The following is a 67,778-nucleotide window of genomic DNA, read 5'->3' on the forward strand; positions in this document are numbered from 1 at the left end:
AAAATCACTTCACAAGAGGTACTGTAGATTAAACTTTATTTTTCAGAAATGTTAATGGCTCTAGTATACTTGTTCAAATTTATGTAGATGATATTATTTTTGGCTCTACAGATAAGAAACTTTGCAAAAAATTTGCCAAATTGATGCAAAGTAAGTATGAAATGAGTATGATGGGAGAACTAACTTACTTTCTTGGTTTACAAGTTAAGCAAGTTAGTGATGGGATATTCATTAGTCAAACTAAATATATTTTTGATCTTTTAAAGAAGTTTGATCTAATGGATTGCACATCTGCAAAAACTCCCATGGCCACTACAACTAAGCTTGAATTAAACACTACTGAAAAGTCTGTGGATATTTCAATTTATAGAGACATGGTTGGCTCACTTCTGTACTTAACAGCTAGTAGGCCAGATATAATGTTTGCTACATGTTTATGTGCTAGATTTCAGGCTGATCCTAGAGAATCTCACTTGATAGCTATTAAGAGAATTTTCAGATATCTCAAGGGAACACCAAACCTTGGTATTTGGTATCCTAGAGATTCTGGTTTTGATCTAACTGGTTATTCAGATGCAGATTATGCAGGTTATAGAATTGATAGAAAGAGTACAACAGGAACCTGTCAATTTCTAGGAAACAAGCTTGTGTCCTGGTTTAGTAAAAAGCAAAATTGAGTTTCTACTTCTACAGCTGAAGCTGAATATATTGCTGCTGGCAGTTGCTGTGCACAGATTTTATGGATGAAAAATCAATTGCTAGACTATGGTTTGCAAGTTGAGAGAATTCCTATTTTCTGTGATAACACAAGTGCAATTGCCATCACTGAAAATCCAGTGCAACATTCAAGAACAAAGCACATAGATATCAAGTACCATTTCATAAGGGAACATGTAATGAATGGTACTGTGGAACTACATTTTGTTCCAAGTGAGAAGCAATTTGCAGATATCTTTACCAAGCCACTGGATGAATCCACCTTTTCAAGGTTGGTAAGTGAGTTAGGTATGCTTAATTACTCTTAAATCTATCTGAGTTATTTTGCAAGTTGAAATTCATCCAGAAAGTTAATTGATTTTTCAATTCTGGGAAATTTTTGGCTAAGTCAAAATTTACATCTCGACGGATGACCCTTATCCATCGAGTTTGGTCATCCGTCGACATACTATTTGCTAATAAAAATCAGTTACTTTTCTGGAATATCTTATGTCTCGACGGATAACAGTTTATTCTCATCCGTCGAATTGTCTTAATCTGAGCCGTTAATTCCCTGTGCATAATCCATCGAGTATACTTACAGTTTGTAAGCATTACACGACGAATAATGGGTGGAATTTTTACAGTTTATTTTTAAACGGCTATTTTAGGCAATTTCTATTGGTTAATTTACTTTACTTTATTATTTTTATCACTTATTTTTGAGATAGTATAAAAGCTTATTTCATTGCAATTATTTTCTTTTATCATTCTTAAATTCAACTGCTCTAATTTCATTCTCTCTCAAGTAATTATTCTCCTTCTCTTCAAGCTTTCATTCTCTAACAATGGCACCTGTAGTAAAGATTATGTCTCAAACTGGGTTCATTTATGAGAAGAACAATTCCATTGCATTGGTCAATAAGGGTATTCAGCAATCAGAGGACTTCCACAAGATGATGGACTTTGTGAAGAATTGCAAGCTCAATTACGCCATGCTGGAATCACCCACAATCTTCTGTGAAGTTGTTGAAGAGATGTGGACCACTGCTATCTACAACTCTACTGACAAGACCATCACTCTAACCATCAAAGGTAATGAATTATGTATCAATAGTGATGTGATAAAAACATGTTTCAAAATTCCTGATAATAATGTGACTTCACCACAGAATGACACTGATATTATCAATATGCTTAATTCCATGCATTATGCACTTCCTACTTCTAAACTGAGTGATATTAGGAGAATGGGTCTTAGGAAGGAGTGGAGTTTCATGTGTGATGTAGTTACCAAGGTTTTCTCTGGAAAAATTAGTAATTTTGATTCAGTGAATATTTCAATGCTTAACATGCTATACATGCTAGTTACAGATAAATTTTACAATTTCAGTGACCTTGTCCTATTTGAGTTAGGTTTTAAATTGGGTGAGTTAGCTAAAAGAGGTAAAAATGTGTATTATGCTAGATTTTTTATGTTATTGGCTAACCACCTATGTGAAGAGATTGTGCTTGAGAACCCTAACAACAAACTGGATTGTTGGGCTCAAGAGAGAAGACTCATTGTAGATTTGAGCAGGGCTAATCATCACAAGGATGTGCCAATGTTCTACTTTCCTGTAATGCAGGCACCTCAGGTAAGTGAGGTAATTTCATCCATCCCTAAAACTATTCCAACCTCCACTATTTCTTTGAATTCAGGAGTAGCTATGGCAACTGTGTCAATGACCAAATAGTTGCCTACCAAAGCCTCCAAACCTACTACTATTTCCAAAACCAAATCAAAGAAAACCCCCTCTGGTATCTCTCAAAAGATATCAGTTGAAAAATCCACCAAAGCCAAAGAGGGGAGTGTGAAGGAGGGTAAGTTAGGTGAGGGAAGGGGTGAACATCAAAGAAACCCCAAGAATAATGTTGGAGAGTTGAGTGAATCCCAGCCTAGCCACACTGTAGTTTCCCAACAAACTGCAGTGCTTAAAAAGGACAAAAGCTCACTTCTAGCTGCATCCTCCCAAAAGGATGTGGTTATTGAACAAAGCTCTCAGCCAAGAGCACAGGCCAAAAGGGTTAGGGACACAAGCTCACCCCAAACTTATACTAGAAAGAAGAAATCTAAAACCTCTGGGGATGCACAGGGCACACACACAGTACAAACTGGTGCTAAAGACACAGTCCCTGTACTTTCTCAAATTCAGTTTGATGTGGCTCCAATAAATGTGGAGTCACAGCCAAAATCTCTAGTTATAAAAGCACCTCATACACCATACTCACCAACAAACTCTCTGGATGTGGATATGATACACACATCAATTCCTGATTCCCCTTCTTTAACTCTGTTGGGGAAGCCAAAATCTAGTACAAGTGAGCATCATCTTTTAGATGATTTGTTGGCTCACTTGCCAATTCTTTCAGAAACTATTGTGACATCTGTGCCTCAAATATCTTCAATCAGCACAGAGTCAACAATAGTTTCTCTTCCCAACTCATTCATTTCTACTCTCTCGACGGATATTGCTCATCCGTCGAGTAGTGATTGTATCCCGACGGATAAGCCTAACAGCAGTTATCCGTCGGATAGCATTACCACTCACTCGATGGATATCACTCATCCGTCGAGTATCTCTGCACAACTTCAAACTTCAATTATTTCAAGTGCAGAAGATTTAGTGGTTGTACAGTCACTCTTAGGACTGAGAGAGGAGAGTGTCTTGAGTGAGAGGCTGGGTTGCTCCCAGGCAAAAGGAGAGGAAATGAGTGAAAATCAGCAATCTATTTATTCAGGATTGGCAAAAGGGAGTGAGAGGAGTCCCACCTTAGTAGATGAAGGTGAGGGTGTGAGGGTGAGGAGCCAGGGTGAGTCCCTGATGCAAGTACAGAGGGTATAAGGGTGGATCCAGCCATTGCTCATGAGTTAATGATTGTGGATGATGCTGAAAAGGAAAGATAATTTTAGCAACATTACAAAGCTGTAATTGATAACATTTCCTTGGATGCTGACACTTTTACTCATCTTGTGTCAGCCTATCAATTGTTGGCTGCTCAGGGCAATGAGGAGGCAGAAAAGACTTTGAATCTGGTGCATACTTCAGAATCTCTACAAAGGGATAAAGCTGCTGTCAATTTATTGCCTCCTACAGCTGGTGAGCCATCTGGGGAATTTGGAGTAAATTATAATGATGATAACTCTATTTCATTTGATGGAAGCATGAACTTAGGGGGAGATGAAGGCCCAAGTTCTATTCCAAATTTACCTGAATGTGCCTTGACAAAGAAGTCCACACCAGGACAATTTAATGTATCCTTGGTCAAACAAATCATGTCTATCTAAAAGGCCATTCAGAGGAGCTCAAATGCTGGTACCAAGGCCATTCTTCAAGCTCACCTAGATTCTCTAAATCTAATGAAGCTACAACAATTAAGACAGAATCTGAGTGTAGATGAACTCAAAAAGGATATAGCTGACTTAAAGACCTACAATACTGAAAAGCTGGATTCAGTCATGCCATATGGTACCATGCAAGATCTATTACTGAGACTGAGAAGAGAATCAGATGCTGAAAAGAAGCTGGCCAAGTTGGAAGACAGAGTTCAAGTTATTAAAAATTCTGTGGCCACCATTCTTCAAAATCAATAGTCTCAGACCAATCTTCTCATGCAACTGGCTAAAGCACAAGGCCTTATTCCTCAACTTGATGATAACAAAAAGGGGGAGAAAGGACCAAGTGAGGGGGAGAAGCTTTAGATACAAATCACTAAGGTAATTGTGCCATCAATTACTGTCTCAAAGCCACCAGTTGTAGATGGTATAGATCTGATTCAGGCAGCAGCAGCAAATTCGAAAGTTGCTGAGAAAGAAAAGTTAAGTTTGATCAACTGGGAAAAAATTGATGAGGAGATACAGAAGAAGTTCCAACTTGTCAAGGAGCCAGTTAAGTCAGCCATTCATCACTCTCAAGTCAAGCAAATCAGTGTGAATGAGATGAGCATGAACTATCTGGAAAGAGGACAATCTTCCTGCATCAAGTCTCCAAAGATTGAAATGATTCTTAAACCAAGGGCAAACTATTCAAAATCATCCCTAAAGAACCCCTTGGATACTGTGTATGAGACACTCAAGCCTGATGAGAAGAAGCTTCTGTCAAGATCAATTGTTTTCTACAAAGATCCAACTGATTCAACTTCAAAAAGGAGAATTGCTAATATATTCAGAAATGGAAAGGAAATTTGTGTGGTAGCTGGATATCCTCAATTTGCTCAAGCAAAGAGAGAAGAAAAAGCCAGATTGAAGCAGGAAAAGAAGCAAGCTATTCTAGATGCAAAGAAGGCTAAACAAAAGAAAGAGCAGATTGCTATCTTGGCCAAGTTACAGGCTGTGAGCTCATCCCAACAAATTCCCTCTCAATCATCTGAAGCTACTGAATCAAGGAAACATGTTGAAGAATAGAAGAAATCTCCAAGAAAGAAAGAACTGGCTAAAAGAACAAAAAGGAAACTGGATATTGTTGACAAGGAAATGGAAGATCAATTTCCTAAGAAACTCACACCAGCTACAACTCAAGCATCAAATCCCTCTGTGGTATTTGAAGATATAAGGGTGTTGGATCCCTACAGGAATATTCATGGTGAGCCTATTGAGCCCAAGGATGAGCCAATAGAATGTGATAATATACCAATTCCTGACTTCAGTCTACCAATCCTTAGCAAGCCAAAATCAAGGGCAGTCAAGAAAGTGAAATTGTCACCCCTCAAATCCAAATCTGTAGTCAAAGCTCAGCCCAAAGTCAATAAGGGAGACTACTTGTACTTGTATGACATCAAAGAATTTTCTGATCTAAACCTCTATCTGAATGAACTAGATGAAGTGAGGGGAATTGATGCATACAGAAACCTACCTGAAAGGTTAGTGTTCAAGTACAAAGGAGGAAATGAGATTCAGTTGCCACTTCACAGGATTCTTCAAGAGAGCCAAGCTGTACTGATTAAAGTTTATTCATCCTTCAAGAAGAACTTTGTGTTCAATGTCACTGCAAGAAGACTAGTATTGAAGAAGATTGAAGAACTAAGGAGTGTTAGACCTAAAGATGCACTCCCAAAGACTCTAATCATCCCATACATAAGGAGAAGAGTGCATCTAAGGCCCTACTGGCTGATGAAGTTCATAGATGACAAAGGTGTGAGAAGATTCTTCAGATTAGAAGATAAACTGAGCATCTTTAGCAATGAGACTCTCTTGGAAATGCAAGAAAAGCTAAATCTCTCAGAATTTGATGAACTGGAATTCCACGGGCAGCTCCAAAATCAGATTGATGAAAACAACAGAAAGCTTAGAAGAAGATCCAGACCTTCAAGAAACTAGAAAAATCTGCTTAGGCTAGAGGAGCATTTTGAAATAACAGTGAGCTAAACTTTGTACATTTTGATTAATTGAAGCACTTTCAGTATTATCTACTTTTCTTTAAAGCTGTATGATTAGGATGTTTTGTTATCATCAAGTATCTCTTAATTTATGGCTACAATTCCAGTAGACATAAATTGGGGGAGATTGTTGTGCATATGTTGTGTACTTGATGATTTCACAGTCAAAACACCTAAGTAGATTTTACTTAGTGAAATAATATAGCACTCGACGGATAAGACTTTTAGTCCCGACGGATAAATCTTTATAGTCCCGACGGATAAATCTTTATAGTCCATCGAGTGAGTAGCTTATGTAATAATGAGTCTATAGCACATTTCTGCATACACCTTTGTATAGAATCTGTAGTAGCATATAAGTCATGTGGACTTTAACTAGATATGCAGAATAGGTTGATTAATTGTACATAATGATGTCTTGTAATTCTGCATAAGTGAAATGAAGTCAAGTGCCTGATTGCTACCCAACGGATAAACTACGAAGCCATCGATGGATGATCAAATGGCTATCAACGGATGTTTTATATAGCAGTCGACAGATGATCAATGAAGCCATCAACGGATGATCATAAAGTCGACGGATAATCATGTATTCAACGGATAAAGAATTCAAACATCAGTTGACAGTGACAACTGGTCACATGCGTCGGGATGTATGCAAATGGAATGAGGAAGCCTATGAACCGGGTAATAAAGAACAAAGTAACAAAGCATTAGACCCGATAGTTTTTATAATGATTCTATCTTTTGACTTTGTAATCTTGGTAATATATAAACCAAGAAATAGCAAATAGAAACTAAGATCTGAGATACAAAAAGTGAGAAACATTTGTAAGCAGAATTATTAGCATTTCTCTGTATTCTCAGTAGTTCAAATTTGTAAGCAGCTGTGAGCATTCTTGCACACAGAGTTCTCTCGATATAATATATATCTCTGGTGGAATTGTTTAAATCCACCAGAAAGTTTTTAAAGACTCTTATTTTTAATTACTTATGTTTTGATTCACTTAAGTTTTTATTCCGCATTGTGCTAATCAAAACACTTATATTTGTATTCGAGTTTGAACATTTTTATTTTAAGAAAAAGGTTCAAGAATTCCATTCAACCCCCCTTCTGTAATTCTTGCTATATTGTTAAGGGACTAACAATTATTATTATTATTTTTTATCTTAGATTTGCTAAACATTGGACATGGTGCTAGCCTTCCACTCGTCTAAATCTTTTAAATATAATTAGAAGTCTATGTTTAGCTGATAAATTGAATTGGCATATGTTAATTTACTAATCAGTTTGACTTTACACCTTTTATAACTAAATAATATATATATATATATATATTAATAGCATATGTTACATGCATGCAAACAGTCCCTCGGGTCATGCTTGATAGATCATGTCATGGTTCACTTTGTTAGTATTTCTTTTGCACATATAATTAATGGACACTACATCTATGTTATGGTCAAGACTAAATATATTATATTATTAGACCAAGATTTTGGTTGTGTGTTTTTATTAGTTTGGTATATGCCTATACTAATTATAAAATTGTATTATGTGCTTGTCTGATTGTGTCGGCTAATATAAATTATATTATGTTAATATATTTGTATAGGATTCATCGGTGCAGATCTAATACGTGCTTATTGTGATTAATCGAATAAGGTAAGTTAACTTTTCGTACTTACTAAATATTGTTTAAATGTTTTTTATATTTAAAATGTTTTTAAATATTTTTGTTACGTAAATTTGGATCAAGGAATATTTTAGATATAAGAAATTCCCATTCAACTATGACATTTGAATCTGTTAGTAATTGCGTATAGTTCCAGAACTAGATTATGATACCTTAGTGAGGGGCGCATTACTGACATCTATGAACCTATATTACTGTGTCACCAGGTACTCCTGATCGGAGCGAACTGCGGAATTTATTATGTCTTTATTTTTGAAACTGTGATTTATGGACTACGGATATTCTGAATTATGATTTATGAAATATGTTACAAACTCACTTGATCCTCTGGTTAGTTCGATAGTTTTCTTGCTGGGCTCTTTGGCTCATTACTTACAAATTTTCAGGTGTTTAGCTTTTGGATCATCTCAAGGGTGGACTGATTTGAGCTTGCTTGGAATAATATTTTAGTGATTATATTTGTATTGGAAATTATTTTTCCCTGGATTTTGACTTTATTTCCAGTTTAGATGATTTTATTCCTGTCTTGGATTTTAGAACTTTATGGAAAATTAGAAACTTATCTTAAATATGAATAAAATTTGTAGTTTTAGTTTTGATATTTAAATATAATATATTTTCCGAAAAGTCGGGATGTTACACTGTAAATAGCTAGACATCTTATAATTCCCTCAAGTTTCAGAGCTTGTACTTAGGAGCTACTAGCTAGCTAATATTTGTCTGACACTAATAAAACAAACTTATAAACAGAGAGTACAACTGCATCGAATCATAAGGAGTTGGCCAAAACTATCCCCTTTTGTGTTCCTAATGAATAACAATAAAGTGAATTTTAATTTTCAAACACGATCTATTAGAGCAAGTCCAATGCAAGATGTAAAATAGCTATAGTTATTGTTATAATTTGGCATCAAAAGTGTGTTTTGGTGCTAAAACAAAACTTTAACTCCAATACTAGATGCATTGGTAAACCAAATATTTCCTAATTTACTTAAATTTTGTCACTTTCCCTTAAGTTTCATTTAAAGTACAACAACATGCATCACATTTGTAGTAGTTTGATGATGTGGCTAGATGCATAAATGCATCTTTGGTTTCAAATTTAGAACTAAGGATGCATATATGCATATTTGTATTCAACAATAGAACTCCTTTGGAGTTGAAATTTTTGACATTTGATTTCAAATTATAGAAATGACATCACTTATAGCATTGCATTGGACTTGCTCTTATAACCCATGGACCGTACTAACCAATTGACATTACATGTGCATCTTGCTTTTTCTCTAGTAATTCAAATCAATCAATTAATTAACCATATCCGAAATACATAATAGTAAGACAAACTCTACAATTGAAGCTGCTACAAATCACTAGAAACATCCTCAACTACACGAATTCTTTGTCTCCAAGAAACCCTATCTAAGGTCATGTCAGCAGTGATATTTAAAGCTTCCATATTTAAACGTAATTGATTTATCCAAGTCCTATGTGCTCTACCTCTATTTTTCTTTTCCCGTACTACTATACATTCAATCCCTCTAACCGGGGCTAATGCATGTCGTCACCTAATATATCCATACCAACTTAACCTACCCTCACACATCTTCTTGAAAATAGACTCAATCCCTAAAGGTATCATTTAAAATATGATCTTCCATTGTATGCCCACACATCCATCTCAACATACACATTTCTGTCGTCTCTAACCCACGTTTTTGAACTTTCCGCAATGGCCAACACTCTGAACAATATAATAATGCTGGTCGAACTGCAGCTCTATAGAATTTACCCTTCAACTTCAAAGGTACATTCCGATCACACAACACCCCTATGGCAGCCCTCCATTTAAGCCATATGGCTTTAATACGATGAGTAAAATCTGCTCTAACATCTCCAACGTTGTCAATGACCATACCTAGGTACTTAAAAATATTTATCATCGGCACTTTGTCTTCAGCAATACAAACTTTAACCTCTAACTCATTAATTTCTCCATTAAAATTTTCCCACATGTATTCCGTCTTCGAACGGATCAAACGCATACCTTTTGCCTCCAATAAATCACGCTACTGCTCTAATTGTACATTAATCACACTCTCAGTTTCTGCTATTAGCACTATGTCATCAGCAAAAAGCATACACCATGACACGTTAGTTTGGATTTTACGAGTGATTATATCCCAAATAAAGATAAAATGCAATGGACTTAACACTGATCCTTGATGAAAGCCGACCTTAATCGGGAAAAAGCTAGAATCTTCTATTAGCGTTCGAATACATGTCGCTACCTCCGAATACATATCTTGTATCGCATGTATATATATTGGTGGAACCCCTTTAATTTCTAGACACCTCCAAATAACCTCTCTCGGTACACTATTATAAAGTTTTTCAAGATCAATTTACACCATATGAAGGTCTTTCTGACATTTCCTGTATTTTTCTATGAGACATCGAATAAGATGTATAGCCTCAAGTGTTGATCGACTAGACATGAAACCAAATTGATTTGTCGAGATATTGACAACCCTACGAATCCTGGACCCAATAACACGTTCCCAAATTTCATGATATGACTAAGTAACTTAATACCACAGCAGTTTAATAATTTTGAGCATCCCCTTTATTTTTATATGGTAGTATCACAACACTTGACCTCCACTCACTTGGCATCTTGGCCATCCGAAGTATCTTATTAAAGAGATTTGTCAACCATCTTATACCATCTTCTCTCAAACAATACCACACTTCAATCGGAATCTCATCCATACCAATTGCCTTGCCCTTTCCCATCCTGCGCAGTGCTGCTCCCATGCACTTCCCCTCTACTAATATTTTGCACCAAACCAGTTTCAACCTCCGCAATTTGTTAGATTTCTTGATCCCAACCAACTTCTCTCTCTGGCTGCGTTAAATACGTCATAAAAATATATGTTCCACCTCCCTTTAATCTCCCCGTCCTGCAACAAAACATGATCATCATCATCCTTTATATACCGTATCGAACTAATATATTTACGCCGCCTATTCCTCATTTTCACAAGTTTAAAAATTTCATTCACTCCCTCTTTGGTGTTGAGACATCCGTAAAAATTCTTATACTACTTTGAACATTTCTTTCTTTCTGTCTTAGTCTGCACCATTAGGACATGACATGTAGTACAAAAACCCTCATAACCGACCAACACAGTGGTCGGTTAAGTGTCTGGGCATTTTACTAAAATATGGGGTCACTGTGTACACGTGGTAACACGTGTGCACATGTGTCACCACGTCACTGAGTCATAACTGACCGCAGGTGGTCGGTTATGTCTATTTTTAAAATGTTGACTGGAACTCATAACCGACCGTGGTCAAAGTGTGCACATCAGTCGGTTTTATTTCAGAAGCTAACTTAAATATCATAACCGACCGTCCTAAAACCGACCACCCTCTAAAGAAGACGGTCGGTTTTATGAAGAAGGTGGTCGGTTATGTCACCTGACGGTCGGTTTTCTGGGTTTTGTAATGGTCAAAAGTGGTCGGTTATGCCTATTGTCGGTCGGTTTTAAGGTCTGATTTTAAAAAAAATTGCAGGTTTTTCTGCAGCCCCTGGATACCAAACCAAATTAATACACAAATCCAATCCAATCACAACCAAACAACCAAAATAAATAACAATGATAATCATTAAACTATACTACTCAAAATCATTCGCAAAAACTAGTAAATTTCATAATTAAACCATAGTAATTAAATCCAATGCAAATATTCACAAACTCCGATAACCGGAGGATTAAACCGTATCATTACATCATTATAAGCAATCCTAAATAACCGACAAAGTATCAAACCATCACAACGTATTATATTACATCCCATAACCATCAAATTACAATAGTCTTAAAACCGATCAATATAAACTAATCCGACAAATCAACATCGGACGATCCACCGCCATCACCGTCGTCATCACCGCCGCCATCATCAAAGTCCTCATCATCGGAGGTCTCATCCTCGGACGTGTAATCCTTATCGACTTCCGTAGCACGCCGATTGTTTTCCTAGATACACAAGTTTAATTAAACTAGTTAAAAAGAAGAAACAAAATTTACATGTGAATGAAAACAATAAATAAACAAGAAGGTCAAAAATTATACCTCCGCAATACGAGCTTCCGACTTTTGGACAATATCTTCAATCAAGGAGCCCACGATATGCATGATCTCGCCACCGATAAGGTTATTCCATTACAACCTTTGGCTAGGATCGGAGGATGGATCTGAGGCCTCGAGAGCGGTATGTGCGAATGTAGCTATTTCCGTATCGGAAAGTTGGCGAGCAAACCGATTTGGATTAGCACGGATCTCTGTAAGCACATTCCTCACGATGGAAAGATATACATTGTCGGGGATGGCTTCACGTTGTCTCGTAGCGGATGAGGATGAGCCGGCTTCATTCCGTATGGAATCTCGGTACCGGGTAGCAAGTGTAGGCAAGAGATCGGTGGCCCAAGCATTGGGGAACCCCACCACATAATTCTTTTTCGGCTTTGTACCTTGGGGGACCTCCAACGCTTCCATCCACCAATCCCACGGCTCATCCCGATCACCCGTTTGTGTAACCTCCACGGGCATGCGCTCGAGAATGGCGACATATCGTTCCTACAAGTTCATTTAAAACAATTAACGATGCATTTAAAATCAAATAAAAATACATATAAAATCACATATAAAAATGCATTTAAAATCACATAAATACAAATAAAATCACATATTAAGGATGCATTTAAAATCACATAAAAATGCATATAAAATCACATATAAAAATGCATTTAAAATCACATAAATACATATAAAATCACATATTAACCCTCATTTAAAATCACATAAAAATGCATATAAAATCACATAAAAATGCATTTAAAATCACATTAAAATACATATAAAATCACATATTAAATATGCATATAAAATCACATTAAAATGCATTTAAAATCACATTAAAATACATATAAAATCACATATTAAAGGTGCATTTAAAACCACATAAAATGCATATAAAATCACATAAAAATGCATTTAAAATCACATTAAATACATATAAAATCACATATTAAAGATGCATTTAAAATCACATAAAAATGCATATAAAATCACATGAAAATATATATAAATTCACTTATTAAATATGCATTTAAAATCACATAAAAATGCATTTAAAATCACATGAAAATACATATAAATTCACTTATTAAAGATGCATTTAAAATCACATAAAATGGTCATAAAAGTACATAAAAATTACCGCAATACGCATGGCGGCTGGTGTAGTGTAGACGGGATTTTCCGGATCGGATCCAACTTTCCTATGACATTTATCCCACACCTCGAGTCTCGTCGGCTTTTTCTTGTTCTTGTTCGTCATTATCTTTCAAAATATTAAACAACTTATATTAGCACGTCCTAATAATTAGTTAATTATATTAAATATGGTGAATGTGTATGTATGTGTGTGTGATGGAATATAATAATATTACCTCCCGAACTTTATTGAATGACCTTGCACCGACACTATGCAATCTTTCAACTTGTTGTCGGTTGGTGGATCCAACCGATGACCGGTGCAAGTGTCCTTCGTTCTTCTCCCAATACTCCAAAAGGTCCTCCCAAAAAGGAACGGACCAATAAGGCGGCTTCAAAGACAACTTGCTCACGCCCTCCTCCCTTGCTTTTCGCTCCACCCTCTTCTTAAACTCGTTCAAAGTCCTTTTTATCGTCACTTTAATGTGATCTTCCACAATTTTTTGGGCCTTTGAACGGCTTTGCCCCTTAAGATGCCTATAATATTTCTAAAATTGCAAAAAAAGAAAACGAGGATAAATGCATCATAAAATCAAGAAATAAATGACAATTACAAAAAAAAAATTAACTTACTCGAAACTCCTCGACTCTTGCATTCAACCAACCCGGGTGACGTTCTTCGATATCGGTATAAGTGTAACGTCCAAGAGGCCACTTCTCCCGAATCATAGCCAAAAGCGTTTTCTTAGCCGTATCATCTTCAATACTATATTTAAATAAAAGAAAACAATAAACATTAACAATTCACATACCAATATTGAACAGAACCAAAAATATAAACATATAGGAATAATGCAATTTAAAAACTTTTTAACTTACTGTCCATCGGAGACATTAATGTGATATGGTTTCAATGGCGGTTTCTCTCCGTATATGCCACTTGAATGTGATCGAGGTCGCCTTCCTCGCCATTCTCGCTCCTCCGCATTTGTCATGTGCCGAGTCGGATCATTCGGGTCCGAATCCGAATCCGTCGGCTCATCCTGCAAATGCAAATTCTCTCATTTTCCCTTTGCACCCTTGCCCTTGCCCTTCTTACTCGCGACTTTGGCCTTTCCCTTGGCCTTTGCCTTCCCCTTATCTTTTTCCGGCTCCTTGTCTTTCCCCTTCCCTTTTCTCGCCATCGTCAACACCACAAGACTTATCATAACCAATGTCAACATCCAAGCAAAAAGATCTTAAAATAAACAATAAAAATATATTAGCCAATATGAAAACAAACAAATCGATGAAACGACTTGCATTAGTAAATCACATTACATAAAAAAGCATTTAAAATCACATAAAATGCATATAAAATGCATATAAACGTATCCATTTCATAAATTAACGATAAAAATAAACACAACTAATTAGAGCATTATTTAATTACGCAAATTAAACCATTAAATCAACTTAATCTATATATACAACAAATTAAAGTTCTAAACTCACATATAAAGTGCAATATTTATCCATTTTCGAGTACGGATCATGTTTACAAGAGCAAACCCCTACAAATTAACCCTAAAAATACATTTATACTTCTACCTAAACGTAAACAAACCGACAAAAACCCTATAAAATTTATACTTATACATATATTCAACAAATTGATAAAATCGACGAATCTTTTACATGCAAAATTTTACATGAAAACTGAAAAATCATATGAACTTCAATTTAAGTGAGAATTATCCATTTCGAGTACTTTTATGTGTTAACGAGAGGAAACCCCTAAAAATACATTTATACTTCTAAAAAGAGTAAACAAACCGACGAAACACCCAAAAATTATGACTTTAACCTATATTAAACAAATTGACATAACCGACGAATGTTTAACATGCAAAACTTTACATAAAAACTGAAAAATCAATGAAGTTTGATTTGAAGTGAAACAAATCAATTTATGTGAGAATAATACTTTAACAAACACAAAAAATATATAATTAACTTCGAATCATATATATAAACACAAAAAATACATACACATACACACATATATGCAATTGAGTAAAAAAATATCTTAATCGCAAGAAAATCTTATATCGATAGTGAAACCGGAGGCAATGAGAGATGATTTGGGGCTCCTTCGTGAATACGCCATTGAATCGAAGTATTTTAGTGAAGTTTTGAGTGTAAGAGAGAGATAGAGAGAAAATAGAGAGATAGAGAAAGAAATAGAGAAAAGAAAAGTGAACCGTTTTTTTATTTATAACAGACTTAAAACCGACCGCCTGGCACTTAAAACCGACCACCAGGTCGGTCGGTTTTAACCTTGAACCCTGTGCAGCATGCAAAACGGTGTCGTTTTGCTCTAGGCAGGGTTTTTAATTTTTCACAAAAAAACCCGCATTTTTTTTAGGTGGTCGGTTTTATAGTATTTAATTTTTTAATTTTTTTTAATTTTAGGGTTTAGGGTTTAGGGTTTAGGGTTTAGGGTTTAGGGGTTAAAAACCCCTAAATTAAAAAAATCTTATAAAAACATGATTATTATTATTTAAATAGCTTAATTTTTGGTACATTTGCTCGTTTTTACCTCGTCGGTTCATCCGTATGGTTCGATCATGTGTATTTTATAATTTTTATTTTTTTTAATTATTTCACTATTTTAATCAAAATTTCTAATTTTCTTATTAAAACGTATTTGTGATCGTTCAAATGTGCTAATTTTTTGTGCATTAATATATTTTTACATGAAGTTAACATCCGTACGGTTCGATCGTTAAAAATAAATTTTAAAATTATACTTATAGTGTCGACATACTTACTGAAATAATTATATTCCATATGATTTTGATTATACTATTTTTCAAATAGCCAAATTTTTGTTACATTTGTTCGTTTTCACCGCGTTAGTCCATCCATACGGTTCGATCATGTGTATTTTATATTTTTCATTTTTTTTTAATTTTTAATTAAATTTGCTAATTTACTTATAAAAACGTAATGGTACTCGTTAAAATGTGCTATTTTTTTGTGCATAAGCATATTTTGATATGAATTTAACATCCGTACGGTTCGATCGTTAAATATACCTTTTAAAATTATACTTTTCAGATCGAATTCATTTTTTTTAATTTTTAATTAAATTTGTTAATTTACTTATAAAAACGTAATGGTACTCGTTCAAAAGTGCTAATTTTTGTGCATAAGCATATTTTGACATGAAATTAACATCTGTACGGTTCGATCGTTGAAAATAAATATTAAAAATATACTTTGACCAAGACTGCTAAAACCGACTGAGGTCAAATATCCAAAGTGGTCGGTTTTACACCAGAAGCCAGTTTAATTCTTATAACCGACCATTCTAAAACCGACCGACCCTTTAAGGAGACGGTCGGTTTTATGAAGAAGGTGGTCGGTTTTAGGCAAGGAGGCGGTCGGTTTTCTAGGAAATATTACGATCAAATATTATGATTTTTTGGCCCTAACCGGACGTAAACGCATATAAACTTAGCATTAAAACTAAAAATTCACAAACCCATTAAAAATTTACTATAACTTATAAATAAAGTATCCTAATCATTACAAAATTTACTAAAAATCATCTTTAAAATACAAATGACTTATTCAAAATCGTCAAAACCATCATCATCTTCGTCATCATCATCATCCTCATTGTCACCTTCACTTATTTCTTCTTCTACTTCATTTTCATCTTCGTCATCCTTCAAATCATCTTCTTTGTCTTCTTCGTCTTCTTCTTCTTCTTCACGCCGAATAAACGGTATTTGTCCATATTGTGCAAAATCGACAAAGAGCGAAAACGAGGTCGATGCATTAGATCTATCTTCCTGAAAAATGTCCTCTATATCATTTTGCGCAATGATAGATTCATCAATTAGACGACTTTTAGATTTGACCACCGTATATATTTTCGCTTTTGGATCCAATACACTAGGAGCATAATATACTTGTGAGGCTTGACTAGCTAAAATAAAAATCTCATTTGACTTCAATCTTGAAGTCATATCAATTGTAATCACACGATTCTTATCAATCCTCACACCATTACCAACACTATCAAACCATATACATTTGAACAAATATACATGATTGCATCCTTGATAAATAAGTCTAATAATTTCTTATAGTTGACCATAATAATCAAGATTATTTCCGTGCAAATTTCCTTTAAAAACAATACCAGAACCGGATGCAGATTTTGTTGAAAATTTATATTCATTAACTTGACAAGTCTCAAAAGTCATACTTTTAATACCGGCCCTTCGAGTACGTCCCTAAAACGAGGTCATTCCACCTCATCTTTATCAACCTAAAAATAATTCAAATCGATGAGACGTTGTAATTATAAGAATTTTAAAAAAAAATCATGCAAATTAAAAATAGATAAATACCTTTTGTTTAAACCAAGTTTTAAATCGACTTTTGACAATACGATCTAAATCTTGAGGTGTTATTTCCGGGCGTTGTCGCATAACACGATCTTGGTACTTCCTAAAATATAAAGTAAGATCATGCATGTGTCATTAACAAAAATTATTACGCATATTTTTTAAAGTAAGATTTTGGTACCTTAGATAAGGTTGAACTTCAGGAGAGTTTAAAAGAACATATTTTTCCGCTAACTCTCGTTCATCATCACTCATGTATCGAGTTCCTTCCTTTCCAAGAGATTGAATTGGATATTTGAACACTTCTAAATTCTCGGAATTTTGCACATCAAACAAAACCTCGTTACGACGTACCTTATTATGGATCGTGTCAGAGGCAAAATAAAAAGAACAAATATTAAGAATCTCCTCCTCCATATATCGTTCGGCAATTGACCCCTCAACCCTTGCTTTATTACCAACTTTTTGTTTTAATTTTCCCAACAAACGTTCAATCGGATACATCCAATGCCAATACCATCAAGTCTAATTTCTTCGACTAAATGTACAACCAAGTGTTCCATCGAATCAAACCAACTTTGAGGAAAAATCGTTTCCAACAAACACAACGCTTTGATAACCGATTTTTCCATTATTTCCAAGTCGGTTTTTGTAACCACGGATGAACATAAATTTTGGAAAAAGTTATAAATTATCGTGATTGCATCGGCAATAGGCGCCGGTAGAAGTTCACGAATTGCGAGAGGCAATAATTTTTGAAGAAAAATGTGACAATCGTGCGATTTGAATCCATAAAATGTACACTCCTCAACATTGAAACAACGTGATATATTTGAGGAATAACCATCCGGAAGTTTTAGTGAACTAATCCATTCACACAAAAGTTTACGTTGTTTTCTAGTAAGGGAATAAGGTGCTTTAGGTGACTTTCCTTTCTCATCGATCCATAAATGTGGTAACACCCCAAAATGCTTGCAATCCGCTCTTGCTTTTTTATGATCTTTTGACTTTGCCGCATTGACAATAGTAAAAAAAATGTTTTCAAAAACATTTTTTTCCGTATGCATGATGTCAATTGAATATCGTAAACTATGTGATGACCAATAAGGGAGTTCGTAAAAGATTGGGACATGAGTCCAATGATGCCCTTCCCCGTATTCGACACTCCTTGCCTTCGAATTAGTCTTTCCGGGTGGTGGAAAAACTAAACCATCAAGCAATTCCTTAACACCCTCACCAGACAAACGACCACGAAACAATCTTCTTTCTTCGTTATCAAACAAATTACTTTTTTGACGGAGTGGATCATTTGATTCAAGGAATATTCGGTTCGTGCCATAGAAACTACATTTTCCACAATATTTTAATTGAAACCCTTGCACGCTTCCAAGACACACTTGACATCCCATCTTTCCTTTTCCCGACCACCCACTTATCATACTCATAGCGGGATAGTCACTAATTGTCCACATAATAGCCGCTCTCATTGTAAAATTTTATTTCAAAGATTGGTCGTATGTCTTCACCCCGGTATTCCACAATATCTTCAATTCATCGATGAGAGGCCTTAGACAAACGTTAATATCTTTTCCAATACTATTTGGACCCGGAACTATATCGGTCATGAACATATAAGGCTTTTTCATACACATCGATGGTGGAAGATTGTAGACAACTATCCCACGGGCCACACAATATATGTTTTTTTCCCAGTAGGGCCAAAAGGGTTGAAACCATCGGTCGCAAGACCGAGCCTTATGTTACGAATCTCTTGAGCAAATGAAGGATACCGACGGTCAAAATTTTTCCACTCTTCTCCATCCGCGGGATGACTTATTTCTCCATCTTGCACATCTCTATTTTTGTACCATCTCATGTGATCGGATGTATGTCCCGACATATATAAGCGTTGTAATCGAGGGATCAAAGGAAAGTGTCTTAAGATTTTTTTTGCTATTTTTTTACCATCTTTCCTAGAAACATCCCGATAACGATCTTCACCACATATATCACACACAACTTTATCCTTGTCATCTCCATAAAATAACATACAATCATTCTCACATAAATCAATTTTTTTCATATTCAACCCTCAAATCCTTCATAATTTTTTCATTGCATAATAACTTTCGTGTAATATATGTTTTTTTGGTAACACATCCGTAAGAAGTTTAAGCAAACTATCAAAAGCTTTATTACTACAATGCGAGTTATTTTTGAATTCCAATAATTTGGTGGTAAAGCTTAATCTTGTGTACTTTGTATTGCCGAGATAAATAGGTGCTCCATTTTCAACAATAACCTCGTACAATTTTTTAGCACTATCATTTGGAGCTTCTTCTACATTTATAGTTCCCGTATCCGTAGTTTCATAAAATTGATAATTTTCACCGGCTAAATCATGTAACATCACATTCAAATCTACCGGTTCTTCTACTCTCGAAGGTTCCCGAACACAATAACGGTGATGTGATGTTCGACTACGTTTTCTTCCTATTTTTTCACCGTGCGACGTCCACACGGTATAACCCTCAAGTATCCCTTTAGCGAGCAAATGAAATCTAACATCATCAATCTTTAACCAATTCAAATTTTTACAACGTTTACACGGACACTTCATTGTACCATCTTCCATTCCATTTTCGCTAGCAAATTTTAAAAACATTTCTACACCAATTCTATATTCCGGAGTCAATGAAATTTTATCGCTTTGCAATTGATTACCAATCCAACTTCGATCAATGGTTTCCATCTAGAATAATATTTTTTTAAATTAAAAAAAAATATATTTAACAAATAATTTATCATTAATCTCATATTTATTCATGTATTTCATAAAACACACAAACACACACACTATAATTACAATAAATGAAACTAACTTACAAATTATCTACTACCAAACTTCAATTCTCACAACAAACATTATATAAAAAAATAAAAACATTAAATACATACAACAACATTTAATACATACACCACCAAAATAAACACATACACACATTATTACAAAATATGAAAATAACTTACAATTGTCTGAAACTCCTCCACTTCAATCCTCTGTTTTTTTAATTTTTTGGCCAAAATCAAGAAATGAGGGATATAACAAAAAAATTAAAAAAAATAGGTTAAAACCGACCGTCAGCGGTCGGTTTTAGTCAGAAGAATAAAACGACACCGTTTTCTCTATAACGGGTACTTTTTTTGTACTTTAAATTAATTTTTTATTATTCCACAAAACTGACCACCATATATGGTCGGTTTTAACCTGCAGAATTTGTGGATATAACCGACCACATGTAGGTGGTTGGTTTTAAAAGTGACACATCAGCAAAACGGTGTCATTTTTTTTCAATAAAACCGACCACCAGTGGATGGTCGGTTTTATGTGTGTCACGTCATCGATACGGTATCGTTTAGTTGGCATATAACCGACCACTGACGTCGGTCAGTTTTAAGGTGACCAAATCGACGTCGGTTGGTTATGTCCGGTCGGTTATGTCCAGTCGGTTTTACCCTGTTTTCTTGTAGTGTTTCTCATCAGATCTGGAGCTAACTGGAACATTAGCTAGTTTTATTGGTTATTTCATTAAGGCTAATCTTGTTTTATCCATAATTGAAATTTTCCACTAATAAGTTGTGGGATGGAAAAGGTTTCATCAAGCTGCTGCATGCTAAGGCTAGGGGGAAGATGACAAATAAAGAAGTCAACTTCGGAAGAGTACATTAAACAATTTGCTCAACATCCTGTCTTAGATCAGTTTACGGAGGTTAAAGTGTAAGATCATTGGGTTTTATTTTTCAGGATGCACACGCAAATGATGTTGGTCGCTGCACACCTAACCAATGAGGCAACTCACATATCTAATCATGCATCATGCAGTAACTCAAGTACGAAGATGATGAAGACAAATTCAACATGAAGCTACAAAGCTCTTACGTTTTTTTATACTTGAATTTTTTTACTTGAATTGTGTAGTGCCAAGCTTTTAAATATATAATAACTAACTAAAATGGACTGAAAAATATATTTTTATCCTAGTCAATTCCAAAATCCCCCTTAATTACTTAAAATAAGAAATCTATAAAGAAATAATCACTCTTTTTTGAAAATAGAGAAAAGAGAAAAAAGTTTGTAATCGTGTGCTCCTGTTATTTGTTATTGTGAGAATAATTTTGAAAAATTTCTTTAGTAGACAACTACTTATTTTACCATATGAGATTCGAAATAACATGCGCTTGTAGATCTTGTGCGTAATGGACAAATCTAAAAAAATTCACTTATGCAAGTGCTAGCTAAAAGTCGCCGAGAAAAATGATGTTGTTTCATTGGGTTTCTGTGGATCATCGTTACCGACTCTGCACATCCACTGATTTTGTTCATCTCAAATCAATCATGCACATCTAATCAGTCATCACAAATGTGAAAACTCAGCGTTCGGCGGTACTTTGGAATGTGATGTTCTCCACTTAAATCTGCAACAAATCGAAATCAACGAAATGAAAAGGAGAAAGAATATTTGGTAGACAGACAAACAAACATTATATACTGTACATCATTTGTACATGAACTGAAAAGCTGTGATCCAGAATGTGAGCCAAATGCCAAGGTAGATACTGGTCGAAACATAACGATATAATTAATCATTCCATGGTAGAAAAAGCTAGGATATAGACAAGATGTAGTACAGTACAAATATATCTTCAGAATTGAAGAATAAGATGAAAAGAATGCTTAAGCACAGCTTCAAACATGCATGACAACCACTAATTAAACAGGAAGTAGTTCCTAATACACAAATAAAATTGTTTGTGATATAGATTTCTGGGATTATTATGCTACATGCCGCTGCTGACAATCGGTGCACCTCGCTTGATGGTATCGATATGAGTAGTTTCATAAACTGGTAAATCACTCGAATAGCAGGAAACCAAATCGTAATTTTGTAATTCAAAAAGATCAGAACTTGAATCACTGTCTGCTCCATCATCCTCGTCGTTTATGAAGTTTCTGAAGTTTGTCGAATCCTTGGAATGATTAGTCTTATCACCCGAAACTCCATTATTAGTGAAAGTATTTCTGTATTTTTCTGTTGAAGTTTCGGTAGAAGGCCGAAACCTGAACTTTTCTTCATCTAACCAAGAGTTTTGCGTGTTCTCATCATTATGAACTTTCTTATGAGAAGAAGAGGACTTCAAATGAACGGTAATATTATTCTTGATCATCACATCATGATTTTTATCAGGATGGCTTTGACTGATTTTTGAAGGAGCTTTTGTACCAGGAGGTCTTTTTTCAGAGCTTGAGGATGATGAATAAAAAGATGAAGACTTTGAATCTGAAGAATTACAATTTGAAGATGTTGTTTTTACGCTTTGAAAGTGACTCATGCTACTTCTCCTTTTTCTCCTCCCTATCTCATGATCTTGATCATCTTTCATGGATTGTGAGGATGATATTTTCGATTTTTTCGTCTTGGACGAAGTTTGGTTAAAGAGTAAATTCAAGAAGCTAGCAAGCTTACCACCCGGAGAGTTAGGCTGCTTGAATTTCTTTTCATCTTTTATGACCTTTTGATGATGAGTTGGTGCTGGAATTGAGCTTCTTTTGCTACTCATCACTGGAATGTCAAGGCTCATTCTTCCACTAGCTCTCATCATTTTCGGCTGTACTGTAAAACTTGTACCATTTATTTCGTTGGAACCCGAAAAATACCCTGCAGCCTCGAATACGTCGAGCTCACCGGAGTTGTGCCTCTGGTGAAATGATTTTTGGTTGGCCTTCTCTTGAATTCGAGGTAGTCCTGCTGTAATGGACATTGCTTTTAGCTAGCTTGAACTTTGTTGGTGTTTGTTTGGAAAGTGTGTTTGTAAAGCTTGAACTTGTTTGGAAAGTGTAAAAGTAAAGCTTGAACTTGTTGGTGTTTGTTGATAACGCTTGAAGAAAGAGTAGTGTTATATAAGGCATGAAGGAGCCTACAGTAGAATGAGTAGATGGGATAGATTTTCGATAATGATTGAGAGTAGGGGTCTCCAAGTTCACTTCTATAATGTTTATAATTTCAGTTGTAGTAATACTTTTCTAAAGGAACTTTAAACTCACCATGCATGATGTTTTGACAAGTATAAACACTCTTATTTGTAAGTTGTAACTTGTAAGTTACAGTAACTTGCAAGCATGCATACAATATCTCATTTACCAGATGTCTTAGTTTCTAGTCATTTCATTATTTTTTCTTTAAACTTTGATATCTTTTTTTTTCTGACGAGAGATGTTTCGATTTCGAGTCATTCCATAATAATTGCTCAAATTTAAAATATTATTTCCTGGTGTGTTTTTTAATTAAGAATTCATTTTGATACTTTATAATTTTGAAAAAAATAGTTTTGTTAATTACTTTTCTAACTTTTCTCTTCAGATAATGAGACGAGCAATTTAAGATAAACTAAATATTATTAAAATGTTACAAGATCAAAACACATTGTCGTTGTCATTTATTAAACGATCTGCTAATATGTTAGCACATGAGCTAGCTCGTGTCGGTATTTTGATAGGAGTTATGTTCCTATTGATGTGGATGTTGCTTTGAAAGCTGATTTAAGTTAATAAAATGCTTGTTGGTCAAAAAAAAATATTATAAAGACAAATTTCTATAAATGTTAATCATTCGTAATATTCTCCCAAAATTTCTACAAGATCATCCATTAAGATTTTTGAAATTAACTTATCATCATAATTTTTTTAAACTCTTTTTTAAATCAACTTATCATCTTCATATTTTTCTAAATTTCCTTTTTTAATACTGTTTCACCTTTATCTCCTAAAATCAATTTCCTATATTTTTTTTCTAAAATTTTTCTTTTAATTTTTAGCTTCTGAAATTTTACAAAGACAAATATCTATAAATATGTTTTATCAATAATTTTAAAAATTATTATTTCATTATATAATAGCTATGTAAGGCAGAAGGCGACGGCGGTGAATTGACGCCTCACATATCGTTTTAATCTATTTTCGTAATTTTCTTAAATTTTTTATCATTAACTAGAAAAAAATTATAATTGATTATTTACTAATAAATAATATAATTTTATGATATTAGAGTTGTGAATAATAAGAAAGCGGCTCATTATAATAAACATGTTTAACAAAAGAATGCTTTTTTTAATTTCTTATTTTTTTTAAAATTTATTTATTTTTTATAATTTCAGAATGATCAATATCATATTAAAAATACAAAAAACAAACAAAAAAAATTTTAATTTTTTATATTATTTATTATTCATAATTTAGAGTGATCAATATCAGAAAAAAATACAAAAAATAAAAAAATAACGAAACATAAAAGGCCGCTGCAAAAGACTTACTACTATAAACATGTTATCATTAGTACTGCAGGTGAAAGTATAATTTGGCCGTGCGTGCATGACATGATGATCTATTAACTGCTCGACAGCTTTAATTAGCGCCCGTGTTTGATGTACATGTACATTCGTTTTCTCAAAGTGGTTGGCTAGTCTCTCTCTGACTCTTATCCAGAGAGATTTACATAAATAATCCCAGATACTAGCAAGGAACAGATACAATATACCACCATTTATATGTTCATCGCACAACTGTAATATGTAAAAATAGATTTTGCGAGTTCCACTAAAATATACTGACGAGTGATCATTACTGGCAACATTAAAATTTCTACTGTGTATCAAATTTTGTAATATAAAAAAATAATTATAATAAACCAAAAACTTTAAAAAAGATCATTTTCTGTATATATATACACCATATAAAATACTCACTCCATATCCTTTTAATTGTTATATTGATTTTTATATAGTTAAATTGATTAAATTTGATCGAAGTGAATAAAATAAAAAAATTAAATTATTTAAAAGTATATTAATTTAATATATAATTTTAAATTTTTTTAATTTATTTAGTAATAATATTTAATCTTTGAATAAAAAGTAATTTATTTGATTGAAAAATAAAAAGAATGTGATAACCGAAAAAAAAGAGGGAGGAAATATATATAATTAAGTGTCATGATCATGACAAGCCTACGGAGTTAATTGAACTGTCTATATCTACCATTTAATATTATTGTCAGTATTAACATTGGCAAGTCGTTTTCTTTTTCTTAAATCCACTATATCTTTTCAATCTTGGTGGGCAATTTTGATTGTTACATAAACATGATGCTGTCTCTCTGCTGCATGGGTCGAATTGAATCCACATTATTTATCGACAAAATATTTAGTTCATTTGGCACCGTAATTGTTTACGTAATTATTATAAATCTTTTTCTAATTCATTTACGTTTTTATTAGCAGCTAATACATCTAAATCTTTTTGTAGTTTGTAATGATGACTTTAAGGTATCTAGCGGAATGAATTGCAACTTTAAAGGCATGCACAGGGGGCTAAGTATGTTTTAAGTTTTGAGATATCTAGGAACATCGATTGTTCTATGTTCACTTATTGACATAGACTTGAGCAATATCTCATCAATTTATTTTATTCTATTAAACAATAATACAAGACGACTTTTGTTATGTTCATCTAATTAATATACGTAGTAATAAAAGTTTGTGAGATTATTTTTTATGAAATCGCCATAATCAAATGTGTGAAATTTCAAGCATGTTTAATTTTACGAGAAATGTTCGATAAAAACTTTTATATCATTGAAAATTTAAAAATCCTCTACGACGTATAATTAAAATATTACAAAACAATGCCCCCAAAGATTGATTCAGTTAGTTAAAAAGGAAATAATTATCCTCTTTGATTATAGAATCAAACCCCGTACGGGGAGAAAAGTTCATGATTATGTCTGGGGAAAATTTATGATTATACTTCATGAACCAGAGCATATCGTTTAAGTACACTTTATCTTGGTTCACGTGTTTTGCTGACTATTATGTGAGCTTGTGGGGTTTATCCGGTGCACGTAACAGCTGCATTGTGTGAGTTCGTGAGGTTTACATGGTACGTGTAGCGGTTGCAGGTTCCCTATAATAAAAAAAGTTACAAAACAACTATTTATAAAGTATATTTTATAAAGATCATTGTATTATTAAGAATGTTAAAATTCATGTTAAAGAAGTAGAAACATATATATTTTACAAATTTAGCATGTATTTTTTTCAAACTCAATATTTTTTGTAAGATAGTATATTCGATAAAGTTGAAAATATATTGAATTTTCAAAATCTTCAATAAAATGGTAATCTTTGTAAAATATAATTTATTAGAGATAATCACATTTTGATTTGGTTCGGCTTAGATATTAAACCAAAACCTAATCTTATAACTGCTATTGTGAAAAAATTTAAACCAACCCTAAATTTGTAACCTAACAAAACGAAATTGAAATTCGTATAATTATTATATATGTTAATTTAATGATCTGTCGAGAGAATTAAACAAGAATTTATAGTTTATGACTCATAGGATATAATTGTTTTATTTAATATAATCATAAATATATAAGTCACTATATATACATACATATATACATACATACATACATACATATATACATACATACATACAGTAAATGAGTCAATGTATGCTCACGCACAGTCAGTGTTCAGTTAAAAAAAGTTCGACTCGAATTTGATTCGATTTATAAACAAGCAGAACATGAACACAATTTTAAAATAGATTTATAAATGACCTGAACTTGAGCATAATATATTTCAGCTCGAAAATTCGCGAACAAATTTGATTATAATTTTCGTGAGCTCATTAATAATATTCATTAATATTCTCGTTGATATAAATCATGATTAAACAGTATATGGATTAATAATTATATATATTATTAAAAATATTACAAACACACGCTTATAACACAATATTGAGTAGAGCTGTTCGCGAACCAAGCCGTTCGTGAACCAAGTCGTTCGTGAACAAGCTCGAGCTCGGCTCGTTAAGAGCTCGGTTCGGCTCGGTTCGTTAAGGGCTCGAGCTCGAGCTCGAACACAAAAATGTGTTCGTTAAGAAAACGAGCTTGAGCCGAGCTTTTGGCATGTTCGGCTCGAGTTCGGCTCGGCTCGGTTCGGCTCGAGCTCGGCTCGGCTCGAAAAAATTTTTAAAAAAAAAAATATTTTTTATATATTTAATTATTATGAATTTAATTCAGATTTTTTATAAATATTTTTAAATTATTGAACTATACGAATGTCAAAATATATATTTTCGTAATTTGAAAAAATTCAGATATTAAAAATTAATTTTTTAATTTGATATTTTAATAATTAACAAGTGATTTGACTACTACTTGTAACTAGTATTTATTTCCTGATCGGTGTTTCGATTTTTTGAAATTATTTAAAAATTATCCAACCGTACGGATGTCAAGATCTATATATTTAAGTGATATAATAAAAAATTTAGAAAAAATAAATATATTTGGTTTGCTATTTTAACAGTTAACTAGTAGTTTGACTAGTACTTCTCCCATATTAATGTTTCGATTTTTTAAAAAAAAATTATGAATGATCTAACCGTACGAATGTTAATATCTATATATTTTAGTAATATGACAAAATTTTTAGAAAAAAATAAATGTATTTAATTTGTTATTTTAACAGTCAACCGGTGTTTTGACATTTACTTGTAACTAGTGTTTAGTCTCATATTAATGTTTCAATTTTGAAAAAATATTTATGAATGATCCAACCGTACCGATGTTAATATCTATATATTTTAGTGACATGATAAAAAATTTAGAAAAAAATAAATTTATTTTGTTAGTTATTTTGACAATCAACCAATTGTTTGAACAGTACTTAGACTAGTGTTTAGTCTCATATTAATGTTTCAATTTTTTTAGAAATATTTATGAAAAATCCAACCGTACGGATGTTAAGATCTATATATTTTAGTGACATGACAAAAGTTTTAGAAAAAAATAAATCTATTTGGTTTGTTATTTTAACAGTCAACCGGTGTTTTGACTTGTACTTGTAATTAGTGTTTAGTATTGTATTAATATTTCGATTTTTTTAAAAATATTTATGAATGATCCAACCGTACGGATGTTAAGATCAATATATTTTAGTGATATGACAAAATTTTTAGAAAAAAATAAAAGTATTTTGGTTTGTTATTTTAACAGTCAACCAACCGGTGTTTTGACCAGAATTTTTTAATTCAGCTCGGCTCGGCTCGGCTCGGTTTGGCTCGTTTTGATAGAGAAAACTCGTGTTCGGCTCGTATTCGACTCGGTTCGACTCGACTCGATTTTGTTCGATAAAAACTCGTGTTCGGCTCGTTCGTTAACGAGCTTGAGCTCGAACACAGGTTTTTGTTCGTTAAGAAAGCTCGGCTCGGCTCGGCTCATCAGAAAAAAAATTAAAACTCGGCTCGATTCGATTAAAACTCGGCTCGGCTCGGCTATATTCGTGAACATCCCTAATATTGAGTACATGTTATTAATTTGATACTAATAATTAATACAGGCCACATGAAGGAGTTATCCATAATTGCCAAACTGTGATAGATGACAATGCCACCCAATTAAGCTCAGTGATGTCCTCGTTATACCTATTTCTATCTTCTTTTTTTTTCTTTTTAAAGCCGGATCCACTATATACGGTATGCATGTTCGGCCGCTTTCTTTAAATATGCACCATGCAATCAAAAAGTCACACTGCATGGCTATTATTTTTTCTTGCAAGGCTTGTTTATATATGTCTTTGCGAGTTGATATCGGGTTTCCAAACACTTGAAAACAAAACAGGCGATGTGAAAGTTTGATGTGGTGACTATTCGTAAATCAAGATTTGTGACTCAAATAAAGTTGCTAGACCTTGATAGCCCGTACGTAAATATTGTTTGGTCCCGTTTGTATGTGTGTGGTTTGTATTCAATATTTTCACAAAGTTGCAAAATCACGGGTTGAACTATTAACTACAACCATTTTATGAGGCTTGCTTATTTATAAAGGATAACAGAAAATCTTGTAATGCACTCGTATTGGACATATCATTTGCCATTATTCAGAAGCTTCGGCTATGAGTACTGAATTTGCACGGGGTAATAAGCTTCCACGTTATTTTTATTAATACTATAAACTTGTTCCCACAACTTATAGATTGATTATCCATGAAGTGGGTTGGTCCCGGGATGTAGAAAAGAAGTCTCAGCCGAAAGGTGTTTGCTTTCAAACTTGCTGCAGTTGTTATTTACTGATAGGAGGAATAGTAAAAATAGGGCAAATAAAAAGCAGGGGAATTACTTCAGTTGTGTGTTGATAGTTGGATTATATGATCAATTAAAGTTGGCCAAAATTAAATTTGATTATTTTTAGTTAAAATTAAGTGTTAACCAATTGTTCAAATTTAACTTTGACCGTCAAAATTAAATTAAAATAATTATAAACGAGGATTGACCGCAAATATGATTCATGACGGTCAAATTTAACCGTAATCAAAATTAATTGGTCAACCTTATTTTCTTGTAACGAGGATTCCACTCACCCAACTAGATTAAATATGGGCATTAGGCGCTAAAATTTGTTTTAATTGAAAAGACTAACGAAGTAGTTAGCAACTCAGCTGCTATATTCTGGGGATTCGCCTAACTTTAATTTTTAGCTAATTAAGGTATAAACAGGTACGCTCTTACTAATCACGGATTTGAAGTACTAATTGTGACCCCGGTCCCCTCCCTTAAGTCCCTGACTAATGAAAAAATCTGATGGCGACAGTGTTGAGTGACGGTACACATGCATGGCATTTTTCACCCACTTGAATATATAATTAGTTAAATGTTTTTCAAAAATGTTCCCTACATTAATCTTCTTCGTATATTTTTACTTTCTGCCGTGACGGGAACTTTGCATAAATCAGATTGAGGCTCATCTCGAATTTAAGGTCCAATACATAATTAAGTTAGATGGTAAAGGGAGAATTTAAGATCCAATTTATAGTTTAAATTAGATGATAAATGGAGATTCCAGGTGTTTCATGACATGTTCTGGATGTCTGTCATGAAGGAACTTATAATCAGCAAGGCAGGGGGCATATGGTTCCATTAAAATTTAAATAGATTCCGAAGGTGGCTTTTGAAACTTGACAGAATCGCCCTTCGGGAAAAAAAAATACCGCTTAAGAGCTCGCTTGGCTCGAGTTCGCTCGTTAAAACTCGAAAAAATTATAATATATTCTGAACATTTTTAGTCATGAATTGCTGTTTCAAATTTTTTAAAAATATTTTTATCCATCCAACCGTATGGATGTCAATATATATATATATTTTAGTGATATAAACAAAGTTTAAAAAAAAATAATTTATTTGTTAAGTTATTTTCACAGACAAATAGCGGTTGACCTGATTTTTTTCCGGCTCGACTCGGCTCGACTCGGCTCGGCTCGTTCATGTTCTCGAATAAACTCGTGTTCGGCTCGTTAGTTAACGAGTTCGAGCTCGAACACAATTTTTGTTCGATAAGAAAGTTAGACTCGGTTTGATTCGTCAGAAAAAAAATAAAACTAAGTTCTGTTCGATCAAAACTCGGCTCGGCTCGGTTCGTGAACAGTCCTAAATAGGCCTGTTTGAAAGTTAGCTTTTTTATAACAAGCCGGATTTTTGAATCAAATTAAAGATTTGAACAAATAAATTCAATATTAATATTTGGTAATTAACATTTTGAGATAAATTTTTGGTCCAAGATGTTAATTTTGAAATAGCTACTTGTAGAAATTTTTTGCAAGTATGCAATACAAAAAATTAATTAAAATATTTATTTATAAAATAATTATATTTGAAACATCTAAAATTAAATCGGATAGTTAAAATAATTTAATTGTTAATTAAAAAAGTTATTAAAAACCGTTACTAAGTAACAGCTAGTTGTTAATCAGGTCATTCTCCAATATTTATGGAGGACGTTATTTTGAAAACTATACACAACTTTAACATATTATCAAAGGATATACATGTATGTACATGATAATTCACATATTTGTTAGATAGTGTGATTAATTGATAAGCATTAGTAGCCCCATTACTAGAAAATTTAATAATTGCATAATAAATTTTTATAAGAAGAGGAAAAACGGAAGTAATATTTATTTTCTGAAAAGAGATTATTTTTATCATGATAAAGAACTGCATGAAAAAATATGATCACTAAGATATTACGACAGATCAACATTTAACATATAAATTAATTTTTATTGTTAATTAATTTAATATACATGTCACGTCACACAAGCATCACAAGTTTGACCTTGTGCAAGGGAACAAGAGCTGCGACAAAAATTAAGGATTTTTACCGGCTAAATAGAGAGTGACAATGCCCTCATAAACGCATAAATTCGGACCACTCTTCCTATAAATCACCATCCGCGTTCTTCGAAATTGTGAAACCTTTTTACACGACCAATTTATACCATTATTCCAGTACTTGTACCAAAAATCTTCCTACAACAAATAGCTGAATCCTATGGACCCCTTTATACGGCTAAGTGTTGTGCTTGTGGAAGTGCACAGTTAGAATGATTGGGTATCATTAGTTGGATTAATATAGACTTCAATTGATTAGGGCACAAATATAGGGGTCCAAATTTGTGCCCGAGTGGTGCGACAATTTGCGCTACATGACCACCAACGGTCTCCTTATCTCTCGGTTTATCATAAAATCACAAAAGCTATTTCTTCACACACTCACTATCTCTGTGCATCCTGTGCCATTTTTCCAGGTACAATTACATCCAGTCGACTTGGATTCTCAGATAAGCTGGGGACACTTGTGAGTGTATATATTAAGATATGTAAATATATTCGTGCACTTGCACACACATTGTTACACACGTAATGTAATATTTTACATGCATGCATATATGTTATGCACACAAAGATACAAAGTCCAGCTCTATAATGTTAAAGGTGAAAAGGGTGCGGGCCGGCCGGCAGACATGAGATAAGGACTGTGAATAAGTTGTCTTTGGATCAACAAAGCATCGCATATGGTGCCATATAATATCTGGCCACTTTTGTAACTATTGACTCTATAATACAAAAGATGAAAAGGGTGCTATGTCTCCTTTTGTAGCAGTGAAGAGTTTAAACTTCAATAATATTATTAGTGACAAGAAGCATCAATCTTATCTCCATAAATATTTTCATACTGAGCTGCTCGAGATCATCAAGTGCAGATGCCTAAATGAGTTGATACGCTCGTGATTGTTAGATGTTATTATTTTTTTTAAAAAAAGATAGGATTGATTTCAATTCGATTCACATATAAACTAGTCGCATATGAATAAAATCTTAAGGCTCGATTTGTCAATGCGCTAGATTTAAGTACAAAATAGTTTGACTTAAAAGTTTGCGAATAAGTTCGTTAATATAGTTTATGAATCGCTTGATAATTAAGTAATATCTTCAAATAAATTATCAATTTACTTTATTCCATTTATTATTTATTAATAAATTGATAATTTTTATGGGATTTAAATTATAATAAATGCTGGATAGTAAATATATAACTATTTTATTTAACTTGTGTACATGTATTGAAATAGTGTGTATATATTATTATTTAAATAAATAACATAATTTAATTAAAATCAAAATACTAAACACTTAAATATATATATATAAGGTGTGCAGGGGTTTTAAATTTTTTATTTAATTTTTCTTTTATCTTTAAAAAAATGAAATAACTGAAGCTCATGCAAAAAACTGAAATCGTGAGTTCAAGTTCGTAGCCTGAGTTGTTTGTGATTAAGAGTTCATGAACAATATTCATGAGTTTTTAGTTTAATCATAATTCGTGAGATATTCGTAAACATATTCGCGAATAATCTTTTTTTAATAAGTTGATACATGAACAAAAAATTTGATTCGATAAAAGTTTGAATTTGATATATATAACAAGCTTAATATATAAATACTTAAGAGTTTGACTCAGTTTGACTCATTTAAAGTCCTGAATCGATCATGGGTGTATGTCTTAATGTCTGATATAATTCAGTTTTAATCAAATAAGATAAAAATGTGAAATTCAAGATCATTTTTTAAGTTCCACATTTTAGGAGAATTTGAAGAACTATTTGAGGAAAAAAATATCTATATATTATAAATTGCTGGATAACCCTTTCCTAAAACTTGGTATCCATATTTTGGTTCGGATATGATTTTTAACTTTAATTTGACCTAGTGGACTATCCATTTTTAGGTTTGGTATCCATATTAGGTTTATGAAAGATTCATGTACTTATTATGACCCATTTTAATTATTATGACTCATTTTAATTATAGAAACTTTATAATACAATTTTAAATATGAATTGTGTTATTTATGGTAAGTTTTTTTTTGAAAACCACCTATGGTAAGTTTTTAATACAAATTTGAAGTAGAATTTAAATTTTAACAGATCTATTTATAGAAATAATCTCATAAAATATATAACATAAAAATAACATATGTGACGAAAGTAGTTCTTAAATAAATTTATCATAATATGTAGATGTAATACACTTATTATATAGAAATTTAATATTTCATAATCATATTATTTAATTTAAATTATAAATTTATTTATTTATTTTATTAAATAATTTTTGAAATCCCCGTGTGCAAAGCACGGGCTATAAACTAGTACTATATAATTTTGTAAGTCAATCATACCATTATTTTTAGATGTGCACATAAAAAATAATGTTTTATGCATTGACGTTATTTTATATTTTACTCATTGGTTAGCAAAAATAATTATTATTACATTACAGATGTGGCATGGATTTTTTATAAAATTGAAATAGTATAATTTTTTTTATTATTGTAATTCACCAAGTTGAATAGGTGAATCATCAACGATCAGTGAAATACACTTGACGCATACCAAATTAAAAAGGAACTTGCAAATTTTTTCCATAATTTATTTGTTCATCATTTCTAAATGGGCCTGGAAAAGTAGCTAAGTGATATTAAGTGACTTACAGGCTGCCCAAAATTTAGGCCGCCAGGAGATAATAAGCCCTCACATTCTTTACTCGGAAATCTGGACAGGGCGACAGGCTAGTAAATGTCCGGAGAGCATATATGGTTTGTCCTTTTTACCAACAAACTTCCGTATTGTTAAGACAAGATCTATTGGCCTTACAATATTTTATGAATTTTAATAATTGTAATTAAACTTAAAATTAGACCGAATCTAGTAAAGTTGTTGTAGAAATTTGTCTAACTTTAATATAAAAGATGTGATTTGTGTAACTAAATTACCCCTATTTTTAATATTTATATAAAAGATGTAATTTATGGGATCGAACTCAAGTTATTCCATTAATATATACAACCTCATAACACTACACCATATTATCACATGCATTTTTTATCATACACATAATATGTAAGTATGCGAAATGAATATTTTATTTAATTTTAAAGATAGTTACTTGAATTCCATAAAAATGAATCATTAATTGAATATTTGAACAGTTAATTTTAAAGAACTTAATTCCAGATATAAAGTTATGCATAGTACATAAATGAATTATTATCTTATTTATTAATCATTTTTTAGTTTGAAAATATATCTTATATATTTTTAACATATTTTTTATTTTAAAAAGAAATTAAAATGCACATATATATATTTTTTTAAAAATGTTGAAAATAGAATCGCTTATATGTAAATAATCTATATTATTATTATTACATATTTAGATAAGTTCGAATTATAATGAGTCAATACATTTTAGTTTATTTCGAATTTGAAATCAAAACTTGGCTTATTGTTAAAAAAATACTCAAAATTTGACTACATGACCCAGCCGAAAAACATCGTCACATTCTACATTTAGTAAATTTAAATTACAAACTCGTAGATAATATCTTATCAATAATATGAAATATTTAAATAGCTTATCTTAATATAAATTAATGTATTTGAGTTCTTGATAGGATCAAGTCAATTGATATTAAAATTACTAAATTCACTAGTAGCGTAATTGTTCTTGGGAGTTGTCCCGGTTTTAAAAATATCAAAATTTGATATAAGATTTCACGAGATTTGTTAAAACTACGATGACATATTAAATATATTTATTTTTCATTTTCACTTGAATAAACTAGCCTTTTAAAAAGAATTTTTTTAGATAAGTAATATTCACTAATCAAGAAAATATTGTACAAATATTTTGAATTATTTTAATATTTTAAATTATACAAATAAAAGTTATATCTTTACTATATTGTAGCATTTAATTCAAGGGAATTTACCAAAATACTATTTTTTATGAAAATATTTGTAAAAATACGGACAAAGGTTGCATATGTGGTTGCATATGAGGTTGAACGGTTGCATATGTGGTTGCATATGAGGTTGATCCGTATTTTGCAAATATTTTCTACAACTTGGGTATTTATACAAAAATTCCTTGATTCAATGCATTTTATACTATTTAAAGATATATATATATATATAGTTCAATAATTTGAAAGAATTAACCAGTTATATATTATTCAATAATTTGAAAGAATTACAACTGATACTTATAAAACTTTATCGAATTGAAAAGTATTTAATTTTAGGAGAATAGTATACAATGTTATCAAATTATTATATGAAGAAATATTAGAGTCGTAATTAAATAAATTTAAAAAAAGTTTAAATAACGATATAATTATAATTTTTCCTTCGAGTTCTTGAAAAAAATAATGAATATCAATAATAAATCTTTAATTTATAATTTAATTTTATGTTACAACCATGATTGGTACTCGATTTCGTAAAAAATAGTTATGGATTGTTTGTCAGTGATTATGTGAATATCATATATAAATTATTACAATTTATTTATTATATAATTTTAATTTTTGAATAATTATAAATACATGTTATTTAAGTAATCAATTGTCTCAGTAAATGTTAATAATGAATATAAATGTACATAAATCATATATTTAGCATATAAATAATTGAAACCATCATAATTTACTCAAAAATCTAACATATGATAATTTACATGACACATACACATAAAACTTAATCTTACCTTTTTAACAGTAATGTAAATAAAAAAATAACAATTTTTCATACATACATAAGTTGAATTTTAAAAAGTAATATTTTTCATTAAAATCAACTTTTATATTGAAAGTATTGTAAATTTTTTATTATTGTATATTGTAATTGCAATTCATTATGACTTCAGTTATGTATTTTTTTTATCTTTTTAAATTGCGTAAGTTAATTGTAAGTTAGTCGTGAACACAACAGTACATATAATTTATTTAAATAAAATTCAAATTTTTTGGTCAACTTTATATTGAACATATATGTTAATTTTTAGCTTTTTTGTAAACATAGTGACGACATTCGACATAGTAAGTTTAATCGTTTCATTTTAAACGTACATCGACTATCTTTTTTATATTCATTCATTAAATACAAATTATACAACACAAACAAGAATTTATATATTTTGCTTAATGAGCTATATTAGAAACGTTGTATAATTTGGTAATGTATTGTATGAAAATAATACATGTTGATAAATAATCAACTTGTATTTAATATACGTTAGACATTGTACAATATTTACAAATAAGAAAACAACTAAGAACATTATAATTGCATGACGCATAAAAAAATCTAGAAAATGACCGGTATGGGTTATTATGCTAGTTTAAGTATAATTCTTCAATCTATCTCTTCTATATATAATAGGAGAATAAGGGGATAATTTTAATGAGATTAAAAAGTCTCATTGAAAAAACTAAAAAAGACTAAAAATCAAACTCAGAATACTTCATTCATTTATACAACCTTTTACCACTACACCATATTGTCACATGTGCTTTTCATCATACACATATTATGTAAGTGTACTAAATTAATATTTTATTTAACTTTAAAGGTAGTTACTTGAATTCCGCAAAAAAAATAGTTATTTGAATATTTGAATAGTTAATTTTAAACAACTTAATTCCAGATTTAAAGTTAGGCATAGTATATAAATGAATTATTATCTTATTTATTAATTATTTTTTAGTTTAAAAATATATCTTATATATTATTAACATATTTTTTATTATAAAAAGTAATTAAAATGTATATATATAATTTTTTTTAAAATATTAAAAATAGAATCGCTTATATATAAATAATCTATATTGGTATTATATATTTAGATAAGTTCGAATTATAATTGGTCAATGCATTTTAGTTTATTTCGAATTTGAAATCAAAACTTGGCCTATAGTTAAAAAATACTCAAAATTTGACTATGCGACCCGGCCGAAAAACATCGTCACATTCTACATTTAGTAAATTTAAATTACAAGCTCGGCAAGAATATCTTACGAGTAATGTGAAATATTTTAACATCTTTTGTTAATATAAATTAATGTATTTGAGTTATTTATAGGATCAAGTTAATTGATTATTTGTATTAAAATTACAAACTTTACTAGTAACGTGTTATTGTTTTTGGGAGTTGTCTTGTCTTTAAAAATATCAAAATTTGATATAAGATCTCACGAGATTTGTTAAAACTATGATGATATATTAAATCTATTTATTATTCATTTTTCACTTGAAAAAGACTATCCTTTTAAAAGGAATTATACTCGATAAGCAATATTCATTGATCAAGAAAAATATTGTACAAGTATTTTTAATTATTTTAATATTTTAAAATTTTCAAATAAAAATTATATCTATACTATATTATAGCATTTGATTGAATGAATTTTATACTATTTAAAGGAAAAAAATATATATTGTTCAATAATTTGAAGGAATTAACCTGTTCAACTAATTTTTAATAAAATTTACAGAATTAAAAAATATATAATTTTAGAAGAATAGTATACGATGTTATCAAATTATTATATGAAGAAATGTTAGAGTCGTAATAAAAGAAACTTAAAAATAGTTTAAATAACGATATAATTACAATTTTTCCTTCGAATTCTTGAAAAAAATCATGAATATCAATAACAAGTCTTTAAAATTTATAAATTAATTTTATGTTACAACTACGATTGGTACTTGATTGCGTAAAAAATAGTTATGAACTTTTTTTTGTAGTGATAATGTGAATACCATATATAAATTACTGCAATTTATTTATTACATAATTTTAATTTTTCAATAATTATAAATGCATGTTATTTAAGTAATCAATTATCTCACTAGACGTTAATAATGAATATACATGTATATAAATTAGATATTTAACATATAAATAATTAAAACCATTGTAATTTACTAAAAAATGTAACATACGATAATTTACATGCTGATACACATATAACTTAATCTTACTTTGTTAAGAGTAGTGTAATAAAAAACTAACATTTTTTCATACATGCATAGGTTAAATTTGAAAAAGTAACATTTTTCATTAAAATCAACTTATATTACATTATTGTATATTATAATTGCAAGTCATTTTGAGTTCAGTTATGCATTTTTTATCTTTTTAAATTGAGTAAGTTAATTGTATGTTAGTCGTGAAGTCAGTAATAATACAGAGTAGTACAATAATTTATTTAAATAAAATTCTATATTGAACATATATGTTAATTTTTAGTTTTTTTGTAAACATAGTAACGGCATTCTACAGATTAATTTTAATCGTTTCATTTTAAACGTACATTGATTATCCTGTTTATATTCATTCATTAAATACAAATTACACAACACAAACAAGAATATATATATATATATATATTTCTTAATGAACTATATTGGAAATGTTATGTAATTTGGTAATGTCTTGTATAAAAATAATACATGTTGATAAACAATCAACTTGTATTTAATATACGTTAGACATTGTACAACATTTACAAATAAGAAAACAACTAAGAACATTATAATTGTAATATGCATTAAAAAAATCTTAGAAAATGACCCGTGACTCGCACGGGTTATTATGCTAGTTATATATATATTAGAGCAATTGGGGTTTGAGTGAGACAATTTAATCAAGGTAAAAAGACTATTATACCCTCCAAACTCTAAAATTACACTTAACTCCTATTCTATTTATAAAACTCCTATCCTATTTATTTCATATTTAATACCCATTAATAGTCAAACTTTAATATAATTATACATATATATAAACATACACCTACACATATATTTATACATATGTTATTTTAAGTTATATGTATCATTGATTGAGTCTCAATTTTGGTGATGCAAGATTTGTTGGGTAGCTTTTTTGAGTAATCTATACTATATTATAATAGACGAAACATTAAAAATTTGGTAGTCGGTCGGTCGATACTTGCTGAAATTACTTAGTTACCCTTACTTAATTGTTCAAATTCTAATTATTGGGTTGATCAATTCTAATTCTAATTGATATTGATGTCAACTTCCTATGTTACTTTACCAATTTCATTTCTATTTTATATCGAACTCTATATCACTATAATTTATATTAAATTCAACTTCTTCTACCAATTTAAATTTTAATTCATATCGAGTTCTATATCATTCTAATTTATTATTTCGGGCTAAATTAAATTTAAACAAACTAAATATTATTCTTAAGATTTGGTTGATATATAATGTGACCCGGGCTAAGATAAAATTATAATATTATCAATCCTCCTAAAAAATTATACTAATGAACTTGGATAAAAAAATAATATATTTTATTTATCCATGATAAAAAAAATACATTATACAATTCATTCAAACTAACACAAAACTAAAATAAAAATAAAATTCGACCAAAAAAACATATATACTAATTATTCAGTCTAAAACAAAATTATCTTATTGATCCGGAATTAAAACAATAAAATTAAACTAAAAATAATTAGTTTAATTTGGCCAGTGTAGTGTATTGGGCATTGGGCTAAAATAAAATAATGTAAATTACTAATCTGAGATAAATCAAATTAATATTAGACCAAGTATAATTCGTATCCTATTCATGTGAAATAAAAAATCAAATTTTATTTAAAACATAATTTTTTTAAATACACTTAGAATTTTCAATAAAACTATATCGTTCAATCAGTAATATTGTCTTTATCAAATATCTTTTATAGAGTTATTGTTAATCGATTAAATAATCACCGTGCTAAAAAATAGTTTTTAAAGGTACCAACATAATGGAGACATTATATTTTTATTCTTAATAAAATAATGATTTCATTATAATAATATTTCCCCCCTTACCAATTTTATCACTTTAAATAATTTTAAATGTTCAAAAAAGTTATGAACATATACGTTTACTTATATAATTATCATGAAGTCATATCATTTAAAGTTTTAAATGAACAAAATTAAGAATTGAATTCAAGTATTTTTTCTAAAATTATGTAATATTAAAAAAATTCTGTACACTTCGTGCATCGCACAAGTTTTAAGCCAGTTATTTTTAATATATACTAGTTTAAAATCCGTGCGATACCCGGTTGTTTTAAATATTTGTTATTTTATTATTTTTGTTTTAATATTGTATCAATTAGAGTTGATAAAAGAGTAAATAATATGTTGTTTTTTAGTCTAATATCATTATATCGACCAACAAATTATTTTTTTAGTTTAATATTTTTATCTCGGTTAATAGTATAATTGTTTTGACACTTTTAGTAGTATCTATAATTTTATTTTAACCCAAACACTGTCTATATCTACCTAAATACCGTCTCATACTCGCCTACTATATTCGGAATATATATAACTTTATTTTAAGGGTTTCATAATTTTTAAAATAATATTATATAGGATGATTATGTCAAAATAATAAATTAATTAAGTGAGTGCAATTAAGTAATTTTATCAAGTATTGACCGATTATCAATTTTTTAATGTTTAGTCTAAACCTGTGCGATGCACATTAGTTTAAATAATTTTTATTTTAATTTTAATATTTTATTTATTATATTTCTTAAAACTGTAAGTATGTCTGAATAAGTAAAGCAAAATATATCTTTTATTATATTATAATATCTATTTTAAAATAATCAGGTCTTATAAAAAAGATAATTTAAAAAATTATTCAAAAATATAGGTTCAATTCTCATCCGTAACAATTATCTATCAATGTTGGAGAACTATTCTCGGGAAAAATATGTTTATTTCAATCTTCGTTGTTGATCTGCTTTATCAACATTGGTTTCAAAGTCGTAAACATGTATTTAATCTAATTTACGATAAAACTCTCTTTTTTCCATCCATTCTTTTATAATATTATAAAAGATAATTATGTTAAAATAATAAACTAATTAAGTTGGGCAGTTTATGTAATTTCAGCGAGTACCGACCGACTACTAAATTTTTAATGTTTCATCTATTATAATCGGTATATATTATAAAGAATTATCCATATTATGTTTATAAATAGATTTTTTTATTTGGAGAAAATAAAAAAGGCAACATGTTTTACTTAAAAATGTATAGATTAAAAAGAATTGTCTAAAATATTTGTAGAGAAAGAATTTTTTTAGTTGGTGAAAATAAAAAAGGCAACATGTTTTACTTTTAAAATGTATAGATTAAAATGAATTATCCAAATATTTGCACAGAAAGAGTTGTTTTAGTCGGGAAAAATAAAAAAAGGCAACGTATTTTACTTATAAAGGTAATTGATTATGTATTAATTAAGGGCAATTGAGTAAAGTATTGAAATTTTAAAGAAAGGGTAATTATGTAATTGAAGAAAGGACTGTAGCAACCAAAATTTTAATGTTTCGTCTATTATATAATAGTATAGACATGTACTTGTAATACTTGATTGAGTCTTAATTTTGGTAGTGCAAGATTTGTTAGATAATTGCTTTTGTGAGTAATTTTATTTTGGTTATGTACATATAAGTGGTTATTTGACTGCTCATTTGATTAGGGGTGAGCAAACTGTTGTGCAAGACATGCCTGTACTATAACAAGACTAAGTCAAATTGACAACACTAAGTAAGTTGTATGATAATCTAAGTTTGTATTTTGTATTGTATCACTTAAGTCTGTAAAAATGAATAGAGATTAGACTGGAGTATTTTTCTGTTAACAGTCTTAAGCCTAAGAATAAACTCTGAAAGAAGATCATGAAGATCATGCTTCAGAGAAAGTATGAAGAAGCTTGGAGTTGAATAAATCTGTTTTGGGAAAAATATTCTAAGTCAATAAATCTACAAGTCACGGATTAAATGTTATAGAGAATTCATTCGAGAACTCCAGAATGACTTATCGAGAAGTCAAGAAAAGCTTATAGAGAAGTCTTAGAGATATCGACAAGCCAAATTGAAGATATGAAGATTTGAGATATGAAGAAGTCATTTCTTTACTAGAGAACTCTGAGATATCGACAAGTCAAAATATTACTAGAGAACTCAGAGATACCGATAAGTTAATTCTACATGCAAAGAAATGGAGACCTCGATAAGTCAAGTTCATTCGAGGACTCACTCGAGAACTCAGATATCTCGATAAGTTAAGATCATACTCGAGAACTCTGAGATCTCGAAAAGTCAATTTCCCAATTCGAGAACTCAGAGACTTCGATAAGTCATAACAACTATAGAGTAATAAGAGCTAGATCTCGATAAACCATTATACTTATCGATATGTCGAGTTCTCTATATACCAAACTGGAGATCTCGAGGTAAAAATCAAAATACAAAGTGCAGACCAGTTAAATATCCAAGATTATCAATCAACAAACAAATCAATCACTGATTTGAAAAGTCTACAAAAGCAGCTTGAAGAGTACAAGATCAAAGGCCAAGATTAACTGACAAAGTAAAATTTATACATATTTTGAGATATAATATATAAAAATAATATTTTTGAGAAGGTTTGATGGTAAAACTGATAGCTACTTCCTGCAAAAGCTGAAAGCAGCTTTTTCCAAAAGCATGGGGGGACATGCTTTTGCTAACAGCAGCTTTTAGACCAAAAGCGCTTTTCCTGACAGCAGCTTTTAGAATTTATCAAACACCTTTCTGACAGCTTTTCAGCAAAAAGCTGTTGTAGCTGTCTGCAACAGCAATACCAAACAGAGCCTAAGCCAGAAATAGAAAGTTTTAGTTAACTTAAAGTAGGGTTTAGTACATGCTATTGCATGCTGTGTAAAACCAATGGTTACTGTTCTATAAAATAAATACTGGATGCTTTATTTGAGCAGTAGTAAACATATCTAAAAATTCTTGTAACTCTCAAGAGAGAAGCTGAGTTCTTAACATACCAAGAACCCAGAAATTTGTAGCAAAACACTAGCTTTATTTTTATATAAAGTTAAGTGAGTTTTGAAAGATAGTGTGTTCATGTGCATATTTTATTATTCTTGTTAAAGCATATTATCTCTACAAGACAGATTACTTTATTCACCATTCATAACAGTTCAAAAAGCCATTAAAATTGTTCAAAACACATTCACCCCCTGTGTTGTATTCATTACCTAACACAAACAAAAACGGAAATAGGACCGCAAAATTGAAAAACCGAAATCTCAAACTGTTTGTAATATATATAAATATATATTTAATTTTCTATTTATATAATTTATAAATAATACATTATTAAATATATATAAAATAAATTCTTTACCATACTAGTAGTCAAAATAAGCTTATCGTTAGCATGTTACTTCCGAACTTGGTATCTCCTAATTAGTACTTTGTTCATTTTCACTTATATAACTTGTATGATTAGTACTTTGTTCATTTTCACTTATATAACTTGTAATTTCTAGATTAGTACTTTGTTCATTTTCACTTATATAACTCGTAATTTCCATTCCCTATTACCTCGCGTCTTTCATGTTATTTTTTCATCATATATTTAATTTTCCTTATTTTGTAGACAATAAAGTTGATAGGCTATATATAGTAGCTTGTAAATATTTCTTATTATTATATTTAAAAATTAAATTTAAAATTATAAAAATTAAAAATCGAAAAAAATCGAAATCTAAAGACAAATCGAACTGAAAAAAATCGTTTTGCATGGTTCGGTTACAGTTAATAGGTAAAAATCGAACCAAACCGACATGTATGGTCTGGTAACGGTTTCCGGTAAAAACCGAATCGAACCGTGCACATCCCTACCTTTGATTATGCTTATGATTTTAATTTAATTTGATTAGTGATTGGTAACTTTTAACTTTGTATTTTTAAATTTAGTTGTCATGTCAAATTTTTTCATGCCGCTCAAATTAATAAAAAATTTAGAAATGGTTGTAAATTTTTTCTTTCGGATTTATTATTTATTATTATTCGTTTAAATTATTTGTTTGAAAATTTTGACTTTATTTAGTTTTTCTCTGAATCATCTGTAGTATAATTCTTTAAATGAGTTAAATGTGTTCCAGTGTAAATTTTGTTAAAACTATATTTTATTTATGTCATAATAATTTTGATTTATTGGGGCCATGAAAATTGGCTTTTTGTGTCTTCAAGAGACAATATATACCGTTGATGTTAATTGTTATTGTTATTTCCTAACAATACAACAAGAATTACAGAAAGGGGGTTGAATGTAATTCTGGCTACTTTTTCAAGATTTTAAAACTGTTCTAACTGAATATATATAAGTGTTTGATTTGCAGAGTGCGGAATGAAAGAATTATATAAATCAAAACACAAAGTAATAAAAATACAAGCTTTTAAAATTTTCTGGTGGATTTGAATGTATCCACTAGATATATATATATATATATATATATATATATATATCAGTTTGAGAACTCTGTGTAGCTTAAAATGGCTCACAGCTGCTTTACAAGTAGAACAAACAAACTACAAAGAAATTCTTGACAAGTACTACTTTTACTATCTCTCTTTAAAATGTGTTTGCTTAGTTGAATGTTCTACTAGCTACACCTGGTTTATATATCACCAAGTTTACATGACAATAAGACAAGATAATAAAATAAAACATATCTAGTGTAACTCCATGCTGCTTCACTACTCTATTCCAGCATCTTTGAATATCTTCACAATTGCATGGAAATTGTAATGCTTCTTTGTTCTCAAATTCCTGCTTAACAGGCTGCCACATTCCTTTTGCAAACACCCAACGCATGTGAATGTGTTGTCACTATCAACAGATATTTGAATTTGATTATTCGTCTGGTACATGTTTGTCATCCGTCGGGAAGCTTTGTTGATCATCTGTCGGGTAGATTTGTTGATCATCCGCCGGGTAGCTATTTGTCACTTGACTCCATTTCACTTATACAGAATTACAAGACATCTCATATTTACAATTAATCAACCTATTCTGCATATGCACCAGTAATCAACATGACTCATATACTCCTACAGAATCTACACAAGGTTGTTTGCAGAAATGTGCCACAATTCTTATTATTACATAAGCTACTCACTCGATGGATGTTAATCTGTCTTCCGTCAGGACTATAAAGTTTATCTGTCGGGACTATATTAGATCATCCGTCGAGTGCTACAAAATTCACTACGTTAAATCTACTAAGGTGTTTTGTTTAATTTATCATCAAGTTTATAACATATTCCTAACAATCTCCCCCAATTTATGTCTACTGGAATTGTAACCATAAATTAGGAGAAACTTGATGATAACAAAACACCCTAAAAAATAGATTAAAAAGTAGTAGATAAAACTTATAAGTGCTACAAAATTTACTGAAAATTGAACAAAGCAAAGTGTTCAAAGAGTTGCTCACAATCATTATCAAGATGTTCCTCTAGTCTGAGCAGATAAATCTATTTCCTTGATTGTCTGGATTTCTTCCCAAGCCTCATGTTGTTCTCTTCTATCTAATTTTGGAGTTGTCTGTGGAATTCAAGTTCATCAGCTTCAGACAAATCCAACATTTCTTGGATTTCCAGTAGAGTCTTGCTAGAGATACTCAACTGGTCCTCCAATCTGAAGAATCTTCTAACTCCCTTATCATCCCTGAATTCCATCAGCCAATAAGGCCTCAAATGAACTCTCTTTCTGTGAAGGGAATTGATAGAGTTTTTGGAAGTGCATCTTTGGCTTTATTACTCCTTAGCTTTTCTATCCTTTTTAAAACCAGTTTCCTTGCAGTTATATTGAACCAAAAGTTCTTCTTGAAGGATGAAATGACTTTTATCAGAACAGATTGGCTTTCTTGAAGAATCCTGTGAAGTGGCCATGATCTCTTTCCCTCCCTTATATTTGAATACCAGCCTTTCAGGGAGATAATTATGAGCATCAATCCCTCTTACTTCTTCCAATTCATCTAAGTAGAGGTTTATGTCAGAGAACTCCTTGATGTCACAGATGTATAACAGATCTCCCTTGTTGACTGTAGATTGAGATTTGGTTAGGGTCTTCGATCTAAGAGTCACATGCTTCACTTTCTTGATTGCTCTAGTCTTTGTCTTCTTTAACTTGTTGAAGATAGGAAAATTCAGTTCAGGAATTGGCAAGCTATCCCAGTCTACTGGCTCATCCTTTGGAATTATGGGCTCACCATGAATATTCCTAGCTGGATCCACCACCTTGAATTCTTCAAATACCACTGAGGGTTTGGTTGACTGAGTTGAAGTTGTAGACTTTTTGGGAATGTAGTCTTCCATTTCCTCATCACTAAAGTCCAATTTTCTTTTGGAGGGGAGCTTGTATCTGAATCTTCTTTTACAGTTGTGGTTCCTGTTGCATTTTCTGATCCTGAGGTTCAGCAAGCACATATGGTTGTTCAGAAATCTCAATTGTAGTCTTCACATCTTGAAGTTTGGCCAAGATAGTAGCTTGCTCCTTTTTTTATTTGAGCTTCTTAGCATCTAAGGCAGATTGCTTCTTTTCTTGCCTGATTCTTTCCTTCTCTTCCTTTTTAGCTTCTACAAACTGAGGGTGTCCAGCCACCACACAGATTTCCTTACCATTTCTGTAGATCTTGATAATCCTTCTTTTAAGTGTTGAATCAGCTGGATATTTGAAAAATGCAATTGACCTAGCCAACAGCTTCTTCTCATCTAGCCTAGGTGTTTCATACACAATATCCCTAGGATTTTTGTCTGAAAACTTTGAATAGTTTCTTTTAGGCTTCATGATCAGATTTGCTTTTGGAGATTTGATGCAAGATGTTTGGCCTTTTCCAGATAATTTATACTCATTTCATTCACAGAAATCTTCTTGACTCGAGAGTGATGAATGAAGATTTTGTCTGGTTTCTGGATTGGTCCAAATTTCTGTTTAATTTCTGCATCTATTTTCCTCCATTTATCATCTAATTCCTTCTCCACAGCTGTAACATCAAGCATCTTGGGACTTGTCTTTGACTCAAGCTTAGCAGCTGCTATTTGGATCAGATCAATGTTGTCCAATATATGTGACTTTGGCAGAGTAATTTCTGAAACAATTACTTGGCTGATTTGTACATTTACCACATGCTCCCCCTCACTAGTTAGCTCTGCTTGACTGACTTGAGATAATGATTTTCCCCCTTTTTATTATCATCAAGTAGAGTGGAGGTAGAAGATTGTGCAGCCACCAACTTTTGCAGCAGTTGAGTTTATTGTGCTTGATGTAGATGAATAGTTGTTAGAGAAGCTTCCATAGTAGTCATCCTTTTATCCAAGGAATCCACTTTAGTGGCAAGATCAGAGTTCTTCCTTAGCTGTCTCTTAATATCAAGCAGTGTTGCTTCTGGAAGTTTAGCATCCAATCTTCCATAAATATCAATTTTCACTTGATCATCTCAGTTTTGAGAGAAGTGACTTCTTGATTGTATTGAAGACCCTGGATTTTATGCAATTGTAAAGAATTGAGATGTTCCTGTAAGAGCTTCCTGGTGCTAGCATTTGTTGTGGCTTGAAGAGCATTATGTGTTTCTTGGATATGATGGATTAAAGTGGTTTTGAAGTGTTGAATATCATAGTCCTTGGAGATGCCTATGATGGCAGGCCAGATCTAGAGCTGGTTTCTGCTTCTCCCCCTATGTCCATGAGCTCTTCACTATCATCACCATCATCTCCAAAGAAATCTGCAGATTCACCAGTACCATAGTCAACCTCATCATCAGCTCTATGTGGCATTGCTGTGATGGCATCCTTTGCTCTTTGCATAGATTGAGTGGTGTGCACTAAGTTGAACATCCTTTCAGCCTCCTCATTACCCTGTCCAGCTAGGATTTAATATGCTGGGACAGGATGAGTAAATGTCTCAGCATCCAGGGGGATAGATTCTATGATAGTTTGATGTGCTTGCTGATATAGATTCCCCCTTTCTGCATCACTGACACTCATTGACTCACTAGCAACGGTGTCCATCCTTATCTCTCCAGTACCTGCATTTCTCTCATGTTCTCTCTGTTTTTGCATCAAGGGCTCCCCTTGGCTTCCCACCCTCACACCCTCACCTTCACCATCTAAGGTAGGACTCCCCTCACTCACTTTTTCCAGTCCTGAAGAAATGGACTGCATATGTTCACTTATTTTCTCTCCTTTTGCCTGGGAGCAACCCAGCCTCTCACTCAGTTCACTCCCTTCCCTCAGTCCTAAGAGTGATTGTACTACTACTAAGTCCTCTCCACTTGTGATAATTAAAGAAATTTGAAGTTGTGCAGAGACTCGCGACGGATGATGAATATCCATCGGGGTAGTAGTTTGGCTAGCCGACGGATGACTGCTGTTAGGCACATCCGTCGGGATAAAATCACTACTCGACGGATGAATGATATCCACCGGGATAGAAGAAATGAATAAGTTTGGAGTGGAGACTATTGTAGACTCTGTGCAGATTGATGAAAATTTGGGCACAGATGTCTCAATAGACTCAGAAAGAATTGGCACGTGAGCCAACAAATCATCTAAGAGATGATGCTCACTTGCTTGGATTTTTGGCTTCTCCAACAGAGTTAAAGATGGAGAATTTGGGAGTGATGTATTAATCATTTCTACATCTAATGAGTGTGTGGGTGAATTTGGTGTTTCAGGTGCTTCTATCACTAAAGATTTTGGCTGTGACTCTATATTTACTAGAGCCACATCAACCTGAATTTGAGATGGTGCAATGACTGAGTCTTTTGCTTCAGTTTGCACTGTGTGTGTTCCCTGTGCATCCCCAAGAGTTTTAGATATTTTCTTTCTAGCATAAGTCTGTGGTGAACTTGTGTCCCTAACCCTCTTGACCTGTGCTCCTGGTTGGGAGCTTATTTCAATAGTAACATCCTTTTGAGAGGATGAAACTAGAGGTGAGCTCATTTCCTTATTAACAACCACAGTTTGTTGGAAAACTATGGTGTGGCTAGGCTTAGGTACACTCATCTCACCAGCCTTGTCCTTAGGGTTTCTTTGATTTTCACCCTGTCCCTCACCTTGCTCACTCACTTTCACACTCCCCTCTTCGTGTTTAGTTGATTTTGCAACTGGTTTCTTTTGAGAGAAACCAGAGGGGACTTTCTTAGCTTTGGATTTTAAAATTGTTGATTTGGTAGCTTGGGTAGGCATCAGTTGGGTCATTGACATAGATATCATAGCTACAATTGAAGGCAAAGAAATGTGTGAGGTTAGAAGAGTGGAGACAGTGGTGTTTACCTCACTTACCTAAGGTCCCTCCATGATTGGAAAGTAAAGGAGGGGCACCTCTTTGTGTTGACTTTCCCTGTTGAGATCAGCAATGACTCTCCTTTCCTGAACCCAACAATTTAGCTTGTTGGTTGGGTTCTCAACAATAATATTCTCAATAAGATGGTTAGCAAGCATCATAAAGAATCTAGCATAATAGACACTTTTACCTCTCTTATTAAGTTCTCCTAACTTATAAACTAACTCAAATATGATCAAGTCACTGAGATTAAAGTACTTATCAGTAACTAGCATATAAAGCATGGAGATGTTAAAGGAATTAAAATTGCTAATTTTACCTGATAATACTTTAGTTACCACGTCACACGGATAGCTCCATTCCTTTCTAAGACCTAACCTCCTAATTTCACTTAACTTAGAAGTAGAAAGTGCATAGCCCATAGAATTTAGCATGTTAACTATATCAGTATATGTGTGTGAAATAGTAGTAGTGTTATCTAGAATTCTAAAGCATGCTTTGACAATGTCACTATTGATGCAAAATTGCTTACCTTTAAGTGTCAGATGAGTTGTACACGGCAGTTGTCCAAATCTCCTTCATAACTTCACAGTAGATTGTGGGTGATTCCAGCATAGCATAACTGAGTTTACAGCTCTTCACAAAGTCTATCATCTTGTGAAAGTCTCCAGACTGTGGAATCTCATTATTCACAAGAGCTACAAAGTTGTTCTTCTCATAGATATATCCAGATTGAGACATGATTTTGACTACTGGTGCCATTGTTAGAGAATGAGAAATTGGTAGAGAGAATATTTGCTTTGGAGAAGAAAGAAAGTTAGAGCAATTGATTTGAGAATGATAAAAGAGTAGAATAAAAAATGAATTATGCTTTTATACTATCTCAAAAATAAACTGTCAAAAATAATAAAGTGAAGTAAAGTAACCAATCAAAATAGCCCAAAATAGCCATTTTAAAAATAAATAAACTGTAAAAATTATGTCACTTATCCGTCCTGTAAGTATACCCGATGGGAGTTTTAACGGCTAAGATTGAGACAATTCGATGGATGAGAATAAATCAATTATCCATCGGGTTATAAATAATCCAGAGAGTAATTTATTTTTATTAACAAATAATATTCCGACGGATGATCAAACTCGATGGATAATGAGCATCCGTCGGGATGTAAATTTTGACTTAGCCAAAATTTCATCTAAAACAGAAAAATCAATTAAGTTTCTGGCTGCTTTAAAACTTGCAAGAGTATCTGAAATAATTCAAGAATAATTAAGCATGCCTAACTCACTTACCAACCTTGAAAATGTGGATTCATCAAGTGGCTTGGTAAAGATATCTGCAAACTGCTTTTCACTTGGAACAAAATGAAGTTCCACAGTACCATTCATCACATGTTCCCTAATGAAGTGGTACTTGATGTCTATGTGCTTTGTTCTTGAATGTTGTACTGGATTTTTAGTGATGTCAATTGCACTTGTGTTATCACAGAAAATGGGAATTCTATCCACTTGTAAACCATATTCCAACAATTGGTTTTTCATCCACAAAATCTGTGCACAGCAACTACCAGCAACAATATATTCAGCTTCAGCTGTAGAGGTAGAAACTGAATTTTGCTTTTTACTGAACCAGGACACAAGCTTGTTCCCTAGAAATTGACAGGTTCCTGTTTTACTTTTTCTGTCTATTTTACAACCTGCATAATCTGCATCTGAATAAGCAGTTAGATCAAAACCAGAATCTCTAGGGTACCAAATGCCAACTTTTGGTGTTCCCTTTAGATATCTGAAAATTCTCTTAATAGCTACTAAGTGAGATTCTCTAGGATCAACCTGAAATCTAGCACAAAGACAGGTAGCAAACATTATATCTGGCCTACTAGCTGTTAAGTACAGAAGTGAGCCAACCATTCCCCTATAGCTTGAAATATCCACAGACTTTTCAGTAGTGTTTAATTCAAGCTTAGTTGCAGTGGCCACGGGAGTTTTTGCAGATGTGCAATTAGATCAAACTTTTTTAAAAGATTATGAATATATTTGGTTTGACTAATGAATATTCCATCACTAACTTGCTTAACTTGTAAACCAAGAAAGTAAGTTAGTTCTCCCATCATGCTCATTTCATACTTAATTTGCATCAATTTGGCAAACTTTTTGCAAACTTTTTCATCTGTAGAGCCAATAATATCATCTACATAGATGTGAACAAGTATACTAGAGCCATTAACATTTCTAAAGAATAAGGTTTTATCAACAATACTTCTTGTGAAGTGATTTTCCAAAAGAAACTTTGATAGAGTGTCATACTTGGTTCTAGGTACTTGCTTCAGTCCATAAAGTGCTTTCAAGATGTTAGATATATTTGATAATGTCATGTGTAATATGATTTGTGTTTAGTTTTCAGATCTTACCTAACACGACAAATCAGTACTTAACTAGAGATCAGCACTTATACTGAAGACAGAGCTTAAGTTATCAGAACTTAAGTTATCAGAAGATATTTATCAGGAGATAATATCAGGACTTAAGATGACTTTCAGATAAGGCAGGCGGCTGATTGAAAGGAAAGAAGATCGAGACTAAGACAAAAAGAAATATGCATGAAGAAAGAATTCTATGATGAATAGAATACTTGGAAGAAAAGATAACTAGTTGATATATTTTACGAAGCAGAATTATATTTCATATAAATTAGAATTTATCTTGTAACTGTGTAGTATATAAACACAAGTATAGGGTTTACAGTATAAGTGTTATCATTATCGAAGTTATTATTCTTTGTAACCCTAGCAGCTCTCGTGATAATTTGTTCATCACTGAGAGAGGACAGTTCCATATTGTAACAGAGTTTATTGTGTTGAATAAAATATGTTTTTTGTTACTTGAGTTCTTATATTCGATTTGATTGTAGTAAACACTGTATTTAACCCCCTTCTACAGTATGTGTGACCTAACAAGTGGTATCAGAGCAGATCTGTTAACACACAAACAGTTTAAGATCCAAAAACAATCATGTCTGAAGAAGAAACTCCAACTAAGCCTACCAAAACTGAAGAACCTCCAAAAATTATAACCCATAGTCGATATGAGACTATAAGAGTTCCCATATTGAGACCTTCTGAGTATTCCATATGGAAAGTGAAGATGGCTATGTTTCTGAAAGCAACATATCCAGAATATCTCGACAGGATTTATGAAGGACCACATATGCCAACCAAACTCTCTGTGGAAGTTGCAGGTCATCCAGCAAAGTCTGTACCAAAGGAGAAAAGTGATTACACTGCTGAAGATATCTCATCGATTGCAAAGGATGCAAAGGTAAGACACTTGATGCATAGTGCCATTGATAATGTCATGTCAAACAGGGTAATTCAATGCAAAACTGCAAAAGAGATATGGGATGCTTTGGAAACAAGGTGTCAGGGAACTGATTCAATCAAGAAGAACAGGAAGACTATACTCACTCAAGAGTATGAGCACTTGGACTCAAAGCCTGATGAGTCATTAGCTGATTTATATGACAGATTTGTCAAACTCATGAATGATTTGTCACTAGTTGACAAAGAGTATGATATTGAAGATTCAAATCTTAAATTCCTGTTAGCTCTTCCTGAAAGATGGGATTTGAAGGCCACAATAATAAGAGACAACTATAATCTTGATGAAACAACTCTTGATGAAATTTATGGGATGCTCAAGACTCATGAACTTGAGATGGAACAAAGAAGCAAGAGGAATGGAAGAAAGTCAAGGACAATTGCTTTTGTGGTTGAGGAGGAAAATCCCAAAATTGCTGCCTCAAAGAAAGGCAAGGGCAAGGCTCTCATCACAAAGTCTGATACTGAGTCATCAAGTTCTGATAGTGATGATGACTCAGAAACTGAAAGTATACCTGAGATGGAACCTGATGAGTAGATGATGAAGCTGTGTGCTCTTATGGTGAAAGGAATCACAAAGATTGCATACAGGAAATTCAGGAGAGGAAAGAAGTTTTCCAGGAAAGGTGCAAGTTCTGATAAGAAAGGTTTCAGAAAATCTGAAGGTAAAGGAGGAAAGTCTGACAGAGGAGATTACTCAAATGTTAAATGCTACAACTGTGGTGAGAAAGGCCACATATCTCCTAATTGCGGAAAAGGGAAAAGTGACAAAGGCAAGGCTCTTGTCACAAAGAAGAAAAGTTGGTCAGATGCTTCAGATTCTGAGGATGAGGAAAACTATGCCTTGATGGCAAATGCTGAAAGCAGTTCTGATACTGCTGACTTAAAGGTACCTCAAACTACTTATGCATTTCATACTGATGATATTACTGAGTTGAGAAGATATCTTAAAACCATGTTCATTAGTTATAAAGATCAAACTTTAACATGTGAAAGATTAACTTCTGAAAATCTTGCTTATAAAAAGAGCAATGATTATTTAGAAAAAGAATTAGTCATGTTCCATCAAACTCAGAAAGATAGAGATGATGCCTTTTATGTTAGGGATGAAGTGCTAAAAATGAATGAATCTCTAAAAACTGAGTTAGAAAAAGAAAGAGAAATTATCAGGACTTGGACTAACTCTGGTAAAGCAATTCAGGATATTCTTAGTAGTGGAAACTGGAAAGAGGGATTAGGCTATGGAGATGATAAGAACAGTAAGGAAACTGTAGAAACTGAGCCTATAGTTGTTAAACAAAAACCAAAGGTAAATCCTGTTAAGTTTGTAACTACAAAGTTTGAACATGAGAAATCAGAAGTTAAGGAGAAAGTAACTTCTGACAAACCTAAACATGATAAACCAACTGAAGTTAACATATGCTTAATGACAAGGAAGCAGCTTAATCATAAGCTAAAAGATGTTAAAAATGTAAACAAGGTAAAGCCACCTAGGAAAAATAGGAATGGAAAGGAAGGTGTGAACAAAAGTAACAGTTATAAGCTCGTTCCTAATGCTCCTAGAAAAACATGTCATAACTATGGAAATTCTAACCATCTGGCTTCTTTTTGCAGGAAGAATAAGAATATAAACTCCTTACCCTCTAAGTCAGGAGTTAAGAGTCAGTCTGTTAGATATAAGCCACAAAATCCTTGTTTTCATTATGGTAGTTTATGGCATTCCATTTATACTTGTAAGGAATATCATAGTTTGTACTATGATTATTATCAAATAAAACCTTCTGTAAAGAAAGTTAGCATTATTCCTTCTAGTGTAAGTTCTGACGCAAAGTCTGATATTGCAGATTCTGATAAGAAAAGTGTTAACATAAACTCTGATGCTAAATCCGCTGCAAATGTTAACAAACTTAAAAAGGCCAAAGGATCCAAGCAAGTCTGGGTCCTTAAAACTAATCATTAGTGGTCTTTGTGATTACAGGGCAACAGGAAAAACATCCTAGTTCTGGACAGTGGATGTTCTACACATATGACTGGAAATAAAGCCCTGCTATCAAACTTTGTGGAGAAAGCTGGCCCAGGTGTATCTTATGGAGATGGCAACATTGGAAAAACTCTGGAATATGGCAATATCAATCTTGGGAATGTCATCATTGAAAAAGTAGCTCTGGTCTCAGGACTTAAACACAATCTGCTAAGTGTGAGTTAAATCTGTGACAAAGGTTATCATGTAGATTTCTTTGAAGAACACTGTGAAGTTGTAAGCAAATCTACGGGCAAAGTTGTTTTGAAAGGATACAGGCATGGTAATATTTATGAAGCCAAGCTTTCAACAAGTACTGATGGTTCTGCAATCTGCCTGATGAGTAGAGCATCAATTGAAGAAAGCTGGAATTGGCACAGGAAACTCTCTCATTTAAATTTCAACAATATAAATGAGTTGGTCAAGAAAGATCTTGTGAGAGGACTGCCAAAGTCAGTATTTGCTCCTGATGGCCTTTGTGATTCATGTCAGAAGGCAAAACAAAGAAAATCTTCATTCAAGAGCAAGACTGAATCATCAATTCTTGAGCCTTATCACCTACTACATGTTGATCTATTTGGTCCAGTTAATGTCATATCTATTGCAAAAAAGAAATATACTATGGTCATAGTGGATGAGTTCACCAGATACACATGGGTGTATTTCTTACACACAAAAAGTGAAAATGCATCAATCTTGATTGATCATGTCAAGTAACTGGATAAATTGGTCAAAGATTCTGTGAAGATCATAAGAAGTGATAATGGCACTGAGTTTAAGAATTTGATCATGGAAGAGTTCTGCAAAGACCATGGAATAAAGCAGGAATTTTCTGCTCCTGGAACTCCACAGCAAAATGGAGTTGTTGAAAGAAAGAATAAAACTCTTATTGAAGTTGCACGAACTATGCTTGATGAAGCAAAGTTGCCAACCTACTTTTGGGCTGAAGCTGTGCGGACTGCTTGTTTTACTCAGAATGCAACACTTATCAATAAGCATGGAAAAACACCATATGAGATGGTGAAGAAAAAGAAGTCAAATCTGAAGTACTTTCATGTATTTGGATGCAAGTGTTTTGTTCTTAAGACTCATCCTGAACAGCTATCCAAATTTGATCTAAAAGCCGATGAAGGAATTTTTGTTGGATATCCACTTTCTACAAAAGCCTTCAAAGTCTACGATTTAAGAACAAGGGTTGTCATAGAATTTATCAATGTCTCCTTTGATGATAAGAAGATTACTGGACTTGAAGATTCCAATGATCATGATCAGCTGAGATTCGAAAATGAAGTTTTAAATTCTAATTCTGTAAATCCTGATAGTCTAAATCCTGATACTGCAAACTCTAATGGATTAAACTCTGATGTTATTGAAAATGTGGTGACTACGCCTAAAGAAAATGCACCTGTGCAGGGGGACAATACTGAAGATCCAACTACATATTAAGAAGCATCAGAATCTACAACAGGCTCTTCAAGTTCTGATGGGCCAAGTTCTGATAATTCTGGAAACTCATGTTCTGATATTTCTGGAAACTCAAATTCTGAAGAATCTAACTCGGAGAGCATAATTTCAGGGGGAGCATCAGAAAAAGTTGATGGAGACAGCATGGATCATGGGGGAGCATCCAGTTCTAGAGAAAACCTTCCATCTGCAAGGAAGTGGACTAAAGTACATACACCTGACTTAATTATTGGAAATCCTGATGCAGGTGTCAGAACTAGAATAGCTACATCAAATGAATGTCTCTATCATTCTTTTCGTTCTCAGACTGAACCAAAGAAAGTGGAAGAACCTCTTCAAGATGCTGATTGGGTGCAAGCAATGTAGGAAGAGTTACATGAATTTGAAAGAAATAAAGTCTGGACCCTAGTGCCAAGACCAAAAAGCAGGTCTGTTGTTGGTATAAAGTGGGTGTTCAGAAACAAAACTGACAGTGATGGCATAATTACAAGGAACAAAGCAAAGCTGGTTGCAAAAGGTTACTCTCAACAAGAGGGAATTGATTATGATGAAACATTTGCACCAGTTGCTAGATTGGAAGCTATAAGAATATTTTTGGCTTATACTGCTCACAAGAAGTTTAAAGTCTTTCAAATGGATGTGAAAAGTGCTTTTCTCAATAGAAAATTGGAAGAAGAGATATATGTTGAACAACCTCTAGGCTTGTAGATTCCAAATTTCCCAATCATGTCTACAGGCTTGATAAAGCACTTTATGGCCTTAAGCAAGCTCCAAGAGCATGGTATGATACTTTAGCTCAGTTTCTTCTGGAAAGTGGATTTAACAGAGGGACTATTGACAAAACACTGTTCTACCTCAACCATGGAAATGACTTACTTTTGGTACAAATATATGTTGATGATATCATTTTTGGTTCTATAAATGACAGACTTTATAAAAAGTTTGCCAAGCTGATGCAGTAAAGATATCAAATAAGTATGATGAGAGAACTTAACTATTTTCCGGGCCTTCAAGTCAAGCAGAATGAAGAATGAACTTTTATTTGTCAATCTAAGTACACCAGAAATTTGTTGAAGAAATTTGGAATACAAGATTGTTCAAGTGCATCCACTCCTATGGCCACTGCAACAAAGTTGGATAAGGATACTGGTAAATCAGTAGATATTACTGATTATAGAGGTATGATTGGTTCACTACTCTATCTAACTGCAATTAGACCTGATATCATGTATGCTACCTATCTTTGTGCAAGATTTCAAGCAGATCCAAGAGAACCTCACTTAATAGTTGTGAAAAGAATTTTCAAGTACCTTAAGGGTACAGCTGATCTGGGATTGTGGTATCCTAGAGAATCAGACTTTAAGCTAATAGGTTACTCAGATGCAGATTTTGCAGGACGCAAAATTGACAGGAAAAACACAAGTGGAAGCTGCCAATTTCTTGGAGGCAGATTGGTTTCTTGGTTTAGCAAGAAACAGAAGTCAATTTCCACATCAATTGCAGAAGCAGAATACATTGCTGCAGGAAGTTGTTGTGCAAAGATTCTTTGGATGAAAAATTAGTTACTGGATTATGGGTTAGAAATTTCTAAAATCCCTATTTGCTGTGATAATCAAAGTGCTATTGCTATGACAGGTAATCCAGTTCAACACTCAATGACAAAGCACATCAGTTTTAGGTACCACTTCATAGGGGAACATGTGGATGAAGGTACAGTGGAATTGCATTTTGTTCCAACAGATCAACAACTAGCAGATATCTTCACAAAACCACTGTGTGAAGCTACTTTTACAAGATTGGTAAATGAACTTGGAATGGTTTCAGGTTATTTCTCTAAATCTATTTAGTTTATGTTCTGATACATCAGACTTTATGATCAGTATTTACAGATATTACCATCTTTGTGTATTCTGTGCTTAAATTGAAATTTGCTTAAGTACTGATTGTTGTCTGATGTGCATTTCTAAACTCTGATAGTGATATGAATGTTTCTGTGACTATTCAATCCAATGAGGATAATTGTGCTAGATGTTGACCTAGTAGTGTTTAATACACTAAAGATCCCATGTTTGAAGTAATTGTTTATGTGGAAATCTTTTAACACAAGAAAATTCTGATATTGAGCTTAGTTAAGTTTACTTTGTGTATCTTATTACTAAGTCAAAAACTAGAATAAATGCTTCTTATCTGTTAATTAGTTCTAATGTTAGTAAATCTGATGGATGTACTAAGTGCTGATAAGCCTCACTTATCAAAAGAAATAGAAAAGAAAATAAATAAATATCAGGTACTCCTTTGAGATCTAGAGTAAAAATGTGGAAGGGAAGACCCAAGTGCATTGCTGGTATTAAGTAATATGCATTAGAAAAGCAAAATGAAATTTTCTTGGTGACTTTTCAAACTCTATGATTACTGGAGAAATACTCTGATAACAACATAAATTCTGATAAGCAGTCGTGACTCACTTACACTGGGAAGCCACTGTAAAATGGAATTTTAAAAGATGCATAAAATGAGCACAAAATAGTTGAGGTGGACTCATGCATGAACTCATTCTAAAAGTAGACTTCAGAATAATGACAGATTTTGAGCAAAGTTCTTAGTTATGCCTTATTTCTAAGATGTACTGAAGTGAATCAGGCTTTACTCTTTGTTTGATATTTAGCTTACTGTACACACTTACACTCCATATGAATGATGAAAATTACTATGGTGATAAATATTGTTTTAGATGAACAGTTTATGTGTCAGATTGCATAAATTCTGAGGACAAGTTCTGATCAAGTTCTGATGATTAAATTCTGATGAAACCATATCAATATTTATGTGAAGAATTACAGGAATACACATTCACTTTTCGAGTTAAGGAGCCATATTCTGATGACTTTTAAATCCTCATAATAATCAAGTTCTGATGTTGACGTGGTAGTATTTATTTACTTGGTTTATTTTTGGTCAAAACCTGAACGATAATATTTTTACATAATATTGGTTTATGTGAGATAAAACAGTCATAATCATTATTGGTTAGTGGTTAGCGTGTATGTCTTGAAAAACTGCATGCGCACAGTAAGTATTATTATATCTCGTGCCCATTAACTATGGCTTTAGATCATTTACTGACTGTTATTATTACACATCAGTCTAGGGAGTCGAGGGGTCATTATTTTTACTTATAATTATTACACAGTCCTCGTGTCCCTTAGTATTCTTTTGGTTATTTAAACCGATCATTCATTCCAGCCAAAACATCTTTGATTTTCTCACAAACTTACTCTCCTTTTATTCATATCAACAAAAATGGTATATTTTAACATGTTCCTGAACTATGAAACCTTTAACATCGAGTTGAGTTGTGATGAATGGCAACAGGAGTGGCATGTCACCGCCATTCCTGATGAGCTTTGGAACTCAGTTCCACAAGAGGTTCACACAGAACTCTTGTTCATATCAATGGAGTATCACCTCCATCTTGATAGGTTGGAAGTGTTGGGTTTCGAAGGCATAAAACGCAGCGGATAAACGTAAATAAAACAAAAATTTCGAAACCCAAAAACAGGATCCATGTATAATTATGGGCAGATTATGGAGATAACGAATCGTACCTTTCAAGAGCTTAACTTTCACGAACTCAACGGAGATCCTAGCTATCACGCTTTGTGTCTACCTCTCGGAGAAACACCTCTATGGTATCCACACGAGCACCTTCAAGAACGTCTCACGAACTTGACTACGGAATGGATGTACTAGCCTCCTTCTTGACGATCTGAATTGCCTCTGCCTCTCTTTGCTGCTAGGGTTTTCTCAAAAACGTATAAGCCTCTTTAACCTATCATTATGTATTTATAATGGCTGATTAAAAAGGCCCATGACAACAAAACCCAACCCTAGTAGGTATTGGATTAAATAATAAAAACGAATTTCTATTATTTAATTAATAACTAAGTCATACTTAATTATTATGGGCAAAAACATTCCTTTTAATTCGAATTTATATTATCTCAATTAAGTCTTACTTAATTATAATAAAATTCAAATAATCATCAATTAATTTAAATCCATAATTTAAATTAACTATTCCATTAAGTGCTCTATTTGTGTGACCCTATAGGCTATTATTTAATTGGCAATAATTTTATTCTCTAATAAAATTATAAACAATGAGCGGTATCTAGTAATACATCATTGTTACCCAATTAAACAATAATTAAATCGTGATTAGATAAAACCTTTCGTTGATTAATGTTTTTCGTGTAATATAATCCCTTTAACCATACATATTATAGATTAAACTCGAGGCATGTATTTAGTCATCCTCTTCAACATTTAATCCGGGTTTACTTGATCCATGAGTAGATTATCGAGACAAATCATTATTTGAGCATGGCCATGCTTTTATAATCTCACTCAATCAAGAGGCCAATAATATATCTCCTAATTATAGGAGGGTTAAATCCTTTATCTATCATTCATATTTCTCATACGACTCATGATATACCCGATGTCCACTTTTATCATCACCCGATCAGAAGTAACTTTTAATGTAGTCAAAGTATATTAATCCTCGTATAGAAATATAATGATTTCAAGTCAAAGGATCGTTACACAACTATCACTGTGAGTCTTTCTTATGACTTTATTAAACATGAAGAATTTCACTGTGGGTCTGTCCAGTACCATGTACTCTCACATGTACCTATGTATTGACTTTAGTATCCCCATACTTATAACCAATGAGATGTGGTTATCTTGTCAAACAACATACTAGTCTATCTATGTATTATTATTGTCCTATATAATAATACTCGACTAGGGACCTTTAAGAATATGATATATTATATAATCTCAAGTTCAAGTCATGTACTTAAACTATACAATTTATATCATGATTCTAAGGACATTTATTATGCTAACAAAATATCGCAGTAATTAAGGTCATAATAAATACATTTATTGAATGATCAACTGACATAAAGATTATAAAAGAATAATGTATTGCCTCTAGGGCACCTACACTAACAGGAAGAAGAAAGGAGAGAAGCTCTCCGTCAGCAAGAACGGATCATCTGACTTGCAGTGCTTTTCGTCAGCAGCAGAAGAAGTTAGTCGTTAGGTCTTTTTAGGCTAGGACTAAGGCTGTTGATGTTAAGAATCATAGAATAGGACTATCTTGTAATTGCATGTAATTGATAAATTTCATGAAATGTACTCATCCGATATATCAATGAAATTTTCTTTTAATTGCAAGATTTGTTCTTTGTTTCTCAAATTATGTGACTGTGCATGTTTATATTACAATTTATTATTTTTTACTTCATCGACTTTTAATTTTGTGATGAATGTTTTGATTAAATTATGTTGATTTGAGGAAACAACTGAGGAACAAGTTACCATATCAGAACCTGTTGTTGTAGAAGCTGAGAAGGTTTCTTCTCAGAAAGATACTGTAACTGGGAGTTCTAGGCCCCTCAAAAGGCTTAGAAAATTAAAATCTGATGAAAAAGCTCCTACAGTGTCTCCACCTTTGAAAAAGTTAAAGAAATAGAGAGCTCATAGGGACATAGTTGAGTCAGATTCAGAGGATGTAGTGAAAGAAGCTAATGAAGGGGATCAGGAATCTCTGATCTCAACAGAACCAATTGTTATTGAATCACTTCCTTCTGCACAAAAAGAAACTGCTCAAGACAGCATACCTACACCTCCTATGTCACCTGTAGTTGATCCAGTACATACTAAAGAACCAGGTACAAGTGCTGAAATTGATATTCATAACTTGATTGTGCCTGAGGTTTTGTACTTGGAAGCTCCACCAATTCACCTCACTCCACCAACGACATCAATTTTGGATGTTGATCAGAACCAGGATGCAGATCAGAATTTAGAGGAAGATGTTGAAGCCTCTATAGCCTCACATACTGCTATTTTATCCGAGGATACTGATACTGCAGGATCTACAAGTTCTGATGCTGCCAATGAAGAAACTACTGTTGAAGCTGCTGCTAATTTAGATGCTGATGCAGCTGGTCCATCAGGACATGCACCTCAACAAACAGTTAATAAAGCTGATTTAGTCAAGAAGTTTGTTACAGGGGAGGCTCCAGTACCTTGGAATGAAACTCCTAGAGGAAAGGAGTGGACTAAGGAATGGAACACATTTAGTTTTGTTCCTTCTGAAAAGATTCTTGCTGAGCATCTGGAAAAAGTTGATGAAATGTTGATAAATGAGGATTTCAAGACACAGCTGAGAGTTACTGTATTGAGTACTAAGCACCTTCAAGGTCAACACTCGACAACCCATGCCAAGGTGAATAAAATTCAAGAAACTTTGATCCAGCAAGATATGAATGTGAAACTTGAAAAGAACAGATTTTTCAAGCCAGCCTTTGACAGAATTGCCTACATTGAGAAAACTCAGGAGAAGCAACAAAAGCAAATTGAAGAAATTATGAAGAATTAAGCTTCTCACTAAAATTAACTCAATGAGATCCAATCCTCAGTGGAATTGCTTTTCTCTCTTCGTTTACCTGCTGATGCCAAAAAGGGGGAGAAAGTGATTAAGACCAAATGCAAATCTATTTAGACACTGAAAGGAAAGGATGATGGAAATGATGACCAGGGCTACTCTAGCAATGGTAGAGGTCAAGGTTAAGGAAAAGGACTTTCATCAAGTAAAGCTAGAATTACAAGTCAAGGAACAAGTTCGGATACTGGGAGATGTTAGATATATTTGATAATGTCATGGCTAATATGATTTATGTTTAGTTTTCAGATCTTACTTAAACAGGATAAATCAGTACTTACTGGAAGTCAGGACTTAAGGATATCGGTACTTATATTATCAGGAGATAATCATCAGAAGATGGATATCAGAACTTAAGTACTGAAGGACGTTCAGATAAGGACAACAGCTGATTAAAGGAAAGAAGACCAAGACAAACATAAGAAGAGATATGCATGAAGAAGGAATTCTATGAAGAATAGAATACTTGGAAGAAAAGATATCTGATTGATATATTTTAGGAAGCAGAATTATATTCCATATCAATTAGCAATTATCTTGTAACTGTGTAGTATATAAACACAGACAGAGGGTTTACACTATAAGTGTTATCATTATCGAAAATATTATTCATTGTAACCCTAGCAGCTCTCGTGATATTTGTTCATCACTGAGAGGTAACGGTTCCATACTGTAACAGAGTTTATTGTTTCAATAAAGTTTATTTTCTGTTACTTGAGTTATTAAAGTTCAATTTGATTGTACTTTACACTGTATTCACCCCCTCTACAGTGTGTGTGTGACCTAACAAGTGGTATCAGAGCCAATCTGTTAGCGTATAAACAGCTTAAGATCCATATACAATCATGTCTGAAACAGAAACTCCAACTAAGCCCACCAAAACTGAAGAACCTCCAAAGACACAAATTCAAAGTCAATATGAGACCATCAGAGTTCCCATATTGAGACCATCTGAATATCCCATATGAAAGATGAGGATGACCATGTTTCTGGAAGCAACAGATCCAGAATATCTTGATAGAATCAAGGAAGGACCTCACAAACCAACCAAGCTCGCGGTTGCAGTTGCAGGTGAAGCAGCAAAGACGGTACTAAAGGAGAAGACTGATTATACTGCTGAAGATATCGCATCAATTGCTAAGGATGCTAAGGTACGACACTTACTGCATAGTGCCATTGATAATGTAATGTCAAACAGGGTAATAAACTGCAAGACTGTAAAGGAGATATGGGATGCCCTGGAAACAAGGTGTCAGGGAACTGATACGATTAAGAAGAACAGGAAGACAATACTCACTCAAGAGTATGAACACTTTGACCCAAAGGCTAATGAGTCATTGACTGACTTATATGATAGATTTGTCAAACTCTTGAATGATCTGTCACTGGTTGATAAGGAGTATGATCTTGAAGATTCAAACCTTAAATTCCTGTTAGCTCTTCCTGAATGCTGGGATTTGAAGGCAACAACAATAAGAGACAACTACAATCTTGATGAAACAACTCTTGATGAAATCTATGGAATGCTCAAGACTCATGAACTTGAGATGGAACAAAGAAGCAAGAGGAAAGGAGGAAAGTCAAGGATAGTTGCTCTTAAAGCTGAAGAAGAATCCCCCAAAGCACCTACCTCAAGGAAAGACAAGGGTAAAGCTCTTTTCACAAAGTCTGATACTGAGTCATCAAGTTCTGCAAGTGATGATGACTCGGAATCTGAAAGCCTGCCTGAGACGGATGCTGATGAAGAGATGATGAAGCTGTGTGCTCTTATGGTGAAAGGGATCACAAAGATTGCATACAGAAAGTTCAGGAAGGGAAAAAAGTTTTCCAGGAAAGGCACAAGTTCTGATAAGAAGAATTTTTGAAGATCTGAGAGCAGAGGAGGAAAGTCTGACAGAGGAGATTATACAAATGTCAAATGCTACAACTGTGGTGAGAAAGGCCACATATCTCCTGATTGCAAGAAAGTGAAGAGTGACAAAGGCAAGGCTCTTGTCACAAAGAAGAAAAGTTGGACAGACACCTCAGATTCTGAAAGTGAGGAGAATTATGCCTTGATGGCAAATGCTGATAAGGCAAGTGCTGAAAGCAGTTCTGAAGCTGCTGAATCAAAGGTACCTCAAACCACTTATGCCTTTCATACTGATGATATTAATGAGTTGAGAAGATATCTTAAAACCATGTTTGTTAGTTATAGAGATCAAACTCTAACATGTGAAAGATTAACTTCTGAAAATCTTGCTTTTAAGAAAAGAAATTATTTCTTAGAAAAGGAGTTAGTTATGTTCCATCAAACTCAGAAAGATAGAGATGATGCTTTTTATGTTAGGGATGAAGTAATAAAAATGAATGAATCTCTAAAAACTGAGTTAGAAAAGGAAAGAGAGGTTATCAGGACTTGGACTAACTCTGGCAGAACAACTCAGAATTTGTTAAGTAGTGAAAACTGGAAAGAGGGCTTATGTTATGGAGAGGATAAGAATAATAAAGGAACTGTAAAAATTAAACATGTTGTTGTTAAGCAAAAGCCAAAGTTAAAACATGTTAAGTTTGTAGCTGTAAAGTCTGATAATGAGAAATCAGAAGTTAAAAAGGGATTAACTTCTGACAAACTAAAACAGGAAAAGACAGCTGAAGTAAACATAGGCTTAATGACAAAGAAGCAGCTTAAGCATAAGGTGAAAGATGTTAAGAATGCAAACAAGGTAAAATCACCTAGGAAAAATAGGAATGGAAAGGAAGGTGTGAATAAAAGTAATGATTATAAACCTATTCCTAAAGCTTCTAGGAAAATGTGTCATAACTGTGGAAGTTCTAACCATCTGGCTTATTTTTGCAGGAAGAATAAGAACATAAATTCCTTACCTTCAAAGTCAGGAGTTAAGAGTCAGTCTGTTAGATATAAGCCACAAAATCCTTGTTTTCATTGTGGTAGTTTATGGCATTCCATTTATACTTGTAAGGAATATCATAGTTTGTACTATGATTATTATCAAATAAAACCTTCTTTAAAGAAAGTTTCCATTGTTCCTTCTAGTGTAAATTCTGATTCAAAGTCTGATAATGTAAATTCTGATAAGAAAAATGTTAACTGTTATTCCTAGTGGACTAACAATGAGATTTACAGAAGGGGGGTTGAATGTAAATCTCAAAACTTTTTCAAGTTTTGAGCAGTTTTAAAGGCTTTGTGTTCAAGATAAACAAGTGTGTGAATTGCTTTAAGCTAATACAGACAGATATATATTCAAGCACTAATGTAAAGAACACAACAGACCTTAAAAACTTTTCTGGTGGATTGTTGTTCCACCAGAGATGGTATTTCAAAAAATCTGTGATTCAAGATGTTGATCACAGCTGCATCCTAGTACAAACTAGATAATTTTTCTCTCAAGATTTTTCTAAACAGCACTGGAAAAAAAATTCTTATCTAATTACTAGCTGCTACTTGGTTTATATATCACCAAGTGTACAAGTGAAGACAAAGATAAAAATACAATAATAAAATAAGTTCTCCACTTGTTTCTTCTCCATATCACTCAAGTACTTTGTTGACTATTGCCTCTTTGTACTAGAGTAGAACGGCTGCTTTTTCTGATGTTCCTGAAATTAGGCTTCCATATTTCAGTTATCTCTGTCAACCCACGTGCCTCTGTCTGCTGTTACAACTACCACTTATCAACTGCTATTTAACAGAATATTCGTTGAAGCCTTCATCCGTTGATGGCTTTATCCGTTGATGTGTTAGCAGTTGAAGCTCTATCCGTTGAAGCTTTAGAGACATCCGTTGAAGCTTTGTTTCTCATCCGTTGAAGGTCTTTAAGACATCCGTTGATACCACTTCATTTATACAAAATTACAAGGCATGAAATATTTACAATTGGCCTTCCTATTTGCATATCTTCTAGTAGTCAACATGACTTATATTTTCTCTCAACTTCTAAGAATTATATCTTAAATACAGAGACTGAAATGTGCTACAACACTAGACTTATTTTTAAGTAAAGCTGCACCATCAACGGATAGCCAAAGTGGTCTTATCCGTTGGGGCTGCAAACACTAAACTTCTACTTAAGTGTTTTGTTAAACATATCATCAAACTAATGCACATATATTCCTAAAAATCTCCCCCTATTTATGTCTATAAGAATTGTAGACATAAATTCAGGGTTAACTTGATGATAACAAAACACTTAACAAATATATGAATTGAAACTAAGTAGAAATTTAAAAGTGCTGCAAAAGTGTATGTACTAGGAGGTAATTGAAGATTTACAGAATTTCCAAGGGTGCTCCTTTAGTCTGAGCAAATCATCTTTTTCTTCTTTGTTCCCTTGTTTTCTTTCCTAGCCCTTTGTCATTTTCCTCAATTTGGAGTTGGAGTTGTCTGTAGAATTCAGCTTCATCT

At 32.5% G+C, this 67,778-nt stretch overlaps 2 protein-coding genes across 2 annotated transcripts; both read right to left on the minus strand.

The window, feature by feature from the left end:
- Window positions 1–9,430: 9,430 nt before the first annotated feature.
- Window positions 9,431–10,625, minus strand: LOC141713513 (uncharacterized). Its single transcript, XM_074516965.1, has 2 exons — window positions 10,478–10,625; window positions 9,431–9,855 (listed from the first exon to the last, which is right to left on the minus strand). Exons 1-2 carry the CDS (start codon window positions 10,623–10,625, stop codon window positions 9,431–9,433), a joined length of 573 nt encoding a protein of 190 aa, XP_074373066.1.
- Window positions 10,626–22,120: 11,495 nt separating this feature from the next.
- Window positions 22,121–23,513, minus strand: LOC141673638 (protein BIG GRAIN 1-like E). The gene has a single exon (XM_074480388.1). It carries the CDS (start codon window positions 23,314–23,316, stop codon window positions 22,336–22,338), a length of 981 nt encoding a protein of 326 aa, XP_074336489.1. The 5' UTR covers window positions 23,317–23,513; the 3' UTR covers window positions 22,121–22,335.
- Between the last annotated feature and the right edge of the window lie 44,265 nt (window positions 23,514–67,778).

Source organism: Apium graveolens, chromosome 1 (genome assembly GCF_009905375.1).
Source record: "Apium graveolens cultivar Ventura chromosome 1, ASM990537v1, whole genome shotgun sequence".
NCBI classification, from domain to species: Eukaryota; Viridiplantae; Streptophyta; class Magnoliopsida; order Apiales; family Apiaceae; genus Apium; species Apium graveolens.

Excerpts from the sequence above, each read along its gene's own strand:
- LOC141713513 (XM_074516965.1), bottom strand. The coding sequence starts at position 10,625 with ATGGGAGCAGCACTGCGCAGGATGGGAAAGGGCAAGGCAATTGGTATG. Across the intron at positions 9,856-10,477 it reads TCGGATGGCCAAGATGCCAA|GTATGCGTTTGATCCGTTCG; the intron begins GTGAGTGGAGGT and ends TGGAGGCAAAAG.
- LOC141673638 (XM_074480388.1), bottom strand. The coding sequence starts at position 23,316 with ATGTCCATTACAGCAGGACTACCTCGAATTCAAGAGAAGGCCAACCAA.